We start from the raw sequence: 72,089 nt of genomic DNA, 5'->3' as shown, positions 1-72,089 counted from the left end.
GCCTAATTTTGTGATACCGTGAGATGCATTTTTTTATTTTTTTTTATTTTTTAATTTTTTTTAGTTAATTCAAGTTCTGAAAATAATATTTAAAAAAAGAATTTTGGGATTTTTCCATTTATTTTGCATTTTAAAATTATTTTTTAGAATATCTACAGTGTAATATTCTATTAGAATATTTCACGTATTTTTCAAAAAAATAGGATTTTTTATATTTTTTTTAGTTAAGTCAAGTTCCGAAAATAATATTTAAAAAATGATTTTTTAGATTTTTTCATTTATTTTGCATTTTAAAATTATTTTTTAGAATATGTACAGTGTAATATTCTATTAGAATATTTCACGTATTTAAAAATTAAAAAAAAAAAAAAAAAAAAAAAAAAAAAAAAAAACGGGATTTTTTTATTTATTTTTTATTTTTTTTAGTTAATCCAATTTCCGAAAATAATATTTAAAAAAAGAATTTTTGGAATTTTCCATTTATTTTGAATTTTAAAATTATTTTTAGATTTGGTCTCACGGTCTCACAAAATTAAAATGGTTTCAAATGAACCTGAACATATATATATATATATATATATATATATATATATATATATATATATATATATATATATATATATATATATATATATATATATATATATAAAGAGACCATATTCCAGAAGCTATTAAGATTAAGCTTGTATATTACATGGTAGAAAATGTTGAGTGCACACTCCTATAAGCCATAAACTGAAATGGTTTTATAATTTAAAATTGCTTTAAATTAAAACGGTATTAACAAATATATATATATATATATATATATATATATATATATATATATATATATATATATATATATATATATATATATATATATATATATATATATATGTAATTTATTCGCAACATTAACTTTTTATTAATTAACTTTTTATAAATAGCGGTAATACAAAAAACTAACCAAATGAATGTAAATCTTATTATTTAAAAGTTGGAACAACTTATAGGTATATTACAGACATGGATATGCAATTTGTGATTGTCTCTTACCACTCAAACTTATTGTTATATGTATGATAAACAGATCCTAACAATAAAACCTTGATGTGGATCTTAGTCTTTATATTAAGTTTTTGATGTGGATCTTAGTCTTTATATTAAGTTTTTTCATAAAAAAATGAGGGTGATTAATTTATAAAGGATTGAATATTGAAAATACTATAATTAAACTTGTATTTTCTTTTGTAGATCTCAACCAAAAAAATAACCTTTATTTTACTTTGTTTTTTTTTTTGGAGAACATGAAGTAGAAGGATGAGAATTTGGTTGACTGGTATCGTACCTTTACAGTTGTAACACCCAGTTTTGAAAGTACTCGGTTGTGACTTCGGAGGCCAAGGGTATAGGTGTAATGTGACGATTCGGTCTTTTATGGGTCTCGGGTCTTATTTGGAAGGTTTTAGGTTTGGGGTGTAGCTAGGAGCGTAGGGATTCCCGCCACCTATTCGTGGATATAAAGTTCGTCGGAAACGGACTTAGAATGAAGGAGTTATAGCACTTTGAAGTTATTGGCAATATTGGTCCCTATTGGAGAAAAGTGGCAAGAAGGTGTCATGCATTTAAGGTGGCCAGCGTGGAAGTACGCCCAGCATAAGTTGGGGGTACGCTCAACGTAGAGGAGTAAGTGGACGCGGGTGTGGGAGGAGTACGTCCAGCGTACGAGAAGTACGCCCAACGTACACTCAGAGTCCTTAAACCCTAATTTTAGGGCTAAGCACTATATAAAGAACATAATGCCCTAGATATCAGCCTCCTTCTCATTCTTTGACAGCCACCACGAAACCCTAATCCTTCCTTGAGTGTTCTTGGAGCTTAGAAGGCCATTAAAGAGCATTTTGGTGTTGTGAAGCCATTTTCCAAGCACGTGAAGAGCAAAGCAAGGTGGTGGTTCAAATGAGAAGTTGTAGATCTGAGATTGTTGTTCCATTTCAGATCACCTTGAGGTAAAAAGCCTTGAACATTCCTCAAGTATGCTTAGATCTAGTGCAGTGATGTTTTGGACCATTTTGGTCCAAAGAATAGAGCTTTATGGTTCAAATTCAATTCCTAGGCTTAGAGTTGCCACTCTCAGTGCCAAATGAGTCCCTAAGACAGAAAGTTGTCATCTTCGATGTCTTAATGGATTCATGCATGAGTTAAGATAACTTTCATGGAAATAGAATGCCATTTTTGGAGTTTGGACGTATTAGGGTCATGTAAAGTCACCAAGTAAGTGACTTTATGGATTAAGACGATGAAGAGGACTTGGATCTATGATTATAGCCTTTGGAATAGAGTATTAAGTGCTTAATGGGAAAAGTGACTTAACAAAGAAGTACGTTGGGCGTACATGCGGGTACGTGCAGCGTACACTCCATGTAGCATGTACGCTTAGCGTATAGAGGAGTATGCCCCGCGTACTCATCATATATGGGCTTGGCATGTTTTGGGCCTCGGATTGGGCCATACATTGGATTTTGGTTCTTTGGGCCTTAGTGGACCATCAAAACTCAGATAATTTGGGCCAAGAAAATGTTTGGGCTTAGGGTAAGGCCCATTAGAGGGATTGGGCTCAATTTAGCAAATTGGGCCATTAGTAGGCCACTAGTGGGCTTGGGAAGTTTACCTAGTATTGGGCCTTTCGTATTATAGTTTTTGGGCCTTAGTTTTGGACCAATTTAGATAAGGGGTAAAATGGTCATTTTACCCTAAGGAGGATTGTTGATTTGGGCTAATTGTTATTTTGGTAATGATAACTCGGGGAGTCGAGAGATCAGCAGTTCGGGGATCTGCCAGCAAGCAGTGAGAGGTTATTCGCAGGATTCTACAGTCAGTTTGTGAGGTGAGTTTTCTCCTATAGGAATGGGTCTAAGGCACCAACGTCGGCCCATTTATGTATGTTAGTGTATGTCGGATTTAGATCCAATGTCGGGGTTAGCCCGAGGTAGTTTATATGCTTCCGGATTACGGTTCCATGTCGGGTGAGCCCTGAGGAAAGTTTATATGTATGTTTCCGAACTACGGTTCGATGTCGGGTGGTACCCGAGGAAGGAATGCATGTTTAGTTATACTTGTTGTCTTTGTGATACTTGTATGTGCCTGGTAGGAAGGTAAGTGTGGGCGGGGACTCGTATCTCATCACTAGCTGAGTATGGACGGGGTTCCATATCTCCTTATTAGCAGAGTAGGGGTGGAGCCTTGAGACTAGCAGTTATAGTGTTGTGTTTTTCTGGTATGTACTAGCATGATTATGATTATATGTTTGTATGTGTATACCGAGTGAGGCCCAGAGACAAGCGGGGCCCAGTAGAAACAGATATGTATACCGAGTGGGGCTCGATGCTAGGCGAGGCCTGATGTCGGATGTCTGGCGGGGCCTGATGTAGCGGGCTAGGCCCTATGTATGTGGTTATGTGATTATGTGATGGTATGTGGTAGTTTGGGGAGACTCGCTAAGCTTCGTGCTTACGATTTTTAGTTTTGGTTTCTGGTACTTCTAGTATCAGAGGGAAGAGTTCGGGATGACTGCATTGCACACACCACAATGATTTAGCCTGGGATGTTTACGTTGATGTTTTGATATTATACTCTAATAATGTTTTGAAATATGTTGACTTATATTTTGATGAAATGTTTTGATAATTGTGGCTTATTAAATGGTTTAAAACGAGAATTTTGGTCTAGAATTTTTGGAATGTTTCAAGTTGGTATCAGAGCCTTGGTTTGAGGGATTCGGGCACACTCTCGAGTGTGTCTGAACTCAAACTAAGGAAATGGTATGAAAATTTTCAAAAGAAACTCATTTTTTTTAAAAAGAACTTTGGAAAAAAAAAAGCATTTTGAAAAGAGAAAAGAACTTTGAAAAAGAGATAAAGGTGTGGTGCATGCAATCAACCGAGCTCAAGTAAGTACTCCCAAATTACCCATACAAGTTTATGTTATGATATGTTATGAGAACTGCATGCTAGAGTAGGACTAAGGATCTAGGAAGGATGCCTTATGTGTCTGTTATATGTGTATCATCTTTATGAGAACTGCATGCTAGATTAGGGCTAAGGATCTAGGAAGGATGCCTTATATGCCTGTTGTATGAGCTTATTGAGCTATATGCTAGTACTGATTAGTCAGTAATATGATGGCCTGAGTAAGATATGCTTGATTATGTTTACTCAATGCTCGAATGTTGCTTGCTTTGTGCTTTTAAGAGTTATAGTTATCTTTAACTAATTAGTAAACGAATATGTTAAGTTACATATTGTGAGGAGTAAATAATTTCAAAAGGTTAGGTTTAGCTCTAATTGGCAACTCTTGTTTGAGTCCAACCACTATAGGGTAGGACCTCTCATTCGAATAATTATCTAGTCTTAGTAATATATGATAGTATTCACGAGCTAGTTAGGAGGAGATAGCAGGGACTTCTTATGATGGCGGAGAGTGGGTCGATGATTACCCTAGGGAAAGCCTAGGATGAGAGTAGCGTGTGAAGAAGTAGCAGTAGAAGGGACTAGGTGGAGTCAAGGCAGTTCTTGAGGAAAGTACGGGTAGATGTGGAAGGTAGTATGGGCTCGTACTACTAAAATCAGAGGATCTGTACTCGAATCAAGGAAGGTTGAGATAAAACCAGGGAACTTGTAGTGTATGTGATCCCTCGATTTATGATGAGCATTTTTATATTGTTATAGTATACTTGAGTATGGCGACGCTACATGGTAGAACAGATGTCAGTTTTGGTGCTGGTGAGGGATCAGGCTCGGACTCTGGAGCCGGGCAGCTCGATGATCAGATGAGGGAGTTCGTTCCATCGGAGATTACGCGCAGTATCATTGACCAGAATCCTGTGATCTTCAGTATGATCAAGGAGGCCATTTTAGAGATATGTGATGAGAGGCTGAATTCATTCTACACTGAGATATCAGCCATGGTAAGGACGCGTACGTTGATGATTCGGGAGTTCAGAGCTTGTGAAGCTCCGAATTATCATGGGGCTAGGGACCCCATTGCTAGCAGCAGATGGTTGGCAGACGTCGCCAACACTTTTCGTACTAGCCGATGCCCGGGAGGGACAAGGTCCGACTTACTTCCCGCCTCCTGAAGAATAGGACACGTGATTGATAGGAAGAGGTTGGTGGAGAGTTGGTTGATGATGCGGTCGATGCTATGTCATGGGATAACTTTTCGACTAGATTCTGGGCAGAGTTTTCCTAGGAGATTGAGGCACAGCAGTTGGCATAAGAGTTGCTAGATCTCTACCAGACTACGGAGACTGTGGCAGAGATCACTGCCAATTCTTGGGAGAGAGCTTAGTTGGTACCGCAGTATGCAGCAGATGAGGAAATGAAGAAGGTAAGGTATTAGGACATATTGTAGAAGGATGTCGGGGAGATCGTGAGTTTCTCGGGATGCGAGACCCTAAATGATATGACTTCTAGATCCTGAGAACAGGATATTGACTTGGATCACATTAGGAAGAGGAACTCGGATCAGTTGCATATATTGAAGGGTCTCAAGAGAAGACCCAAGATTTCGGATCAGCTTTTGAGAGACCAGCGGGGCTAGATTTAGTGCAACAAGTGCGGAAAACTACACGATGAAGTCTTTCGTCCCAAGGGTTTGGATTAATGTATCTCAGGGTTTTTTTCCCTACGTGTGTTTGGATTATATCATCAAATAATGTTATATGCCATTTGCATACCGTGAGTCTCTTAGTGGGTGGCACGAAGTCGTCTCTCGATAGATATAGCAAGTTCCCGGTGTTTGATTGGAATGTTAGACGTAGTTGTGATTGGTCCATGTCACACCCCCAAACCAAGGATGGCGGAAACGTCCGGGGGTGGAGGACTTCATGTATAGTATCACAACAACGTGTATAATAGTGCTCAAAGTAAATACAACCATCATAAATATAATTGAAAAAGTTACACCAATGTATATGTTTACATATTTCAAATCAATTACATTATGATGACAAAATGAACTGTTTGACGATTTATCGTTCCATCCTCAAAAAGCTGTTGATTTCATGTTTCACTGAATTCCTGAGAATACAAGTAGTTTTGAAAAAGTGTCAACACAAAGGTTGGTGAGTTCATAAGCTTTTGATAGTAAGAGTTTGAAAATCGATCTTTGTAAAGAGACGTATGTTGCCAAGAAAAATCCAATATTTTCCTTATAAAAGTTATGTGGTCCTAAATACCAGGACCGAAAATGAACAAGTATTTGTCATACTTAAAGATATAAAAGTGGTTTCAAATTGGCGTAAAACCCTTTCTGGTTTGAGAAAACTCTCGTAATGAATGGTGTGTAGTCTTAAATACCAATACTGAAAATATACAGCAATATATGTAATTATTGATATAAAAGTGATTTTAAATCGACATAAAATCCTTTTTGATATGAAGGCGTACAAGTATTTTTCCATACTTTAAGTAATTTCAGTGAGCTAAATCGACATAACTCGCTAATTTAAAATTAGAACCCGTAAATCTTATGATTTGTTAATACCACATGTGAGCTATCATAACCATACTTGACTTAGACGGCCTCGTAATGCGACGTTCTTCAGGCGTCGCCGTTAAATGACACTTGTCACCACAGACCTGCCGGTCTAGCTGTTGCAAGCAGCTCAGGTGTGGGTTCGTCAAACCCAATATAGATCTATACACAACTATCACGTTCTCCCTACAAGAGACTCTGGTTACAATTTACATGACTTTTTGAATTGGTTACTTTGGAAGTAACCCGAAGAGAGTGACTCACAAATTTATTCATTAACAGATTTACGTGAACTAAACTGAAAACCTTTGATAAATGAGTTTGAAAAGTAAATGATACATAAACTATATCTATTATAGTTTATCCAAAATGTTTGTAATGTATAAGAACTCTTTTATGAAAACACATTAGTGTTATGAATCCATGAACTATGCTTATTATAGCTTAATGTACGCGTTCTAAATGAATGAATAATCTTATCATGAATGACTAAGTTTCAGTTTATGATGATAAACTAACAAGGAAACACATTCAATATTTAGAACTTATTGTTATACACTTTGCTCAACATAATACAAAGTGTTATGAATGTTATATGTTGTTAACTAATTTTTAACCTTTCTGCGATGTTTTATAAAAGTCATAGAAAAATCATACAAAGTCGAAAACTAAATCCGTAAATTCTGAGAGTTCCCAAAATGTGTCTAGTTTACTCATAATTTTTATCATGATTTTTAATGACCTCCAACTTGGGTGAAAAAGTCCATAATCACAGACTGGTCCGGTTTGGTGTTTGAAATGATATGCAGTTTTGTAAAAAATCACCATAAATTGTAGAAAAATCGTATGGAGATGTGCAAGTAGTCATCTTAAAGCTAATAACTTGAACTATTTGCACCTAATATATTTTTGAAAACTAAAATGTTTAAGTTGTCCAAAACAGTCCGTGAATGGAGTCCAACTTTTCTGATTAAAGCTGTTAGAAAAGTTTGGTTATGTTCTTGGTGTTTTAACTTGTATTCCCCCCCCCCCCCCCCCCCCTAAAAACTTAAGAAAACATGAAAATGTAGGGTTATGAACTCACCTTATGTGATTTCAATAGATGGATAATGGAGAAAAGAAGTGTTCAACTCAAGAACACTTTGGGGGATTGCTTGAAGATTCGAAGATCTAACACCAATAGGATGGAGTTTGTGTAAGATATCTATGATTTGAGTAGAAGGAAGTGAAATAATCATATGGAGGATGTTAATACTTACCAAAAGTAGAAGAAAAGCTTGGAGTATAGCCTTGAATCTCGAATTTTAGAGAGAGAAAATGAGAGAAAATGAAGTTTGTTCTTGATGGAAGAATGAGAGGAAATGAAAGAAATGTGAGGAGAGAGGAGGGTTTTCTTACCCTTAACCAAGTGTGTGGCTAAAAATGGTGGGAAAAGTACCATGAAATGACTAGGTATAGGCTGATGGTGAATAGTGACACGGAGTGGGTATGGGATTGGTTGCTTGTGTCATAGAATAAAGAAAAGTCAACACTCCACCTCTTGTACTTCACCCACTCTTCTTGGATAAGGTTTATCCCCAAAAACGTGGATAATTAATAAATATGGGGCCTTATATGTTAAAATAAAGTTTTTGGTGAAAATCCCACGTTAAAACAATTAAAAACGGGCCTAAAACGCAAAACTAGTCGAAAACCGGGTGAAAATCAGCCTCCTGCGAGACCTCTCGGTCCTAGGCCAAGGTTCGGTCCCTTCAATTGTTGAGCCGAAGGCGAAATGGAACGAACAGGGAGTAAGAGGTGAAGGCGAAGGTGGCTTTGGTCCCCTAGTGCGAGGTTCGGGCCCGAGAGGACCCTTCGGGTTCGGTTCATTTCTCTTCTGATGCCTTCGCTTCTGAGAAGTTCAGTTCCTAAGAGGGGTTTTGGGTCCTTAAGAGGGTTCAGCTCCTTAAGAGGAGTTTCGGGTCCTTAAGTCTATTTTATCCGTTTTTACCCCGTTTTAAGCGGTTTTTGACCCGGTTAAGGGTCGGAATGACCCCAATGACTTCAAAAAGTTTCGGGAACTTTTGAGAGAGACTTGGGAGAGATTTCACATTCTTGGAGAGATTTCTCATACAAAGAGAGATTTAGGAAAGATTTCACATTCTTGGAGAGATTTCTCATACAAAGAGAGATTTGGGAGAGATTTCACATACTTGGAGAGATTTGGAAGAGATTTCACATACTTGGAGAGATTTCTCATACAAAGAGAGATTTGGGAGAGATTTCACATTCTTGGAGAGGTTTCTCATACAAAGAGAGATTTAGGAGAGATTTCACATACTTGGAGAGATTCGGGAGAGATTTCACATACTTGGAGAGATTTCTCATACAAAGAGAGATTTGGGAGAGATTTCACATTCTTGGAGAGGTTTCTCATACAAAGAGAGATTTGGGAGAGATTTCTCATACTTAGAGAGATTTGGGAGAGATTTCACATTCTTGGAGAGATTTCTCATACAAAGAGGGATTTGGGAGAGATTTCACACACTTAGAGAGATTTGGGAGAAATTTAACATACATGGAGAGATTTGGGAGAGATTCTTGATAAAGAGATAGAGTGAAAACGATTGAGAGAGGTTTCGTATGTGACAAATGTGAGTGTCCGGCTTTGCAATGCAAGGTCCGTAAACCCTGTTAAGCCTTGTTTAAGGATCTTACACGCTCCCGATGAGTATGCAACATTATTTTATTGGTTTGGCTCGTCACTTACCACAGTTTTAGGTTAAGTAGATCTAGATGTACGTACTTTTCGATTTATGATCTCTCATTAGAATAGTGAGTTGTTTAGAAATTACATAACGTAAACTCTAGTACCCACGGGCAAATTGAGTCGAACGGTTTGACTTGTTCACTTCAGTTGACTTTGACTTGACCAGAAATTGACGGTTGTCACAGTCCAAGAGCTTGGTACAAAAGAAATTATGGAAAGGATTCAGCATACTAGTTTCCCCAGTATCGTTAGGAATCAGCAGCCATCGTATTTGTGCTCGGAATAACTTTCAGGATTGCCGAAGAGAAGAGTTCAGCTGGTCTTCAGGAGCCATGAAGTTTGGAAATTGTTAGTTTTGGAACACTAACAGTGGTAAGTATTGGTTGTCAGCAAGATTCATCACTAGATGATACGAAGGATTGAGAATCTTTCCAGTCGGGTGTGCGGTATGATGTTAGTTGAACCAAAGTGGGGGAGAGTTCTCCGAGGATTCAGGAACCAAAGAAAGTGTGGATTTAGAGTGGGTTTGCCTTCTCGTCAGGAAGAAAGGTAGCCCAAGTGATTGATTGGTTTATGAGTATATGATTTGGGAGTTCGGAAACTTCCCAACGTAGAATTCGCGTCTTTGATGTTCGATAGTTGACTTTGGGAAATCAGGATGAGGAAATTTCCGTCAAAACGCGAATTCAGATAGGATGTTAGGTCATGTGCATGACCAGCATGGAAAGTGTTGTAAGACTGTGGGATAGCCATAGCATTCACTAGCAGCCAGACAACATAGAAAATGTTGTAAGACTGTGGGATAGCCGCAACATTCATTAGCGGCTAGTTGGCAGAGTGTGGGCGGGGGCCCGTATCTCCTAGTCAGCGGAGTGTGGGCGAGCCCCCTATCTCCTAGTTAGTGTGATTAGAATCAGAAAAGGATAGGTAGATGGGATTCGAGGTGAAGTGGTACCTGCAAAGCCCTAGACAGGTGAGACCTGGGAGCAAGGTCACTCCATAGTGCAGTTTGGGTGAGACCCATAGGCGAGGCCCGTTCGATCATAGCAAGTCAGGTCGGACCTGGCAGAGACCGAGGGGTCGAGATATAGGATCGGGATTCTAGGATTTATAGAGCCAAGAGTGGCAATGTGGATAAAGCAGTTTTGAAAGTACTCGGTTGTGGCTTCAGAGGCCAAGGGTATAGGCGTAATGTGACGATTCTGTCTTTTATGGGTCTCGGGTCTTATTCGGAAGGTTTTATGTTTGGGAGTGTAGCTAAGAGCGTAGGGCTTCCCACCACCTTTTCGTGGATATAAAGTTCGTCGAAAACGGACTTGGAATGAAGGAGTTATAGCACTTTGAAGTTATTGGCAATATTGCTCCCTATTGGAGAAAAGTAGCAAGAAGGTGGCATGCATGCAAGGTGACCAGCGCGGAAGTTCGCTCATCGTAAGTAAGGGGTACGCTCACTGTAGAGGGGTAAGTGGATGCGGGTGTGGGCGGAGTACGCCTTGGTACGCTCAGAGTCCCTAAACCCTAATTTTAGGGCTAAGCACTATATAAAGAACATAATGCCCTAGATATCAACCTCCCTCTCATTCTTAGACAGTAACCACGAAACCTTAATCCTTCCTTGAGTGTTATTGGAGCTTAGAAGGCCAGTAGAGAGTATTTTGGTGTTATGAAGCCATTTTCCAAGCAAGTGAAGAGCAAAGCAAGGTGCTGGTTCAAAGGATAAGATGTAGATCCGAGATTGTTGTTCCATTACAGATCACCTTGAGGTATAAGGCCTTGAACTTTCCTCGAGTATGCTTAGATCTCTTGTAGAGATGTTTTGGACCATTTTGGTCCAAAGAATAGAGCTTTATGGTTCAAATCCAATTCCTAGGCTTAGAGTTGCCACTCTCAGTGCCAAATGAGTCCCTAAGAAAGAAATTTGACATCTTGGATGTCTTAATGGGTTCATGCATGAGTTACGATAACTTTCATGGAAATAGAATGCCATTTTTGGAGTTTGGATGTATTAGGGTCATGTAAAGTCACCAAGTCAGTGACTTTATGGATTAAGACGTTGAAGAGGACTTGGATTTGTGATTATAGCCTTTGGAATAGAGTTTTAAGTGCTTAATGGGAAAAGTGACTTAAGAAAGAAGTACATTGGGCGTACATGCAAGTACATGCAGCGTACACACCATGCATCATGTACGCTTAGCGTATAGAGGAGTACGCCCCACGTACTCATTAGACATGGGCTTGGCATGTTTTGGGCCTCAGATTGGGCCATACATTGAATTTTGGTTCTTTGGGTCTTAGGGTAAGACCCATTTGAGGTATTGGACTCAATTTATCAAATTGGGCCATTAGTGGGCCACTAGTGGGCTTGGGAAGTCTACCTAGTATTGGGCCTTTCATATTATGGTTTTTGGGCCTTAGTTTTGGACCAATTTAGATAAGGGGTAAAATGGTCATTTTACCCTAAGGAGGATTATTGGTTTGGGCTAATTATTATTTCGGTAATGATAACTCGGGGAGTTGAGAGATTAGTAGTTTGGGGATCTGCCAGCAAGTAGTGAGAGGTTATTCATAGGATTCTACAGTCAGCTTGTGAGGTGAGTTTTCGCCTATAAGAATGGATCTAAGGCACCAACGTCATCCCATTTATGTATGTTAGTGTATGTCGTATTTAGATCCGATGTCAGGGTTAGCCCGAGGTAGTTTATATGCTTTCGGATTACGGTCCGATGTCGAGCGAGGCCCGAGGAAAGTTTATATGTACGTTTCCGAACTACGATTCCAAGGAAGGAATGCATGTTTAGTTATACTTGTTGTGTTTGTGATACTTGTATGTGCCTGGTAGGGAGGTGAGTGTGGGCGAGGGCCCATATCTCATCATTAGCTGAGTGTGGACGGGGTTCCATATCTCCTTATTAGTAGAGTAGGGGTGGGATCCAAGATAGGCGGGGCCTTGAGACTAGCAGTTATAGTTTTGTGTTTGTTTGGTATGTACTAGCATGATTATGATTATATGTTTGTATGTGTATACCAAGCGGGGCCCAGAGACAGACAGGTCCTGGTAGAAATAGATCTATATACCGAGCGGAGCTCGATGCTAGGCGGGGCCTGATGTCGGATTCGTATGATGTCGGGCGGGACCCGATGTAGCTGGATAGGCCCAATGTATGTGGTTATGTGATTATGTGTATGGTATGTGGTAGTTTGGGGAGACTCACTAAACTTCGTGCTTACGGTTTTCAGTTTTGGTTTCAGGTACTTCTAGTATCAAAGGGAAGAGCTCGGGATGACTGCATTGCACACACCACAATGATTTAGCCTGGGATGTTTACTCTGATGTTTTGATATTATACTCTGATAATGTCTTGAAATACTTTAACTTATATTTTGATGAAATGTTTTGATAACTGTGGCTTATTAAATGGTTTAAAACGAAATTTTTGGGATGTTTCAACAGTATTCCTTAAATATGAAAATAAGTTACATCTTCTACAGAACATGTTTCATACTCCACCTCCTAATATAACATATTACCATCGACACCTTTCCTAGTACAAGAAATACAATGAGCAGCAGGAGATCGATGTTTTCATAGTTTATTGTATGATCCCTAAGCTCTGATAGGATTTGCAAGGCTATGAGTCTTTTTATCTCAAAGTTGTTTCAGAAAGAGTTTTGATGGTCGGTTGAAAAGGAAATTTGGAAATGAGTGGGAGAACCCCAATATGGAGTTGTATGATATGATATTTGTTAAACATAAGAATCTCTCCACGAAAATGAAAAGACAACATTCAATGTAAGAAAGAAAATTAGTGTCGTTCCACCGGGAAAAAAAAAAGAAAGACGGCAAAGGATGTCGATTGTTTCCGTTGTAGAGAAATCATATGATGAATTATCCTAAATACCTCTCCACTATGAAATACATCAAAGTTGGATCGGACCGTAAGTCATGTGAAATACATCAAAGTTTGTCACACCCCAAAACCACGAACGGCGGAAACGTTCAGGGGTGGAGGACGTCATGTACAGTATCACAACAGTGTAATATAATAAACAAGCAACAACATCATCCATTGCATTATAAGTAAATTTTTAATACATGTGTGTTCTTTCATTGTAGTAAGACACCAAAAATATACAATCAAAATAAAAGACGAGACTTGTCTGCTCCGTCTTCTCAAAACCTGGCCTCCGTACCTGTCTACTGACGACATGAGAATACAAGTTATTTTGAAAGCGAGTATCAGCTTTAAAGCTGGTGGATTCATAAGTATATAAGTGTCATTTCCTTGTTTGTGAAAATCTGTTATGAAGGCCATGTAAATCGTTAAATGAAAATGTTGATGTAAGTATGAAAAACCCTAGAAAATCCCTTATTTTCTATCAGTTTGAGATGTAGTCATCTACCAAGACCCGAATGTTTTGTTTGTAAAATGATAGTTTTCCTTTAATTGTTTAGTACTGAAGTACTTAGTCTAACTCATCGTTTATGTGAAAGTATCACAAAATAAAGTAAACAGGAAAATGTACTACTGTAAGTGTTGTCACTGGGTACTAGGACCAACACAGCCTAGGTAACTGTTATCCCAAGGTACTAGGGTTAACACTACCTATATAACCTAATGAACATCCGAAGATTGTCCAATTGTCCTCTGTAGCAGCAGCAGGGGGGAGGAAGGGTTAGTCCCTGTAAAGGTACTCCTAGTATAAGTAATAACCGTAGGCATCTTTAGATGTTCATTACCCACTGTTGCTAACAGATGGGTTCCGAAATGGTTAGTCCCATCCATATATCCCGAGGTACTGGGGATAGAGTCCTATTCTAGATATCCCGAGGTACTGGGGATATGCAGGATAATTTACACAGAAGGTACTAATAAATTATCCTCGCAATTCGTGATACAAATATTCAAATAAGTATACATAGGTAAAGGTATCAACGTAAAGGTACTCGTGTAATGTGCTCATGTATCAGGTAAACATATGTAAAGGTACTTATGTATCAGGTAAGGTACTAGTAAAGACTCATGAATGAACTGACTCTTGTGTGATTCCTTGTAATAGGAATAATGTTTTGTTATCTTCAAATTATCCCTATGATAATTTACTGTAATCTAACTAGTTGATCATGTAAGTTTACACACTCTTACTACTCAAGGATGTGGGAAACTAAATGAAAGATGCAAACTATAACATCAATACATATATAAGGGTATAAGTGTATATGCATAGTTTAGTTCAAGAATGAAAAATGGTTTTGTAAGACATCTTATGTGTTTTGAACAATGATTAACAATAACCTGAGGTCATTTTAATATACATTTCAGAGGTAAAACTTTTGATAACAATGTGTTTTTAAGATTTGAAACCATTTCATGCATCACATTTTGTAGTATGTGAAATTTGTTTATAAAAATACATATCAATGATTTAATAACATGTTTGTTTCTACTTGTATTCCCCCCTAAAAGAGTATAAAAAGCATTTAAAAACGTATTTAAAGTGTGTTTGTAGGGGTATGAACTCACTTGAAAGTTTAAAGATAGCGAGATGGAAAACCGGGCAGAGTTTCGTCTCGGGAAACGGATTTTTCTCGGGATTCTCAGGAATCTCGAGAGTAAAATCGACCTTCGGGACTTGAGAAAAATGACCAGGGCTTCGGGTTTGAACGGGCACGGAAAACAAGGCAAAACGCAAGAGAAATGAGAAGAAATGAGCAAGTTTCCCCGAAACCCTCGCACTCCTTTTATAGGGGTGCTGAACCGCTTCGGTACGCTGGGCGTACGAGGGTACGCAGCGCGTACTGGGGCGTCATCGCTTACGTACTTCGGATGGGAGGGCATAGAGGAGTAGGGGCGACGTGGACGAACCGAGGCCCTTGATTTGAGTACGCGGGGCGTACGAGGGTACGCAGGGCGTACTCCGGTCCTATCTGCTGACTCCTCTTCGGATATTACCAAGAGTTTATATTTAAATTTATATTTATTTTAAATAAACTTCTAAAATTCATATCTCCTTCATACGAACTCCGTTTTCGACGTTCTTTATATCCACGCGTAGGTGAGACTAAGATCTACAACTTTCGTTTAGATTCCGTTGGCAAATTATGAAATTATTTTTATTATTTATTTATTAAAATGACGTGATTAAGGAATTTCTTTAAAAATTCATAACTTCTTTATCTGACGTCGGTTTTTGCCAGACTTTTTACCGCTGAAATATCATTGTCGAGACCTGCGATTCTCGTTTAGGTCATTCCGGCCAAAAGTCGCTCGATCTCCGATTTGAGTTTTTAGTTGTCTGTTGCTAAGCCGAACTTGGAAAAATCTTAACTTCAATATACGAAGCCGGATTTGGGCGTTCTTTTTACGTACGATCATGGTTTGATGACATTTAAACATAGAAGAAATTTAAATAGGAACTTTTTGGACTTTTTATTATCGAAGTTAATTTTATTAACTCAAAAGTGGTTACAATACTTGACTTTTTAGGTCATTACAAAGAGTTGAAATATCGGGTTGTCACATCATCCCCCCGTTAGAGGGAATTTCGTCCCGAAATTTAAAGTAAGAAAACACTTGTGGATTAGGGAAACAGATGTGGGTACTTGTGTTTCATCTGATCTTCGCGTTCCCAGGTGTATTCAGGTCCTCGCTTTGCATTCCAGCGGACCTTCACGATGGGGATGCGACTTTGCTTGGTTTACTTGACCTCTCGGTATTCCTCCACGAAGTTGAGGCTCTCGTTGATCTCGATCTTGTCGAGTGGAATAACAAGAGTCTCGTCGGATAGACACTTTTTCAAGTTTGACACGTGGAAGGTAGGATGTACGTTACTGAGTTCTTGCGGTAGATTGAGTTTGTAAGCTACAGGACCGATTCTCGCAAGAATCTCGAAAGGCCCTATGTATCTTGGATTGAGCTTCCCACGCTTTCCAAAGCGTATCAAACCCTTCCAGGGTGAGACCTTCAGTAGGACTCGGTCGCCTACCTGGAACTCCAATGGTTTCCTACGCTTGTCAGCGTAGCTTTTCTGTCGGTCTCTAGAGGCTTTCAATCGTTCACGAATTTGAACGATCTTCTCTGTCGTTTCCCGAATGATCTCCGGACCCGTGAGAGTGCTTTCGGGAGCTCGTCCCTTAGCTAACTGGGTATCACCCACCTCAGCCCAGCACAGAGGGGATCTGCACTTTCGGCCATAGAGGGCCTCGAATGGAGCTGCCTTTATGCTCGTGTGATAATTGTTGTTGTAGGAAAACTCGACAAGAGGTAAATGGGTATCCCAAGCTTTTCCAAAGTCAATCACACATGCACGCAACATATCTTCTAAGGTTTGGATAGTTCTCTCACTTTTCCCGTCGGTCTGTGGATGGTAGGCTGTACTCATGTCCAGCCTAGTTCCTAGGGAATTTTGTAATGACTGCCAGAACCTCGAAGTGAATCTACTATCTCGGTCTGAGATGATAGATAAAGGAGCACCGTGCAGCCTTACAATCTCCCTAATGTAAGTTTTGGTAAGTTTCTCCATCTTGTCTATTTCTTTGATCGGTAGGAAGTGTGCAGACTTGGTCAGTCTATCGACGATGACCCATATGGAATCAAGTCCACCCGTCGTCTTGGGCAACTTGGTTATGAAGTCCATAGTGATCCACTCCCACTTCCATTCTGGTATCTCTGGTTGCTGTAGAAGACCGGGGGGTTTTTGATATTCAACCTTGACCTTTGCGCAAGTAAGGCATTTACTCACGAAGGTAGCAATATCTGCTTTCATGTTAGGCCACCAGTATAACTTTTTAAGATCCAAATACATCTTATCTGAACCCGGGTGGACGGAATAACGAGTGTTGTGAGCTTCGGTCATGACCAAGTATCTGAAGCCACCGTGTTTCGGTGTCCATATCCGATCCATGAGGTATAAGGCTCCGCCACCCTTGGCATCTAGGTTCTTATCCATCCCTCTAAGGGATTCACCAGCCACGTTTTCAGGTTTCAAAGCGTCAAGCTGAGCCTCCTTTATTTGAGTGGACAAGTGTGAATGGATAGTTAGAGTCAAAGATTTGACTCTACGACCAGTATATTCCTTCCGACTTAGGGCGTCGGCTACTACATTGGCTTTACCTAGATGATAACGAATTTCACACTCGTAATCACTAAGTAGCTCGACCTACCATCGTTGTCTCATGTTGAGCTCTTTCTGGTCGAAAATGTGTTGTAGACTCTTATGGTCTATAAAGATCATGCTTTTTGTACCATACAGGTAATGTCGCCAGATCTTCAGAGCGAACACCACCGCTCCTAGTTCAAGATCATGGGTTGTGTAGTTAACCTCATGTGTCTTTAGCTGTCTCGAGGCATAGGCGATGACTTTACCTCGCTGCATCAGAACACATCCGAGTCCTTGATTGGATGCATCGCAATAAACAATGAAGTCTTCTATCCCTTCGGGGAGGGATAGTATCGGGGCGGTGCACAAGGCTCGTTTGAGCGTTTGGAACGCTCTTTCCTGTTTCTCTTCCCAGTCAAAGGCCACGCCTTTCTGGGTCAGGGTTGTAAGAGGTTTCGCTATGCTGGAGAAGTTCTGAATGAACCTGCGATAGTAGCCAGCGAGACCTAGAAATTGACAAATTTCGGTAGGTGTCTTTGGTGTTGACCAGTTCTCAATGGCTTCGATCTTGGAGGGGTCCACGTGTATACCTTGTTCACTAACCACATGGCCCAAAAATTCGACTCGCCGAATCCAAAATTCGTACTTTGAGAACTTCGCGTAGAGCTTCTCCGATCGCAATGTCTCTAAGATTTTACGGAGATGTTGACTATGTTCCTCCTTACTTCGAGAGTAGATGAGTATGTCATCAATGAAGACGATGACAAACTGATCCAAGTATGGACGACACACCCTATTCATCAGATCCATGAATACTACGGGCGCGTTAGTTAATCCGAATGGCATCACTACAAACTCGTAGTGCCCATAACGAGTTCGGAAGGCTGTCTTGGGAACATCCTCCTCTAACACTCGTAGTTGGTGATATCCGGATCGCAGATCTATCTTTGAGAAGTAGTTGGATCCTTGAAGTTGATCAAACAAATCGTCAATGCGGGGCAAAGGATAACGATTTTTAATGGTAAGTTTGTTGAGTTCTCTATAGTCGATGCACATGCGAAATGATCCATCTTTCTTCTTGACGAACAAGACCGGTGCTCCCCATGGTGAGAAGCTTGGTCGAATGAATCCCTTCTTGCGAAGTTCGTTAAGTTGACTGGAAAGTTCCTGCATTTCAGCCGGTGCCAGACGATAAGGAGATTTGGCTACTGGGGTAGCTCCTGGCACTAAGTCGATTCTGAACTCGACTTGGCGTTGCGGTGGTAAACCGGGAAGTTCTTCTGGGAATATGTCAGGAAAGTCCCGTACTTCTGGGATTTTCTGGATGTCCTTCAGTTCTTGACTGGTATCGACGACGTGTGCGAGAAATGCATCGTACTCCTTCCGCAAGCACTTCTGGGCTTGAATGCACGAAATGATGCGAAAGCTCGTACTAGGTTTGTCGTCGTAGATAATTAAAGTTTCGTTGTTAAGAAGGTTAAGACGAACTGCTTTTTCGAAGCACATAATGTCGGCACGAAGAAGACTCAACCAATCCATACCGATGATAACGTCGAAACATTTAATTGTGACTGGCATGAGATCTATCTTGAAAGTATGGCCATCTAAAGCTAAGGTACAACCTACGTATATGCAGTTTGTACTCTCTGTTTTCCCGTTAGCCATTTCTACCGTGAATGGATTATCTAATGCACATGGTTTTTGTTTAAGCAGGTATGCAAATTTGTGACTCACAAAACTTTTCTCGGCTCCACTATCGAAAAGTATGAAAGCATATGAGTTATCGAGGAGGAACGTACCAGTAACTATCGTAGGATCAGCTACTGCTTCCTCGTGGCCTAGGGCCATAACTCTTCCTACCCCTCCAGCCATTCCTGCTTTAGGGCAGTTCCTCTTGTAGTGACCCACCTCGCCACAACCGTAGCAAGTTTGGCCCATACCGGCATTTGGGACCTGGGCGGATTGAGGTGTTGGAGCCTTGCAGTAACGAGCGATGTGCCCCTTCCTGTTGCAGTTAGAGCAGAACATCTCCCTGCAAGGTCCGTGGTGGTGGAAGTTGCACTTGGTGCACTTCGGGAGTGTTCCAGCATATGTCTTTGCTGGTAAGGGGTTCGCAAGGACAACAGGAGTCACTGTGGCAGCATTGATCGCCACAAGTTGTTTATTGGAGGATTCTTGTGAAGCCCCTCGTTTCCTCTTATTCCACCCCTTCTTGTTGAAGTCGGGGTTGGACTTTTGTGGCACGGGTGTAGGGATTGTTGGGTTCTGAGGTTTCCGGTGATCGATGAGAGATTGTGTCAGTTCCTTGGCACTATCAAAAGTGATAGGCCTGGAAGCTAGGACACTTGACTGGATCTGGGGCGATAGTCCCCAGATATACCTTTCGATCTTCTTGCTCTCGAGAGCAACCATATCAGGGCATAAGTTCGCCAGATCACAAAACCTATTAGTGTAGGTCGTGATGTCAGATCCTACCATTTGCAGACCCCAAAACTCCTGCTCGAGTTTCTGTACTTCGCCTCGAGGGCAGTACTCCTTCATCAGCATGTCCTTTAACTTTTCCCAACTAATGGAATAAGCCACCACCAGAGTCAGATATTTAACATGGCTGTTCCACCATGTTAATGCTCTGTCAGAGAAGGTACAAGCTGCGAACTTGACCTTGTTGCCTTCTTGGCATCCGCAGATCTCGAAGACAGATTCCATCTTCTCGATCCACTGCCTTAACACCATAACACCCCCAGTTCCATTGAAGCTGTGGGGTTTGGCGTTCGTGAAATCCTTGTAAGTGCATTCCCGAGGGTGTCCATGGCTTTCACCATGGTTCGAGGGAGGTGCACCTGTTCCCGATCCACTAGGGACAGGAGCGTTGATTGCTGACACAGCAACTGCAACTGCTGCTGTGAAAGCTGCCTGGAACATGCTGGCATCAAAAGGATTAGGTGGTTGAATAGGTACAGGCGGTGGTGGAGGTGGTGGTATCGGTGTTTCGTTGATTGGATTACGCCTTGTACTTCTGCGTGGCGGCATCTTTAACTATACGTTTAAAAGATGACGACATGGATAAGAATAAATGATAAATGAATGTGTCTCATGGACTAAATCCCCATATTCCAACAACAGAAAGAATAGTATGACTAAATGGAGAAGATAGCAGTTGGATAATAATTTTCATAAGATTAGATATCTGTCAATAATACTGGAACTACAGATGTAAGAAGTTCGGGAAAAATGGCCTAGAAGTAGGCCTTACATCAACCAAGATGGAAAATTTTGACATAATTAAGACTAGATCAAGACCTAACAGGTCTAAGATTTATACAGATAGGAAATTAGACCAAGGTTTTACATAAACTAGGTTATATGCAAAAGATGAGTTGACGATATCCTATCGGCGACGAGAACTGTTAGCATGAGTCCTCGATCCGACAGTAGACGTTCCATGTCCCTTATACGCCTGTCCGACCTTGCTTGTTGAGCTCGAAGTTCTCCAACTTCAGCTCGGGTTTCAGCAAGTTCCCTTTGCAGATTTGCATTGCGGACCAGAGTCCTTTCATGAGCAGACTCTAGTTGGCGAATGTGGAGAGTGTTAACACCAGAGTTGGCATCAATTTCCAAAACTTGATTGATAGTCGCCTGAGCCATTATCATGTTCCGAGAAACCTTACGCACCATGATGGGTAGGACTCTATCAGCAGAACCTCCTTTAGTGAGGTTGTAGAAACTTCGGTCGCCATTGTAGGGAATGGTCTGACCTTGTTCCTGACTCCATTCAGTCAAGTTAATGGACCACAAGGGTGTGGGTCCTTGAAACACAGGGCGGGGGTTCAGGTTTGGGTTTTGAGCAGCTGGGGGTAGGTTGTTGACTTCTGGCTCCGAGTCAGAACTATCGGAAAAATCCTCAGCATGGTGATCATCCAAAGGGATTGGGTGATCATCTTCTGGTTCTGCCTCTAGCCAACCAGCATTGCCTTGGTTTGGGAAGTACGGATCGCCATGGTGAAATCCAGCCATTTTAATCTACGTGAGAAAAGGGATATAAGAAATAGCTAAAATAGACGAACTAACTAAGATAATTACAGTAAGACCAAATACCCCTATGGTATTTCTATATGGTTGTGTTGGTAAGTTTTTAGACTTGTTGCCACATCACAACCATTCTTGGGCATATGCTAATCACTCCTTGGACCAGCATAGTTGATCAGGCTATGCCATTCCCAAGACTGACCATATATCCCCAGGCTTACTTGTGATATTCAACAATCATAATACTTTTGTTCTTGTCATTGTGACACTGGTTTTAGTATGAATGCAGGCACGTATACTTTGTTAAATATTTTATTATTTAAAAGTATATCTCTTAGGCAGAGTGTTTTAATCCCCTATATTTATAGTTAGTATATCTTTTATGGGTTGATATACTATATTCACTATAAACAATGCTCTGATACCAATCTGTCACACCCCAAAACCACGAACGGCGGAAACGTTCAGGGGTGGAGGACGTCATGTACAGTATCACAACAGTGTGATATAATAAACAAGCAACAACATCATCCATTGCATTATAAGTAAAGTTTTAATACATGTGTGTTCTTTCATTGTAGTAAGACACCAAAAATATACAATCAAAATAAAAGACGAGACTTGTCTGCTCCGTCTTCTCAAAACCTGGCCTCCGTACCTGTCTACTGACGACCTGAGAATACAAGTTATTTTGAAAGCGAGTATCAACTTTAAAGCTGGTGAATTCATAAGTATATAAGTGTCATTTCCTTGTTTGTGAAAATCTATTATGAAGGCCATGTAAATCGTTAAATGAAAATGTTGATGTAAGTATGAAAAACCCTAGAAAATCCCTTATTTTCTATCAGTTTGAGATGTAGTCATCTACCAAGACCCGAATGTTTTGTTTGTAAAATGATAGTTTTCCTTTAATTGTTTAGTACTGAAGTACTTAGTCTAACTCATCGTTTATGTGAAAGTATCACAAAATAAAGTAAACAGGAAAATGTACTACTGTAAGTGTTGTCACTGGGTACTAGGACCAACACAGCCTAGGTAACTGTTATCCCAAGGTACTAGGGTTAACACTACCTATATAACCTAATGAACATCCGAAGATTGTCCAATTGTCCTCTGTAGCAGCAGCAGGGGGGAGGAAGGGTTAGTCCCTGTAAAGGTACTCCTAGTATAAGTAATAACCGTAGGCATCTTTAGATGTTCATTACCCACTGTTGCTAACAGATGGGTTCCGAAATGGTTAGTCCCATCCATATATCCCGAGGTACTGGGGATAGAGTCCTATTCTAGATATCCCGAGGTACTGGGGATATGCAGGATAATTTACACAGAAGGTACTAATAAATTATCCTTGCAATTCATGATACAAATATTCAAATAAGTATACATAGGTAAAGGTATCAACGTAAAGGTACTCATGTAATGTGCTCATGTATCAGGTAAACATATGTAAAGGTACTCATGTATCAGGTAAGGTACTAGTAAAGACTCATGAATGAACTGACTCTTATGTGATTCCTTGTAATAGGAATAATGTTTTGTTATCTTCAAATTATCCCTATGATAATTTACTGTAATCTAACTAGTTGATCATGTAAGTTTACACACTCTTACTACTCAAGGATGTGGGAAACTAAATGAAAGATGCAAACTATAACATCAATACATATATAAGGGTATAAGTGTATATGCATAGTTTAGTTCAAGAATGAAAAATGGTTTTGTAAGACATCTTATGTGTTTTGAACAATGATTAACAATAACCTGAGGTCATTTTAATATACATTTCAAAGGTAAAACTTTTGATAACAATGTGTTTTTAAGATTTGAAACCATTTCATGCATCACATTTTGTAGTATGTGAAATTTGTTTATAAAAATACATATCAATGATTTAATAACATGTTTGTTTCTACTTGTATTCCCCCCCCCCTAAAAGAGTATAAAAAGCATTTAAAAACGTATTTAAAGTGTGTTTGTAGGGGTATGAACACACTTGAAAGTTTGAAGATAGCGAGATGGAAAACCGGGCAGAGTTTCATCTCGGGAAATGGATTTTTCTCGGGATTCTCGGGAATCTCGGGAGTAAAATCGACCTTCGGGACTTGAGCAAAATGACCAGGGCTTCGGGTTTGAACGGGCACGGAAAACAAGGCAAAACGCAAGAGAAATGAGAAGAAATGAGCAAGTTTCCCCGGAACCCTCGCACTCCTTTTATAGGGGTGCTGAACCGCCTCGGTACGCTGGGCGTATGAGGGTACGCAGCGCGTACTGGGGCGTCATCGCTTACGTACTTCGGATGGGAGGGCATAAAGGAGTAGGGGCGACGTGGACGAACCGAGGCCCTTGATTTGAGTACGCGGGGCGTACTCCGGTCCTATCTGCTGACTCCTCTTCGGATATTACCAAGAGTTTATATTTAAATTTATATTTATTTTAAATAAACTTCTAAAATTCATATCTCCTTCATACGAACTCCGTTTTCGACGTTCTTTATATCCACGCGTAGGTGAGACTAAGATCTACAACTTTCGTTTAGATTCCGTTGACAAATTATGAAATTATTTTTATTATTTATTTATTAAAATGACGTGATTAAGGAATTTCTTTAAAAATTCATAACTTCTTTATCTGACGTCGGTTTTTGCCAGACTTTTTACCGCTGAAATACCATTGTCGAGACCTTCGATTCTCGTTTAGGTCATTCCGGCCAAAAGTCGCTCGATCTCCGATTCGAGTTTTTAGTTGTCTGGTGCTAAGCCGAACTTGGAAAAATCTTAACTTCAATATACGAAGCCGGATTTGGGCGTTCTTTTTACGTACGATCATGGTTTGATGACATTTAAACATAGAAGAAATTTAAATAGGAACTTTTTGGACTTTTTATTATCGAAGTTAATTTTATTAACTCAAAAGTGGTTACAATACTTGACTTTTTAGGTCATTACAAAGAGTTGAAATATCGGGTTGTCACAAAGTTAGATCGTACGGTAACTCGTGTGTGTGTGTGTGTGTGTGTATATATATATATATATATATATATATATACACTTACTGCTTTGTGTAATAGAATTGTATGCTTTTTCATCTAACTCATAGGTATTAGACACAAGTTGTGGAACTCACATTAGGCATAGGCTTCTGTCAAATTGATCAGAAACTATAAGCCGAAGATACCAAATTGTCTTGTTCTCACACTCGATGATTGTTCAATATGCTCCAAGTATTAGTGTAGAAATTATTCCAGATTCTCTTTTGAGATGTATTGGTTATAAACTTGCCTATATTGATTGTTGTATTTCAACTCATAAAAACAGTTCATTTTATTTTAGTGTTATTCCGTGGAATGGTATTTACAAACTTAATAAGCATAATTATGTCTCAAATGACAAATCAGGATAGACCTTGAATTCTAAAAGATCCAAGTCTAACTTGAATTAAACATAGCGATGACATTGTCGTCTCATACATATTAACAAGAAACACATAGTAAAACTATAGTCGAAAGTAATTTTGGAACCCATCAACTCTAATTTGTTTGATTTATGTGAAGCTTATTTATGTGGATACATGACTAAATATACCATCTCCAATATTCTAGAGAATTGAAGACCTATTAGGATTCATACAATTATTGAATGTGGATTTTTAAGACTACCGATATAGACGGACATACCTACTTTATCACATATATTGGTGACTTTAGTACATTTGGTTATGTTTATTTGATTATGCATAAACAAGAATCTTTCGTAACATTCAAATCCTTCCATAATGAAGTAGAAAGTCATCTTGGTAAAACCATTAAAGGTATCAGATCCGATCATGGTGATGAGTACACGAGTTATTAGTTTTTATATCATTTGATGAAGTTTAGGATTGTCGGAAATGGGTGTCCAATGTCATAAATAAATTGGTATAACTTTGGGAATAATAACAAAGTCCTTTTTTGGGTTGCCCTCAAGAGCTAAAATAGCTAGAATATATTTTGGTAGATTGAGATAATTAGTCAGCTGATTTATTATATGTTAATAAATTAATTAGAAACTAATAAGAGTTGATTAATAATTAAATTGAATTAACTAGAATTAATTAGGAATTGATTAAAGGTGCATGGATTGAATGTTAATTGTTCAAAAGTTGAACAAGATGAGCATTCTAGAAACCCTAAAGAGGGTGAACAAGTTTGGGGCTTCTAGGAGGCTTTCAGATTCATTACGGCTAATAGCTAAGGAGTTGATTTGAATATAGATTAAATATAATTATTTAATTTATTCAAATATGTTTTGCCTACAAGTTAACTTAGCTATAAATAGACCCTTTGGCATTCTTAATTTTTGTTCCTAACCTTCCCCATATTATAACACCCTGTTTCGAGTTGTTTCACAATTTAGGGTCGTGACCCGAAGATCAAGTATCATAAGGCTTCAAGCTTTGGGAGAAGAGAGGTTTAGGACCATTTGGATGAGGGTAATGTAGCTATGTGATCCAATAGTTTGTTTTGTGCTTTGGAGTCAAAGGGTAAAATGGGAAAGTAGTGTTTCAGACTTCTTTTATGAATTATGGATTTTAGTTCGATGTATTTTAAGTCAAAAGTAATTAGGTAGGGTTGTAGAGCTCCTCAATACCTTTCTGTGGATGTAAATATAGTCGAAAACGGAAATGGAACGAAGACGTTATGATCGTGTGAAGTTATGGTGGTTTTGGGTTGATCCTCGTACGCTGGGTGTACTAGGGCATCCCTAGTACACTGGGCGTACGCGATCAGTGCCCAAACCCTATTTTCGTAGTTTGAGCCCTATTTAACCTCCTTAACTCCCCCAAACTCATTCCATTCTCAGCCTCCACCTCTCCAACACCCTCTCTTATAACCCTAACCCTAGATTGAGCCTTGTGAGAAAAAAGAATGTGTTTTTAAGTGCTTTGGAGTGTTCTTGGTGCACCTTGGAGGAGAAGGAACTCATTGAAGAAGTATTGGTTGCATTGTACTTGTAGATCCAAACCTTTTTCACATTGATCTATCTTCTAAAGGTATAAAGTTTGAATCTTGATGATGTATTTATTAGATCTAGTTAGTTTTGGATGTTATGAGCTTTTGGTCATTTTAGTGCATTAGATCTTGAAAGTTTGTTACTTGGTTATGGATAAAGTTGGAAACTTTATCCATCTAAACATCATTTTGATTCAGATCTGAAGGTTGGAGACTTGGACTTAATGGATTAAGTTGAAAAAGATGCACTTTTGGCCCCTTTGATACTTAAAGGCTAGATCTTGGTGGTTTGAACCATTCTAATGGATAAAGTTAGAAACTTTATCCATTATGGAGCTTTTAGGATCCATAAACATGTGATCTTTATCCTTCTATTCCTTCCATGAAAGTGTCATGATGTATTAATGGATTAATAAGTTAAGGTTTTGGCTTTTGGACATTTTCTAGACAGGGAAAGTCATAAAGGTGGAAACTTTATGACTTAGAAAAATGTTGTAAGACTAGATCTAAGTGTTAGATGACAAGGATTAAGAGATTAAGCACTTAATGGAAAAGTTCCTTTTAGCCAAGTACGTTGGACATACCTTTAGGTACGATGCATGTACTCGTGAGGAGTCTCGTCCCTTGATGGTGAGTGTGCCATGCGTACGAGCTGAGTATGTTGGGCGTACTCAGACTGAAGTTGAGTTGTTGACTTTGACGGTGTACGTACTCGTGAGGAGTCTCGTCCCTTGATGGTGAGTATGCCATGCATACGAGCTGAGTATGTTGGGCATACTCAGACTGAAGTTGAGTTGTTCACTTTGACTTCCGTTAACCGTTGACTTTTTAAATAAGTTTGACATTGGGTTAAACTTGAGGGTTTTGGGTTATTAATTAAGATTTCATCTGGTTCTGGTGTTAGTGGATTCGCGGGTGCAAGCAGTGCAGAAAAGGGATCGTGTTTTAGAGTTCTTCGATTCAGGTTATTCTTCTCCCGTTACTTCTGAGTCGAAGGCACCAATGTCGGCTCACTAAATTGTGTATCTAGGATGCTAGCTGTCTTTGTGACTCTTGCATGTTTGTATGAGCATGTATGATAGAATATTTATATCTGTGATGACCAGTTGGGTCTAGCTGTTATTATCATGTTATGTTGATTATGTGTGACTGAGACTGATGATAGTCCCCAAGGTTGCTGATAACCCATCGGACATGTTGTTATCCCACTGGTACTGTTGATAGTCCCCAGGGTTGCAGGTAACCCATCAGGCATGCTGTTAGCCCATTGGGACTACTGATAATCCCCAGGTGTGCTGGTAACTCATAATTGTTTATTTGTGTTGTGTTGTGTTGTGTTGTGTTGTGTTGTGTATTTTGGGGAGTTCGCTAAGCTTTGTATTTCGAGTTTGTGGTTTGCATGTTTCGGGTTTTCTTATATTTAAAGGAGGATTACGGCTCGACTGCATTGCATCAATGGGGGACTTGTGTAATTGATAACTTTTAATGATACTTTGATAAATGTTTTAAGATCTTGTAGTTGTGAGTTTAATAAATACTTAAAGTTTTAATCGAAAATTTTAGGTTGAATTTTAGGTCGTTACAAGTTGGTATCATAGCCTTAGTTTGAGGGATTCAGGCACACTTTCATGTGTGCTTGAACTCAAATTGAGGATTTGGTAAAATTTTCTAAAAGAAATTGATTTCCTAAGAAATTTTTTAAAATTAAAAGGGGTGGGATGCGTGCAATCAGTCGAGCTCAAGTAAGTATTTCCCAAAATACCCATGCAAGTTATATAATTGATGTTTGATGTGAGTATATGAGAATTGCATGCTAGATTAGGGCTAAGGATCTACTCAGTGTTGCATGGTAGGATGCCTGATTAGGAGAGATGTCTTTATGCCTGTTGTGTGAGCTGGTAGTGATGCATGATAGTGATTAGAGATCTTTAGGAGCTTCTGAGGTAGGACTGCCTGTTTATGTGATGATTTTAGTCCTAGATGCTCGAATGTTGCTTTCTTTGTACTTTGTAGGACTTATATTGATGTAAGTTAGCTATCACATGAATATGTTAAGTTACATGCAGTGAGGGTTAAATAATCTTATAGTGGTTGACTTGGCCTTATTGCACAACTCTTGTTTGAGTCTAACCGTCGTTGGGAGCAAGTCTGAAAAGAAAAAATTACACGCTTGTCCTCTATTCTCCTAATACCCTTCCATCGCTTGCTCTCCTCCATCGACGCCTCCAGCATCGATGCCTCCCACAACCATCGATTCCTTCCACGATCATCGACCCCTCCACCATCAACACCTGCGACCTCCATAATCCTCCCTGCCTCCGGCGATCTCCTCCCTGCCTCCGACAATCTCCTCTGGCGATCTCCACTGTTATCCTCTGCTACGGTCCTCCTTCCCTGCAACCAGTGTAGCCCTCCTCCTTCCACGCAACCAACAACGTTTCCCTAGAAACGAAATTCCTCCCTTCAGTCGCTCAAGAAGCTCGACATTAAAGCCCTAGATTGATCACCTCACAATTCAGCAGAAACATGTTAGGCCCATGGTCGTCTTTCTCATACGATTAGCTTCATGTGTATCTTTATGCATCTATATTTTGATTGAACAAAAATTTCATCATGTATCTCAATTGGGATATGTTTCTATAAACTTGATAATTATTCAAAATCAATTTGAATCATGTTTTGATTATTCAAAAGCAATATGGATTTATATTTTGATTAAACGAAAAGTTCATCGGGTAAAAGCTTTGTTGGGTCATTAAATTACCATTAATAGTTAGATATCATAGGATGAATCCTTTGTTTGGTTGATATAGGTGTCTGATTTGGACATGAACAATACCAGGTCTACAAAGGGGTCTACAAAGGGAGGGTGTCGAAGAGTTATGGACAATGATTGTTTTTTTTTTCAGCTTCATGATCATGATATTAAAGGTAAAGAAGGTTTAGTTCATGTCTCACAAATGGATACAACTAGAAGAAGAATCCTGACTGCAAAAGATGTTGTCAAAAGAGATCAAGAGGTTTTTGTGAAAGTAATTTACATATCAGGTAAAAATGGAACACATATGTAGAAAACACATATGTAATAGTTTGATAGCAACAATGGAACACATTTATTAGTTTTGATGTTGTTTTGGTTAATATTGGTGTTGTTCTTATGAATTTTGATGTTTTTATAACTTTTGATGTTATTTTGGTGAGATTGATGGTGTTGAAAAAATAGTTAAAAAGTAAAATAGTCATTTTTGTTTTTATAGCATTGTACTTCCTATTTCTACCCAATTAGAATGATAGAATTGGTTATAGTTTTTAAAATACAATGTTTTAATAAGGAATGATTGGAAGAACAATTTTATAATTGAAAGAAATGATAGCGAAGGGTAAAATGGTCGTTTTTTATTATTCAGCCCAACAATTCAGAGGTTCCAACCAAACAGCATGTTAAAATTCAGATCTTAAAGATTCAGACCCTCTTAGAAATTCAGACCTCTTAAAAATTCAGATCTTAAAAATCCAGATCCTGCCAAACAACCCCTAAGTTGGTTAGAGTGGGTTTTGTCTGCAACGTTCGTTGGTGATAGTTCGAACCCAAGTGGGGGAGAACTGGAAAAATAATTGATTTTTTTGAGTTCACTGTTTCAAAAGAATAGGTTATATGGATTTGTGGTTTAGATATGTGACATCCCCATTTTCACGGCCAGAAAGGACCAATTTTTTTTATGCTTTATAAAAATCAGAGTACTTCTTTTTAATAAAAATGTGCGGAATTTGTTCCCAGTGAAACATGATAAATTCATTATCAAAGCATTTCCGAAGAAATGTATTTTTATTCATTTAAAACATTGGGATGTCATCGTCAATACAGAAACATAAGCATAAACAGAACTTACATTCGTTATCACTAATGATCTATATCTCCTTAATCTCTCAGTGTAATGTGACTTCATATCGGCACCTGTGATATAAATAAACTGAGTGGGTCAAGTTGGGAAACCTGGTGAGTACATAGGGTTTTCAACCCACAATAATATAATTATTATGTTTAATCATCAAATAGTTAACCCAATTACCCATCCTCATTATCTTCTTTAATCTTAAGGATCTACCCTAAGAATCAGCTATTTCTCGTTCATTCATTCCTAAGGATTTTCCTAAGGAATAGGTACGAAGTCCATCGTTGTCAATGACACAGTTGTCAAGCACAGCTGCTAGTTCTATCACTTAGGCGCAGCTGCTGATATTATCCTTAGAGCGCAGCTGCAAGGATGTTTATTGTAGATCAACAACATCTACAGGTTGTGGCGTAGCTGCCAGTGCTCATCTATAGGGTACTAGGTCCATTGCTACCAATGTTCACCTATAGGGCACTAGTTCCATACCACTAATATTCCTCTATTTCAGCTTTCACCCCTCGTCCTTCATCCACCCATGTTTTACCCAACATATTTTGTAGATATAAAAATACGTATACAGTTTAAAACATTTAAAACATGTATAAAAATCTCTCACCCAACATAGACAGCAAGTATTCAGATAATATGCACACATAGCACGTAATTTATATTAAATACGTCATATCTGTGTGTAAGATGAAAGGGACTATGCACTCACCTGATAAGGTGATAACTCGGTACTCGGACAGCACTTCGTTACTATTAAAATAATTTCCTTCGGACAAAACCGAGTATCATTACCACTAGAGTTTAGTCTAACGTTAACCGTGACTAATTAATAGTCTAGATATTATTACTATTATATAAGCGTTAAGAAACACTCTTATATAACTCATAATAATAGCCCAAATACTCATTATAAGTTCCTAATAATGTTACTATATTAAAACATAAGCTATACTAAAGATAGGGTAGCCGCAACTCACTTACAATGGGTCTTTCTCAAAACTGGGCTCCGCCGGAGCAACGCTCTCGAGCCGAAAGGCTCTTCTTCTTGGAGTCGTCGAGCACTCCGGGGCTTCCGCCTCGTGCTAGGGAGTTACCCTAGGCTTTGGGGGGTTTTGGGGATTAGAGAGATGTTCTAGAGAGAGAAAGAAGTGGGTAAAGGTGTGAGGAAAAGAGGAAGCCTCGAGCCTCTATTTATAGGCCTCCAGAAGGGTCACCACGTCGTGGTGTTGCGTAGGCTCCAAGTTTTCACCTGGTGCTGACACGTGGCATCGCACACAGGGTGGAAATCAGCTAATTTTCAAAAATTCATAAATTTCACATACGAACTCCGTTTTCGACGTTCTTTATATCCATGCGTAGGTAAAAATAAGATCTACAACTCTCATTTAGACTCCCTCGGCTAATTCTCGACCGATCTTAAATTTAATAGTAGGAGGAGATTATACTGTTAAATGTTCGCGTAAAATTCATAACTTCTACATACGGGCTCTATTTTCGTCTATGTTTTTACCGTTGAGTTCCTATTAATGAGATCTTCAACTCTCATTAAGGTTGCGTAAGCCAAAAACCACTCAAACTAAAATTCGAGTTTCGGGTTGTACAATTCTAAGCCGAATCTTAGAAAAATCATAACTTCCTCATACGAAGTCAGATTTGGGCATTCTTTTTATGGATGTTCTCGGTATAATGTATACTACAACTTTGGTTTAGATCACTAAGGCTAAAAATTCTTCCATCATAAATTCACTATTTACGTCTCCCGGTGCTGTGTCGGTTTTGCCGTAAAACTTCGACGGGTCATAACTTCTTCGTTATAACTCGGATTTCGGCGTTCTTTATATTTACGGAACCCTTGAGACATATTCTACAACTTGGTTAAGATTATTTATTCTAAATAATCTTTTGTAGAAAATTCGTTTTCGACCCCTATTATCTCTAAATTGACTAGCCCGGATCTACGTGCGTTATAGGATATGCGAGGCTTTGGTTCAAGATGTGGTCATGGTGGGGTGTAAAGCAACTTAACCTTTGTTGTGTGAGCTCAGTAATGCACAAATCGTTTTTAGAGCAGGAAGTTGTTGGTCAGGGAGTTCATTGTAGTCAGTGGTTCTTCCGGGTTCGCTGATGTTTAGGTCACGAGCCGTTTGGGTCGCTCGGGTTGAATATCATTGTTTGAAGGATTCGTCAGAAAGGTATAGATTGCTACCTATAGTCTAAGATAAGCAGTGGTTGATCTGTCAATCAACTTCCGGGTTGGGTATATGTAGTTCTGCATGATTTTAGTTTAGTGGAAAACTTCAGATTGTCGGGTTGTTGTCAATGCATTCTCGATCGCTGGTTGTTCCCGTTCATCATCATGTTCTGTTATGGTATATCATGGCTTCTGGGTATGTTGCCCTAAATTGTTGGATTGCAGAATTATGGTCTATAGCCAACTCGGGATTGTTTTGGTAGTAGGAAAAACATTGAAGTGATTATCTATTTGTTCGATAGGATGATGTCTTGTTAAAAATATAAAAAATATAAGTACTAAAAACATAATACATGTTCTTAGTTATTTTAGGAAAATCCTGAGTAGTTGATAATCCATAATTAACGCACATTATTCATTACAAGCCTATTTATGGAGTATGTGTAGTTAACTGGCACATAAATTTGAGACGTAAAAGGAAAATGATGTAGCACTTGTGGTTGTGGTTTGTTGATGGAGTGTGTGTGGTTAACCAACACATCAATTTGAGAGTCATGACATAATCAAGGGTTACGCGGTCTTGAATGGTTGGTTCACCATCTTATTTATGAGACCGCAATATCTCTAGCACAAATAGAGGATGTGCAAATATGAGATTAACATGTCATTAAATAGTTTTAATGAATCTCAAAGGATCTAGGAGTTTCATAGTGATTGAAATTAGTAAAGTGAATTACCTACCTAAATAACTTTGTGGTGTGTTGACGACATCTCTTCACATCACAAAGCCAAATATGGATCCTATCCTTAGTAAATAATAAATTAGGTTTGAAAGAATTATTTAAAGGATCAAATAAAACAAATAAGAATGGAATTAAAATTTAATGATGTCTATTAGATAATCCACTAAAATTTACTGCTATTAAACCTCTCAAAAGGAGTATTTGGAAGGATGATCAAATTCGTTTTTTTGGAATAGTTCTCATTTATGAATAGAAAGATCATGCCTTAGATAAAGCTCTTCCTAAGGTTTCTCCTTAACCACTACATTCCAAAATTGTTAAGAATAATTACCAAATTAACATATTGAAGTGAAATGGAATCTCATTTGGTTAGAAGTTGACTATGGTTATCAACTAAGCTAACCAAGAACATATAATCGGTTCATCCTAATTTTGATATGAACAAGTAAAAAATGTCCATTAAGGAGTTGAATGGATGTAGAGACCCTTTAGGACTAACATAGCCAATCATAGAAAATCCAAACTTCAAATATTCTAACATTCACTATCATGAATAAAATTGTCAAAAAGAAAGAAAGCCAGTTGTCTATAAGATTTGTGGTGATACAGCTAATCGGGCCCCAAACGCCAAGGGAAATAGGAAGGCTTATTTTGAGACTTGTTCTGATAAACTATCATTTCCAAAATATAATGGAACCGAAATAAGACAGACGTCTATGATCATTTTTCATCTCATGTTGCGCACAAGATTATGGAAGAAAATGAGGATCTTGAACTTGAATCTATAGAGGAATGTAAAAATAGAAAAGTTTTGCCAAAATGGAAAGATGAAATCATTAAAGAGTTTAATTGTCTTACTCAATGAAAAGTTTTTGGTACACTAAACGAAGTAAAACCAGTGGGACACAAATTGTATGTGTGCTTAAAAGAAACGATAAAAATGATATTGTGAGATATAAAGCAAGACTCTTTGCACAAGGTTTTAACCAAAGGCCTAAAATTGATTATGAAGAAATGTACACTCCTTTAGTTGATGCAGTTACCTTATGTTTTCTAATAAGTCTAGCAATACATGCAAAACTGGAGATGCATCTAATGGATGTAGTTACCTCCTCTTTATATGGTTCACATGAGAATGATATTTATTTATATGAAAATCCCATAAGGGTTTAAGGTGCCGGAAGCAAAAACTTCTAATTTTCGAGAAGTATATTTGGTAAAATTAAATAAATCTTTGTATAGATTGAAACAATTTGGCCGTATGTGGTTCAATTGTTTAAGTACATTTTCGTGGAAAGAGGGCTACAAAAATGATCCAATAAGCCCATGTGTATTCATAAAATGATCTGGGTCATAATTTGTCATAAAAGATGTTTATGTAGATGATTTGAACATAATTGGAACTCCTAGAGAACTGAAAAATGTCACTTCTTGTTTGAAAGAAAATTTTGAAATGAAAGATCTTGGTAAAACGAAATTTTGTTTGGGTCTTCAAATTGAGCACACCAAAAATGGAGTTGTTGTACATCAATTCGGTTATCCAAAAAATGTGTTTAAAAGGTTTTATATGAATAACTCACATCAATGAGTAACCCGATGGTGGTAAGGCAATTAGATGCCAAAAAGGACCAATTTCGGCCTTGTAAAAAAAACATGAAAAACTTCTTGGTCCCTAAGTCCCATATCTTAGTGCTATTGGTGCACTAATATATCTTACTATTAATACAAGACCTGATATATATTTTGTTGTAAACTTATTAGCAATATATAGTTCTTTTCCAACAAGAATACACTAGAATGGAGTCAAACACATTCTTTGGTATCTTGGAGGTACAATAAACATGGGCTTATACTAATCAGATTTATCAAATACGAAGTTAATTGGTTATGCAGATACCGGATATTTATATGAACCACACAAAGCTCGATCCTAAACAGGTTATTTATTCACTTGTGGAGGTACCACAATTTCTTGGCGTTCTGTTAAACAAACCTTAGTTGCTCCTTCTTCTAAACATGCAAAGATAATAGCAATTCATGAGGCAAGCCGTGAATGTATTTTGTTAAGAAATTTAACTCATCATATTCGTGAGAATTGTAGTCTAACTTCTAATAGGGACGTTCCAACCATACTATATGAAGATAATGCGACTTGTATAGCCCAATTCAAGGAAGGGTTTATCAAAGAATATAGAACCAATCATATATCACCAAAGTGCTTTTTTTTCACTCATGATCTTCAAAAAGAGTGGCATCAACATCCAAAAAACTCAATCAAGTAACAATTTGGCTGATTTGTTCTTAAAATGCTTCCTACATCCAAATTTGAAAACATGGTACGAAACATTGGCATGTGGTGCTTTAAGGAAATCAAGTGATGTGATGATCAGGGGGAGTTGGAAACATATTGTACCCTTTTACTTAGCTATATTTTTTCCACTGAGTTTTCTTAGCAGTGTTTTTAACAAGGCAATTATTCACAATATCTATAATTAATCATATACTCTTTTTCCTTAATAAAGAGTTTTTCCCATGAGGTTTTACCTATTAAGGTTTTAACGAGACATGATACAATCGTTATTCAAGGGAAGTGTTATGAAATATTAGTTTGTGAATGACCATTGGATTTCTCATTTCTCTCATTACTCCTCATCATTATTTAGCACCAGTAACAACTATTTCAATGTGTTTTATGAATGTAATAATGCACCATCATAATGTGCATCCATATTATAAGTCATATTTCATCTTATTTTGGTAGTATAAATAATAAATCATATGTATTAGAAGGTTGATGATTTCATCACAAGTATTGGAATAAAAGTTTCATTCACTCTTATGTTTTTTTTTACTCTATAATTTATCTTGTTATTTGATAATATTTTATAACAATTAAGATAATTAATTTTGGATTGGGCTCACTTTATTATGTACGTTTTAAAAGCAAAGAAAGATAAAACAAGTTTGATCGGTTGAAAGTCCAAAATTTGTTCGGATCTACTTGCATGATACGTATAATGGCAATCAATCAAGATTGTCAGCTTTGGGGTTTGCAAAATTTAAATAACTGTTATTTGAGTCTAAATAAGTCTGCTTACACCAAAGTACCTTAAACATTATACATCAAATGTATAATCCAAAACACTTTATGGTTGTATTAGTTTGTTATTTGAGTCTAAATTAATCTGCTTTGGGGTTTGCAAAATTTAAATAATTGTTTTTCGTTTTTGGTTTTTCACTTAAGTTGCACCACTATATTATGTATTGATTGTATTTATTTGTATCATCTTTCGTTTTTGCTTTCAACTCAAACCTACTTGTCATCAAAAACATAGAACATGGTGCTTCTTCATGAATCTCACAAGAAGTCTTGATGCAGCCCAATTTTTATTGAAAAATACTCTGTGTTGTCAACTACAAATTGTAGACTTAAAGTACATATATTGAATCAAACCTCCAAATGAGTACATAAGAGAAAATATTTGATGCGGCTTATAATCATTATGATAAAGGAAATCCTTTAAAGCATGCTTGATTGAAATGTCCTACGAACGTCCAACGAATTCTCGCGTGACTTCATGTGATCGTTTATCTTTATGCGGTATTAAATCATTAGTCCTCTTTTCTCATATTGAAATTATTGCATTTATTATAATATTGTTTTCTTTTCCTCGTGCTACAAATATGATTACTTTTGAGTAAACTCACATATACTTAAAACTTGTTTTCTCCAAGATATAATGGTTTATTTGATAAAAAAATTAGATGAGAATCATGTAACTAATACATAGTTAATAATTATTTTCTGTAAAAATGGTCAATTATTCAGAAATTGTATTCGATTCGATGTATATGAATTATGTAGTTATGAGTGTGACTAGCGATGAAGAAAGCGGTAGATAAATAAATGGAGTAACGACTAAATAGGAACACAGCATGTGAGTTAACACTTGGTTGTAGGCTTTACTACACTCTTGGGGACCATACATTCCACTTTACACTACAACCTTAATTATGACCAATAAAAAACAATTTTAATAAATATTTTTTTTCTCATAAAAATAGGTAACCGATGTTACCATTTGAACCAGGTTTTCCGACCCATGCTGAGATAAATAACAGCTTTGGGAGGTGGTTCCACTTAGCCCTAACAAACACTTATGGCCAAGTTCATAACTTAGTGATCGGTTAAAAAGATGATTAAAAAGGTGAGTTGTCAAAATTGCTAAAAATCAATTTATTGTGTAAAAGAATGATGATTCTTGACTTAAAATAATGATTCATCCATATAAAATATATGTATGTTTCGATAACTTTTACATAGATGTAAATATACTGCATCTTAGGTCATGACCCAAGGATATATTTACTACATGACGATATAAAAAATACTCTTATTATTATCATCTCATCACCACAATAACACCCCATTTAACTTGCTATACCCAACACAAAATATCATCAAAATAATATACTTTTCAATTGTTTAATTAACTAAATTATATTTTTTTTAATTTACTAAACTAAATAAAAATACTAGATTTTTATTAAAATTAACACATTGCATTGATTAAAATTTATAATAATAAAAATAAACAAAAACATAGAAAAAAAATACGGAACGTTGTAAAATAACTTAGACATTACACTCTTATATATTTCTTGGATGCTTCTTTGACTCTTAGTGTAATCTTCAATTTTCATCTTCAAAATTTCTAAATGGTTCTTTTTTTTCCAAGTTGCTTTTCTTTATATTCTTTTTTGGTTATGATCTGAACATTCTGCTCTTGGAGTTAAACATACAGATTAAATTTATCTTTAAAATGATCGATATCGCTTTGCTTTGGAATTTTTGAACTCAAACTAGAAATCAATATCTTCACTTTATTCCTTCCGATGGGCCGATGTAGAGGTTATTCCGCTTCAAACTCATCTAGCCCATCATTGATGTCGATAAATGTCCTCTCGTCCGATTGTTGTGAGTGGATATGTGATTTGGATTTCCCTGAACGCTTCGAAACTAAAGAGACTGAATCTTCATTAAGAAGTCATTTTCAACATTTCTTCAGCTCATACCAAGCATTTAGAAAATTTTCATGGGTTGATTACATTTTTTGACATTGTCTGATTGATACAGCGAAGACGTCAAAATCGTTAACCCCAGCTTTGTATGTTCTTGAGCTTGTTGTGAATTCTGTTAAATTCAGTTATTTTTAATTTCATATAGCGCCATTTTTTGACATAATTTACGCACTTGCTCCATTTGGTTATGGATGAGGTTTCAAATAGTTTCCCAAAATATATTTCCCGTTTGTGCATATCCAAGCTTTGGCTAAAACGGTTTCTTATTTTTCAGTCTAATTCCGATAGTTTTTTTTTTTTTTTACAAAAGACTTCCAATTTCTCTATTAACTTGTGTAATTTAATAGTATCCCATTTTTCGCAAAAGTTGGCAACAGATCAATCCAATTATTGGAGATAAAGTTCCTATTTCATATATCCAAAAACTAAATCATTTTTTTATAGCTCAAGGAAATAATTTAGCTACAAATAAGCAGTATTCCAGCTGCCTTCTTGAAGACCAATAAGTGCAAACGAATATTAGACCCTACAAGTTTTCAAACCAATTGCCTTCCATTTCGGGAATGTGCTTTCAGTCAGACCATCACCTATACATAAGGGCCGTTGACACCCCCCGCCACCACCACCCCACCCCACCCCACCCCACCCCAACCCAACCCACATTCAAAGGGAAAACAAAAACATGTCAAAATAAAGCAAGAGACGTGACAGATCTGATATTAAATATCTTAAATGATACAAGATTGTGAAAACATGCACCAAAATAAATTAGTTTTACTACATTAATTAAAGGGAATCCTAGGCTAGCTAAGAAATGATTTTTGCATGGCAAATGTTTTGCTTTTTCATTTGGAATTAAGGGAGAGAAAAATATGAAAAACGTTACTTTTGTTTTTGAATTTTGGATCTGATGGGTTTTGGCTTTATAATGTTACCAAGGAGGATTAGAACAACTGGGATGATAGTTCCAATGTAGTACACGCTCCCATATGCAGCCAGTGTTTCATTGAAATTTAACACCTGTGAACACAAATTAATTAATATGATAATAAAATTAACATCCGTTTTTTTAAGTTTAATAATAAGAAATAAAATTGAAACTAACCATGAAACCAACACATGAGTAGTTTAGGACAAGAAGGGTGTAAGCGAAATTCATGAGCATAAATATCTTCTTGATATTTGGTGGGACCGATTGTTGCCATCTGTAAATGGCTGCTCATACACAAATAAGAAAAAAAAAAGTAATTAGCAATTTTATGACAATGGAATGGAATGATCTATTCCATCCTTTGTGATTCCATTCCATCAGACCAAACAGACACTAAAATTTCAACTCATGATCAAAGATTCTTTACCTCTTGAACCAGCAATCATCAAAGCAGATTGAACAAAGAATATCATGTACCCAGGATATAATCCCTGTCATTATCACAAACATGAATATATATACTTTTAATTTGTAATAATTTTTTTCTAAAAAATAAACTAAAAAGAATAAAAGTAAAAAAATTAAACTTACATGCCATACAGCACTAACAGTCTGTGTTGCTAACAATTGCAAAAACCCAGCCTTCTTTCCCTTCTGAACAAGTCTGTCATAAACATCTGATAACACAAAAACAAATATTAGATTAAATAATCCGTCTTAATGGGAGACTAAATGACCATTTTACCCTTACATTCCAGAAAAAAACAAGATTGGTCAAATTTTAACATGAATGAGACTAAATGACCATTTTACCCTTACATTCCAAAAAAACAAGATTGGTCAAATTTTAACATGAATGAGACTAAATGACCATTTTTCGCTTACATTCCAAAAAGCAAGATTGATCAAATTTTAACATGAATGAGACCAAATGACCATTTTACCCTTACATTCCAAAAAACAAGATTGATCAAATTTTAACATGAATGAGACTAAATGACCATTCTACCCTTACATTCCAAAAAACAAGATTGGTCAAATTTTAACATGAATGAGACTAAATGACCATTCTACCCTTAAACGGAGAATTTGGAAGGAAAAGAGTAAGACTTACAATGACGAAGCCATGTGCTGACTTGGATGTTCCACACAAGTGGCAACTCAACTGAACTTTTGGCAAACTCAACACCCAAAACATCAACATTTTTGGCACGATCCCAAAGGGGTTTAGGTGAGGGCGAATTCGTCCAACCACTAAAACCAAGGCCCGAAATGATAAGAGAAGCTTCTGAAATTGACCAAATGAAATAATATTTCCAACGGGCTGTAAAGCCCGACATGTATTGGTAGCTCAAACGTTGCACAAATCCCCATTCTTGATAAATTGGCTCACTGAATCTTGATAATGGATGACTTGGGACAAGATATAAATATAATCCCATGCAAAAACCAGCTTGAAGAAGAGCTTTTAATGTTGCCAAGAATGGTGATGGTGTGCCTTTATCAGATTTTGTCCAAATCTGTATAGAAAGTAGAATTCAAATGAGGGAAGATTAAAGAAATGAGAAAAAAACGAAATTTTGAAAGTTGAAATTACGATTTTACCCCTTTTCTTTCAGTCCAGTCAAGGTAATCTTTGACTTCATAAACTGGTCCTGCAAAGTGGCTTCCACAACAGAGGCAGTATCCGATGTATTCGATTAAATTTGGTAATTTGAGCAATCGGTTTTTCCTTTGGGATTCACGAAGATCTTCTTCTTTTAATAATCCATCGTTGTAATTAATTGCACATGAAATCACTTTTAATGTTATCACCATGAGAGATCCTACATAAAAAGGTACAAGAGATGGATTAAATTTAATGTTTTCAGCTCAAAGCCATTTAATTTTGGGATGAAATATAGAGTGTGTGTTTACCTGTGGCATCAATGCCTCCTTCCTTCCATGCATCTCCACTCATGTAGTACACATGGCTACATGTTTTCCAATGGTTAACAATGATTAATCCTTTGATTTTCAGGCTATTGAATGTAATATATCTTAAAGGAATAGTCTGAATTTATTTGGTATTAACAAACACAAGGAAGATAAATAGGTTAAGTTGACCATTTAATTCCTTGATTATAAAGAAAAGAATGCATACATTATAAAATCTTAGCCTTTTGTTTTTAGTAAAAACTAAAAACTTTCAAATCCTGGAAACAGTTGTTACTTTCTCAAGAACAGGGAAAATGCTCATTATCTTAAAAATGTATACTTCTACTTTTGATATCATATGTTTTGATTTCTCGTTCCAAATAGACATGCAGTAGGATGAATTATCAGTCCTTGATATGGTTCAGTTGACCATTAAATTCAAATGACGTTGAAATTCTACAAGCTTGGTTAGCAATTAATTTGTTCTTCTGAATCTGACAATTTTATAAATTAGTACTTGTAATGGAAGAGGGGGAAATGTATCACACTGCATTCACATAATAATGACCTTTATTTGAGATTGAAAAACTGTTTGTTTTATCAAATTCATGCAGAAAAATAATAATAATAATAATAAACCCCGTGATCGAATTAGTTGTGTTAACTAGACAAAGTAATGCATGCTAAGCACTTAAAGCATACGAATTTGACGAAGATGAACCCTAATTTCTCAATACGATTCAAATGAAAGTGAAATTTCAAAATTTACGATCTAATGTAAATACTGTACCATCCAATGAGGTAACCCATGGCTGACAAGAAGGAAATTACGCCGCATCGTTTCCTATAGATGATCATTGACGCATAACTAATCAGCATAGGCACGAGGAAGTGCAGATTCGAAGAGAATCCAAAGGAAATGTAGGAGAGCAGGGCGCCCGTCAAGGCGGCGTAAAGGTGTCGGGCGGTGGGGCCGCCGGGGACAAGGCGGTGAAAGAAGCTGACAGGAATAGTTGCAACGAAGCAGAGAAGGAATCGGAGTACCGGTACTGATACTCCGATCGCCGACGCCATTGATTCCATTTCCATGGTTCTCTGCTTTCTCTCTCACGCAGAAACACACACTGATGGGACTGAGTTTACGAGGAGTCGAGCGCTTGTATAAATCGGCCAACACAGTCCCCAAATCCAAACACAAAGTAATATATTTTTAAAGGAAAATGACAAAAAAAACAGCATATTTTAACCTTTTATTACTTTAAAAAGCCTGAATTTATTTTTTTAATAAAACCACTCTTACTGACAATTAATTTGTTATTGACCAAATTGCATATTGTGTTTGATTTGTTAAAAAACTAGTTTAGTTTATAAGACGTGGTAACGCAGTCACAAAATTAATTTAATTTTTATACTAAAAATTTAAAATTATTAATCAATTATTTTAAATAAATTATTAATTAAGAAATAATTTTATTAGTTATGTAAAATTAAAATCATTGATTCAAATAAATAAATAAATTTAATTTTTAATATATATTAGATAATTTTTATCAATGAATTAATGAAAAAGAAATTAAATATTATTTTAATTTTATTCCTACAAATTCTTCTATCCAATTAAATGATGACATATATAGTATACTAAAATATCATTAAATTTTATTAAATAAGCATTAAATATTACATATTTCATTATTTAATTGGGTAGGAAGATTTGTAGCTGCAGGAACAAAAAATAGAAGGATATTTAATTTCTCTTAATGAAAACAATAATATAAAATCTAAATTTAAAATGGAGAATAACTAGATTGACAAATAGCATCACATTAATTAGGAAGTCTAATAAATTTAAAATGGAAAATTAATAAGTAGGAGGTCTAATATGATGACACATGGCAAAATATCTACTCTTTTATTAATATAACTAGACGAATTCACGCGCGTTGCGCGACGCAGATTAAAAATTATTGTTAGAATATAGTTTTCAGACACCTTTTAGTTAATTCGATTCATCAATCTAGGATCTTTTATTATTATTATATTTAATGTTTTCCGTTTAACTATGTTAAAAAATATATATTGAATTGTTTTTAAACATTATTTGATATTTTACTTTAGGTTTTAAATTTTACACTAAAATTTTAAGCTTATTTAATATATTAATGTAGGTTATTTATTTAACTATATATTGAAGTTAACAAATAAGTATATCATATTGATAAGTCACAAATTCTTCCATTTATGATAATGTTTACAACTAAAAGCATATTTAAGTTAATAAATTAAGTATATTGTATGGAAATATGAAAAATTGGGGTTTCAAATGAATGTGGTGAAAGAAAAAAATGTTTCATTTATAATAAAGTATGATGATGATTATAATTTTAATTTTTAATTCATTGTGATATATACAATTATTTGATAATTTTATAAACGACAAAACTGCAAAAATGGTCCTTGTGGTTTCTCATTTTATGTGGTTACGGTCCAAACATTTGAAAAATTGCAGATTTGGTCCTTTTCAAAAAGTTTTGTTGTGGTTTTGGTCCCTCATCCGTTAAGTTTCTTAAAATGACAATTTTACCCCCAGGGACCATTTTCATAGTTTTGTCTTTTACTATACTATAAGGACCAATTTTATATACATTCTTTTTTATTTTAATGAAGTATTATATATTAATAGATATTGTTTTTAATATATAATATTATATATTAATAAATATTTTTTATTGGATTATTAATTTATTTTAGTTGATTTTAAAAAAAAATTGTTGGAGTAATTTTTTTTATTAAATTATTATATATCAATACATATAGTTTTTAATATATAATATTTATATCATAGTAAATATTATATTATTGGATTATTAATTTTTTAAGTTAATTTTTGTAATTTTTAATTATTTTTTATTGTATTATTACTTTTAATTTATTATTTTCTTCATATACTAAATGTTGTTTTATTGGATTATTAATTTATTTTAGTTAATTATTTTTTTTAAAAAATTTCGAAGTAATTCTTTTTTATTGAATTATTATATATCAGTACATATAGTTTTTAATATATAATATTTATATCATAATAAATATTATATTATTAGATTATTATTACATATTACGAAACATTATTTTATTGGATTATTAATTTCTTATAGTTGATTCTTTTTATAATTTCTTTTTGTTGGAGAAATTCTTTTTTATTAGATTATTATATATCAACAAATATTATTTTTAATATATAATAATTACATCATAATAAATAATACATTATTCGATTATTAATTTTTGTAACTTGTTTTTTTAATTATTACTTTATTGAAATATTGCTTTTAATTTATTATTTTTTTAATATAATAAATATTATTGGATTATTATTTTATTTTGAATGTATACTATTAATTGTTTTTAATTTTATTAGTTTCACCACAAAGTCGCCGAAATATGTAAAAGTGACGCTTATCATCGTCAAAAATTAGTAGGATCACCTCCAAACACCTTCATCGGAGGTTCAATAGATACCATACCCTATTCCACCCAGCGTTGTTGGTAGCCACCTGCGATAAACTCTTCATAATCCACTGGAATCCTTCATATCCCACATAATGTGCAACAAACTCCGATAACATTTATAAGTGGTGGTGGTGACCGAGTGATGGTGGTGGTATTTTCCCAATGATTTCTCATTATAAGCTAGATGAAATGAAAGTGTTTGGCAGCGATCCTAACGATTTCGATGATGAGAGACGACGATTTTGTGTATCCCATGACTTTGTGGTGGAACCAATAAAATTAACAAGAACTATTATTATAATCCGATAAAATAATATTTAGTATATGAAGAAAATAATAAATTAAAAGTAATAATCTAAGAAAAAATAGTTTTAAAAAAATTACAAAAATTAACTAAAAGATAATAATAATCCAATAATATAACACTTATTATGATATAAATATTATATATTAAAAACTATATGTATTGATATATAATAATTCAATAAAAAATAATTACTTCGACATTTTTTTAAAAAGAATTAACTAAAATAAATTAATAATCCAATAAAACAATATTTAGTATATGAAGAAAATAATAAATTAAAAGAAATAAAAGAAATAATCCAATAAAAATAATTTTTAAAAAAAGAATTAAAAATATTAACTAAAAGAAATTAATAATCCAATAATATAATATTTATTATGATATAAATATTATATATTAAAAACTATATGTATTGATATATAATACTACCTCCGTCCCATATTTATTGTCCACTTTTGACTTTTGAAGTCTTTATTCTTCAACTTTGACCTTAAATATTTTTGTCCTTGATATATAAAACTTAATGAAAAATTTATAAATGGATTGTATTTTAAATGTTTTTTCATTGCTATAAGTTTCAATGAGTAATACATAACACAAATAACAATATTTAAGGTCAAAGTTGATGAATAAAGACTTCAAAAGTCAAAAGTGGACAATTATTATGGGACGGAAGGAGTAACTCAATAAAAAGAATTACTCTAACAAAAAAAATTAAAATCAACTATAATAAATTAATAATCCAATAAAACAATATTTATTAATATATAATAGTATATATTAAAAATAATATTTTATTAATATATAATACTTCAATAAAATAAAAAGGAATGTATGCAAAAATGGTCCTTATGGTATGGTAAAAGACAAAACCGCGAAAATGGTCCCTGAGGGTAAAATTGTCATTTTAAAAAAATTAACAGTCAACCAGTTAAACTTAACGGATGAGAGACCAAAACCACAATAAAACTTGTTGAAAAGGACCAAATCTGCAACTTTTCAAACGTTTGGACCATAACCACAAAAAATAAGAAACCACGGGGACCATTTTTGCAATTTTGTCTTTTATAAACTGTTTAAAATTGTGTAAATTATATATCAAACGTCTGAGAATCCATATATAATGGGTAACAAAATGTATGAACAAAAATATGAACTACAACTTTTAGTAACATAAAAATACAAAAACATCTATTATAACATTTGTATTAAAAAAGATATATATACAACGAATAATAAAAAAATATAAAAAATAAACACTGCAATTTTTAATAACATAAAAACACTAAAACATTTAGTATAACATTTATATTAACTTTTCATATTTAAATGACAAAACTCTTCAAATACATTAATGTTTTTAAGGAGCAAAACTTTACAACCTTATAAAAGAAAAGAAAATAAAATGTTATTAGTGATTACTAATTAATAATCATAAGTTAAAAACTCTTGAGTTGTAACTAATAAATATACATAAATTAGAAAACTCTTGAGTTGTAGTGTGAGTTTCAAATGAATATAGTACTTGGAAATGTGTATTTATTATTATTATTATTATTATTATTATTATTATTATTATTATTATATTAGTCTAAATAATTGGTTTTGATGCATCATTTTAATCCCTTTAATTATTAAACATAAATATATTTAATTATAAATTTATAGCATACATAGGTGCATATATATCTTAAACAAATCACATATAATATATATTTTTCGTAAATAACATATGTAATTATTGTCGTAGTAATATGGATAAATTACTTTCATATGAATAACATATCATGATAAGTCATTAGAATAACATATCAAATGTTAAAAATTATGTTATCCTTTAAATATTGTCTTGTAAATATGTTGTGTAGGATAACCCAACAAAAAAATAATAGAAAATAAATATAATCAAAATAGAAAAACTACAATCAAATAAATAATAACATTGGGTGGTTGAATATATAAATAAAAATGTTACATAAATATACGTTTAAATTAAAAGAAAAAACTAACATTCGTCTACTTTGCTCAAACAAAAAAAACTTATATCCGTTTTCTGAATCTTCTTTCTTTATTGAACACCATTCAACTATAAAAACTTGATGACAATTCTTCACTGACCTGCAATCAAAATTTTTTTCTTGAAAAAGAAGAATGAGAAAGATATTCCAAGAAAAACATTGATATTTGGAGAGTCATACTTAAGATTGAGTAATACATACAAATCACATATAAAGGTCAAATGAGAAATTGAATATAAAGAAAGAATAGAAAAACTTCATTTGTTTTGGTTGAAAGAAAAAATCATATTACAATTACCATCGATGAGACATAACACATTTCTTCAAATCATCATATTTGGATCGTGAATGCTTCAACTATATGAAAACTTTTGAATCATAATATCTTCAACCAAATGACGACTTTTTGTAAGAAAAATATACTAATATAACTACATATATAATGAAGGTGACATGGTGTGGGGGTTTGAAATGCATGAGGTGTTGAAGTTATAGAGTGTGTGATTTTCTTTTAATAAGATTATGTGTGATTAATTACTTTAAAGGTGAAAGGGTGTGGGGGTTTCAAATGCATGAGGTGTTGGCAAAATTTTATGGGGGTTTCAAATGCATGAGATTCAAGAAAAAATGTTAGCTTTATAAGTATGTATGAAAAGAGATAACGATAGCTCATAGCATTTTCTTCTGTTTCCTTAATGAACCAGATTATGATCCATATAAATAAAATACAAATGTATATAGATATTGCAAAATAATTATAAAAAATTAGGGCTATTGGTATTATTAAAATATGTGGAAAATATACTGAAATCGGTAAATATGTATAGTCGTTGAAAGCCCTCTTTGTAGACAATATTTTTTGTTTTATTAGTTGAACGACCTTCTTCGTCACATATGAGTACCTTCAAACATTTTTTACTTGTGACATCGGAAACAACTACATATAACTGACCATATGTGAAAACGAGTATAGACAAGTATAATCCAACATTTGACAATTTACTTTCAAAATACATTGTTATTTTATGGTTATATTAGGAAATAGAAGTGTTTATTTTAAAAAATATCAAATTATTTACGTTCCTTCAAAATGAACCATATAAACCCCCACAATATTAAATATAAAGAAACTATAACAAATAAATATAAAAACAACTATGTTTGCTCGATTTAAATATTATCTGTGACTCGTTGAAAATGTCAAAAGACAAAATTTGCACACAACTTTTTTGTTATTATGAGACAGATTAAATAATTTAAACACATGAGGATGTCTTTTTTTTATTTTATGATAATGATAAAATAATGGAAAAATGAATGTTTACTTCAGGACATTTGCAAACGTTTGAGTAAGGTTTGTGGTCTTAACTACGGAGTATTCATATCTTTTACATATAGCTATTAAATGGTTACTCAAGATAAATTTAAAAAACAATGTTTTCTTATTGCTCCGATGCTAAACAGATAAAAGAAAAAAAAAACTTAATTTTCATTATATACCAATTTAGTACAAAAGTAGCTAACCGTAATTTAATTAGGGATAACCCATTAAGGAAATTGGTAAATTAAGGCTCTATTTATTAAACATGTGATCTAAGCAGTTATCGCGGTAAAAAATATAATAGCGGTCACCGACCGCTATATGAAATCGTGGTTCTCGCGCAATATAGCGGTGATATAGCGTTTTTTATATTATTTCGAATTTATATATATTAAAGTATTCATCAGTAAATCATACTTTAAAGTTCAACCCAATCAAGTTAATTAGTTAATCAGTAAATCATAATCCACATATCATATTTAGTTAATCATATTTCACATATCATAATTAGTTAATCATACTTCACAAACCGGTTACTAATGCCCCAATTAATCATATTTTAACACGGTCAACAAGAAAACATATGCAATACTTACTATTTTATCATACTTTAACACAATCACAGTTATCAAACAAAATTACATTTATCAAATGAAATGATTAAGTAATTTGATAGTTAATCATAATGTAGTACTTCAAGTTTTCAACACAATTAACAAGACAACACATACATGGTTTCAATGGAAGTCATGACAGTCACAAAATTACAATTTTATTCAATAGAATGACACAAAAGTTTTGGTTTTGGCTACGAAAAAACAATTTTATTTAATGAAATGACACAAAAAAAATGTTTTTTTATGTAAAATAGCCCAAAAATGAAATCTATTCAAATAGCGGTTATAGCGCCGCTATAGCGGTGACCAGAATCGCGGTAAATAGCGGTAAATCGTGACGCTAATAGCGTCACCGCTATTTTGAAATAGCGTTTTCTTACCTCCGCTAACCGCTATAGCACCTCTATAGCGCCACTATTGACTACATAGCATGTGATAAGGTAGAGAGATTATCAAGACATGCAATTAAAAGCTCGAATTCCTTCATCACCATCTCAATGGGTTCAACGGACAACCCTAAAAAGATCAAAAAAAATAAAATTTTCAAATAGAGATTAATAAAACATGACCGAATTGATGAGAATGTTAAAATGATGGAGGTGTCGATAACCTACAATTTGACGAATAGGGGATCTATTAAACGATTTAAGATGAAAATCACCTACTGAGAAGATACTTGAATACAACACCAAACGATCATAAAAGGTTAACAGAAAGAAGTGTCAATTGTAAGGAATGGAATTGAATGTTTTTGGAAGGAATGAAATTTGTCAAAAGAGAATAGCATGTACCTCCGACTATCAAGCATAGACCAACTGAAGCAAATTTTGCATTATTTGACCAATTTTAGCATTATTAGCATCCTAACTTTCATATAAAAAAAATTCTTTTTTGCATCTGACCTGACTAATATTTTTATAATTTTTACCATTCTGTAATTTACACTCTTGAGAGTTTTGAAAGTACATTGTTATATATCGGTTGTTTTTTAAAGTTCATTGTTATTTCTTGTCGATTTAGACGTATTTTTCGACCATTTTTGCATCAGATAAAAAACACATAGGTTCTTTTAGTATTACGAGAATCCTACTTTCATATAAGTTATTCTTTTTCGCATCAGACCAAATGGAAAAATAACAGATAATCAGAACAAAAATATAACACAGAGATAGTCCGAATGAAAAAATAACATGGAGATTAGAGATGCACACGAAAACCTGATTCACCCTCAAGATTTGATCTGATCCAAAAACCGGATTTGGTCAAAACCAGTTTTGACCGAACCGGATCGAATTAAATTGGTGACCGAATCGAAACCGGTTTGGAGATTCGAACGCAGAATCGGATTGAACCCCAGATCGTAAACTGGATTCATTGAAAACTGAATCTTAAACCAGTTTTTTTATGACCATTAATAAACAGGAATTTTCGAAAAAATCAAAAAAAAATTCTAAGCATTAGAAGGCTCCAAAAAACGGCTAGCTTGACTATTTCTGACTTTTTAACCCTCTTAACACATATAAATAGATGACATTTGCTAGATTTCAATGTTAAACAAAATTTCACTACTTGTAGACTTCTAGTTTCTTAACACTCCAAAAAATAAGATTGAGAAATTCTACCGCCGTGGTCAAGAGTCGGATGTAACGGTGGTGAAAATCTTACCAACCGGTTGGAATAAAGAAGTGTGGGAACATTTTGATATGATGCTATTGTCGAACGGGAAGGAAAAAGCTCGATGCAAGAAGTGTGGGTTGTTAATGGGTAAAGATGGTAATAGTACCTTGAAGAGTCATGCAACTAAAACTTGTCCGGTTGTAAAAGGTCAAGGCGATTTGGATCAATCGAATATTACTCTCGGCGGGGCGATTTTTATGTATAACAATGATGATATTCGTAAAAGCTTTTGCAAGTTCATGATTCACGAGGGATTACCTTTCAACCACTTCGAAAACCCACAGTTGACAAGGATTTTGCGGAAAAAATGCAACCTTAATACCGGCAAGTAAGTCGCACTACTCTTAGACGTGATGCTATAAAGTATTGAGGTATAGCAAAAAAAAAGATATGCAATTGGGATTTTTAAATATAAAATCTGGTGTTTCTTTAACATGTGATGTTTGGTCCTCCACCGGAAGTTATCCCAAAAGTTATCTTGTTGTCACGGGACATTGGATAGATCCATCTACTTGGGTAACGAACAAATGAGTTATTATTTTGTAATTTTTTGCGCATCCTCATACGGGGGCACGATTATTTGCAATTTTAGTAAGCATTATAAAGACTTATAATTTAAGCGACAAAGTCTTCTCTATTTCGTTTGACAATACAAGTAACATTACCGCCGCCACAAAAAGATTAATTGCAAAATATAAACCTATTTTGGATGACTCGTTTTTTCATACTCGATGTGTTTGTCACATAATTAATCTTGTGGTACAAGATGATTTAAGAATGATAGATTCTGCGATTGAAAAATTCAAAAATGTGTTAACAAGAGTTTATGGAATAAACAAAGCGAGAATGGAAAAATATCAATGTTTTGCACTTTCCATCAACGTAACTCCATATAGTCCTCATTGGGATGTTGACACTAGATGGAGTTTGACATGCATGATGTTTGAAAGTTTGACACATCAAAGAATCTCTTTACAAATATTTTACGATACAATTTCAAAAGAAAAAACTGGTTTCGGATTTTAATTGGGATTTGATGGAAGAGTTTGTGGACATGTTAAAAGTTTTTAAACAATCAACAACTTTTTTATCAAGCGTATATTATCCTACAAGTCCTTTGTTACTAAATGAGTTATGGTTGATGTCCGCACAATTGGAACGTTTTGAACAAAGAAGTGAAATATTTTTTTTGTTACAAAACCAATGAGAGTAAAATTAGTCAAATATTTTAAAGAGATGTCACCACTTGTTACGTGCGTCGCGACTTTAAACCCATGTAACAATGTTACGGACGTAGAGGCTTTACTTACCAAAATTTTCATCTCTTTAAATTTGTAAAAAGATGATTCTAACTACATTCGTAACCAAATCAACGATTTCAATAATATTTTTATTACTTTGTTTGACATTTATGCAAGAAAATATGGTGAAATGTCACACTTTTTTACCAGTATATCCGAAGCTACTAGTGGTGCATCGGGTAGTAGTGGAGGTCAAATGGATTTTCATATCGACCTCTATAGCTACCTTTTGGAGGAACAAAACAAACAAGCACACACATTAACACCTAGTAGGGAATTTGGAATTTATATTGGCTCAAACTTTTTAAAATTCATGAGTGCACCACAATTTAAATTTTGGATCTTTTGGCTTGGTGCAGAGAAAAGTAAGCAAAACTTCCTATTCTCTTCGTCTTGGCCCGCAATTTACTAACCGTCCAAGCTTCCACAGTAGCATCGAAATCCATTTTTCTTTTAGTGGTAGGGTTTTATCAAAGCTGAGAATGAATCTTACCTCGGTTACGGTGGAAGTTTATGTTTTCTTGAAGGATTACTTGGATTTGGTGGAACGTACACAACACTTGGCATCACCAGAAGGCTAACTAGCGGATAATGTCGAACTAGAGATAATGTGTAACATACTGACTCTCATGTATAATATATATATATATATATATATATATATATATATATATATTTGGGATTGAATGAGTGACCCGACGAGTTGTATGCCCGACTCGTCAAGTAAAGTCGGATTGGTCACGTGAGTTTAATGACCAACTCAACGAGTCAGAGAGTGGACTCGCCGAGTTGGCGCTGTGTGAGGAAACCCTAAATCTCTAGGTTTGTGTCCTATTTAAAGGGCTTTAAGCCCTCATTTCTTCCTCACCAACCACCCAACTCCCTTGTGTGAAACCCTAATCACCTAGAGTGAGCTAATAGAGAAAAGAGAGTTAATATTGGGCATTTTTGTGATCTTTTGGAGGAGAAGTGGAGAGCATCAAAGCTTGGATCAAGATGAGGCTTTTTGATCCAGAGATTCATCAAAGATTTGCTTTAGTTGGAGGTAAAAAGATGCTAACTTGATCATTTCCTTATGAGATCGTGGTTCAGGGAGTTTTAGGGGTTTCTCCCATGCATCTTGTGTCATTAAGTCATTTGAGCATGGCTTGAGGTTGAAACCTCAGATCTGGACTATATAGAGCCTTGTGAGTCCAAAGAATTGAGCTTTATTGAGCTGGAGGCAAGCTCTTGTGCATCTAACCCTTGTTGGAGCTTATATTGGCATTATGAGCCTAATATGCCATGCATGCACGTAAAGCTTGGAGCTTTACGTGATATTCGAGCCTTAAGAAGATAGATCCGGAGTATGGGGTATCAGTTATGCCTTAAAATGTCTGAATGAGAATTCGACTTAAGGGACTCGACGAGTCGATGAGCTGACCCGACAAGTCGGTTGGAGTTTGTCCCGATGATTCTGAACACGTCGTAACTCGGCGAGTTGAGTTGGACTTTCATGAGGGTTCTGAGGAACCAAAGGAACTCGACGAGTCGCATAGATGCACTCGACGAGTTGGGTCAACATGGACTGTTGACTCGAGTGTTGACTTCTGTTGACTTTAGGGTTTGGTCAAACTTGAGGGATAGAGGTCATGGAGGGGTAAAATGGTCTTTTACCCATCCCAAGAGTTAGAGAGGGACTATCATGAGTTTATTTAGAGTTGTGATCTTTAAGTGTTAATTAGAGATGCTTATTACATGTAGGCGAGGATTAGACTGTTCGAGGGGTAGTTAGTTTCCTTGCTTGCTTATAAGGTGAGTCTTCTCACTATACTTACCTAGAGTGGTAATCTTCGTGTAACCAGAGGGTCTTATGTGCTTATATCGAGTATTGTGATATCCTGAATTATGTCTTTATGATTTATGTTGTGTATTATTCTAAGCTTACTGAGTTAGGATTGGAGGGTCCACCCGAGTTGTGGGACCGGAGGGTTCCATTGAGACACATTAACCGGAGGGTCTTATTTGAGTATAGTCATGAGAGGCTAATAAGTTATGTGTAGTATTTTGGGGATCTCACTAAGCTTCGTGATTACCATGTTATGTGTTATGTGTTTCAGGTACTTCTCAGGATTACGGGAAGGCACCGGCTTGATTGTACACACGAGGTGGAGTTACATTTTGAGGATCCTGGATTGTGTTTAAAACATTTTCTGAATATGTGTTTTTGAAAACATTGTCACTTGGGGGGTTTTGTGAACTATATTATGAGAATTACATGATTATTAAAATGAAAATTTTGTTTGAAAATTTACGGTGTTACATAATGGAACAAGAATATGAACAAACCTTATCAACGCCTCCAGAACTAAACAAAGACGATAATGATGAAGACGAAGACGAAGATGAAGAAGACGGTATTGATGAGACCCTTATCCATTTGCATGGCGGTTGAAAAACAATTTAGTGAAGACGACACGAAATAGAAGACCACAAAAATTGAAGACTATTTGACAAAAATGTTATAACGCAACTCTATTATTACTATTAGTTAATTAGTTTGATATTAGTATCATAACTCTTTATATTTCGATGTTTGATGTATGTTTTAAGTATTTTAATGAACCTATATTGCATTTTGTATTGAATTTGAGTGTTTAAAAATGTTTTTTTTGTTAAAAAAAATCAAATTTCGGATCGGATTAAAACGATTCGGATCGAGCATCTTCAAATCCGGTCAAAATCGGTTTGAAACCGGTACAGATTACGATCAAACTAGATTGATTGTGACGCCGGCAAAACCGGATCAGATCAGATTCAGCCTTTGTGCATCTCTAATGGGGATAATCCAACCGAAAAAAAAACTACGCAATGATAGCCGGAACAAAAATAACACAATAATAATCATAATGAAAAAATAACACAATAATAGTCTGAATGAAATAATAATAATAATAATAATAATAACATGTGAATAGTCCAAACGAAAAAATAGCACAGGGATAGTCAGAACAAATATAATAATAAATAACACAAAATTAGTCCATACGGAAAAAGTAATAAATGAATAATCTGAACGAACAAAATAACATTGGATAACCCAACCAAAAAAATCAACGCAAAGATAGTCGGAACGAAAATAATAACATAAGGATAATCTGAACAAAAGAATAATACATGGATAGTCATGGATAGTCCAAACGAAAAAATAAATATAATACTAATGAAAACCATAACACAAAAAAAGTCTGACGAATACGATATGTATTTATTAAAGATATTAAAAACAAAAAAAACAATATATATATATATATATATATATATATATATATATATATATATATAGAGATGGGTAAAGTGAATATACCTAACAACCTTATATAAGCTTAGGTACCTAACTCCATAATACTACATCGGTTTGTATCATATTTACATTGTAATTGCCTAATGTTCTTAAACTTCAACCCCATAACTTGATTACTTCCAAAATCTTTGGACTTTCACCAATATCTTTCTTTTACATCACGTCTTTCTATCGAATACCACCTGATGGGCTTCATATCCTACCGCTACAAATGAAAGGATGTAGGAGAAATATAATGATGAATTTCCAATTTTTTTTGAAGTAAATCAACTTTAGGGATGAAGTTTAAGAACCTTGGATGATTGCAATGAAAATTTAATGCAAAATGACGTAGTTTGATGAGGTTAGGTACCTAAACTTATATAAGGTTGTTAAGTATATTCACTTTACCCTATATATATATATATATATATATATATATATATATATATATATATATATATATATATAAACAAAACATCATGGTGGGAGGAGATATGAGCGTCACGAATTAAAATGATTTTGATAATATATATATATATATATATATATATATATATATATATATATATATATATATACATGCGAAAATATAAATATCTTGCGAAAACGCAAAAACAAATTTTATCTTATGAAAATCAAACACATGTACTATAAAAAAATAAATTTATTAGTAATAAATTAAAGATAGTAAGTTTACATTGGATGATGTTATAATAATATAGATTTAAAGACAGTTTTAATAATTTTTTTTTTCACGTCTTTAATCATTTTTAAATTCATATTTTTATAATAAAAATGTTAAAAAATCATACTTTGCTAATATGAAACAATTTTTCATCTATCATTGATTATCATCATGTATTTTAAAGTTTGGATGAATTATTTTCCAAAATATAATGTTGAGGTGACGCAATATCATAGGTTTTTCTTGTTTTCGCGTTTTCGCAAATTATTTGCATTTTCGCATGAACTCTCCCTATATATATATATATATATATATATATATATATATATATATATATATATATATATATATATATATATTTCACATGTTATTCTTTTAGCAACAATATTCAAACATCACCTTTGTGTATCAATCACAAATTCCAAATGTATATATAAATATTTTTTTGAAAACTTTTAAAAGATTTTTCTTAATAGAAAAAAAAACACTAAAGTAAAAAACTTTATTCACAAGTATGAGCTTAACTCTTATTCTAAATAATAAACTTATAATAAAAAATCTTACTTCAAGTAATATTTGATTTTAATTTTTCCAAGCTATTAACTTTTAGTTTTTAAGTAATTTTATTTCAAACTACTTTGCTAAACACTCTTACATAAATAAAAGCCACAATTATAATGTCAGCTACCCTAAATCTAACCAATATACATAAAATTACATTACCCTCTCTCTACACAATATGTCATTTGAACATCAAAAAACTCTTCCAACCTTTCAATTCAATCAAAAAACTCTTATTCACTTGGGACAAATGAACACAGAATCCATACATAGTCCAGCTTTAGTGTGTGTACAATCAATTTGCATCATAGAAAACTTCACCTTCATTGCAACCTTGGAATCCTCAGCAACAACAAAACTACTAACATGATAAAACTTCACCTTTACGGGGCTAATCTCCTAGTTCTTAATTAAAATGAGTAAACTTGAGTTTTAATCATGTGTTAAAAGTGGTTGGATTCATGTCAATCCATTGATTATAAAATTTTAGGTGGGATTGAGAAAAATTGCAATAATTATAATTAAACATGTTAAACTTTTTTAACAAGGGTTGAAGTCGAACTCAATCTAATTTTGACACATTACAATCCCTACTTAAAACCGAACTCAATCTAATTTTGACACATTACAATCCCTACTTAAAACCAAGTGTATTTTTTGTTACACTTATCTCTTAATGTTTTTACACATCGTTACTTTGATGATTTATAATCCATATTTGTTTATTTATATGATCTGATCTTATTCGATGGATTGAATGGTTTCAATTCATTTGATTTAGACTTCAAACGTACGGGTAGATCGGATGGGCTTTATTATGTTACAGTTTATTAGCCCCTTATAATGGGCTTTGAGTACACTTTTCCGATTTGATACTTTTGCATTTATATATAAGAAAACCCAACTATTACAAAAGAGAAAACCCATTATCTAATTGGACTCGACCAAAACCTTACAGGAGTCTTTGCGTATAAAAGGAAATAGGAATTACCAAACAGTTGGAAAAAAAAAATACATAAAACGATTATCTTAGTAGTCTCATTATTTTTTCACACTTACAATGAACATTTTTTTTTACCACAATCAATCTTTTTTATTAAATCCTGTCGGTTTCGGCAAATGTAACTTTTTATTAGTCGGAATTGTAACTTTTTTTTACCACAATCAATATTTTTTTATCAAATCCTGTCGGTTTCGGCAAATGTAACTTTTCTTAGTCTCATTATTTTTTCACACTTGGTCAATGAGCATTTTCTTTTTTACTACAATCAATCTTTTTTATTAAATCCTGTCGGTTTCGACAAATGTAACTTTTTATTAGTCGGATATCATATGTGTAATACTTCCTTCCAGCAACTGCGTCTTGTGTTTCATTTTTTTCAGTGAAGGTGGTGATCAACCTTTTAGCAGAAAACGAAGTTGATCACGATGACAAGCTTCCAAAACATCGATTAAGATACATTTGTGTTTAATTTTATACGGTTTTTGTTTTCAAAAAACCCTAATCTTGAAGAAAGCTTGTTACTTGCATAATGGTTTCGAATTCAACACTAACCATGGTGATGCACATACAACATTGGTGGTAGACATACAATACTCACGTCTTCCCAAACCCCTTAAGCTATGCAGAGCCCTGACAAAAAGGATTGAAAATGGGATTTTGTGACAATAATTGCATGTATTTTTTCCATTTGTGTTTCTGATATCCAATTAAAAAATTGTTTTGATTTTTATAATTTTATCGTGGGTATTTTTTTCAGTTAAATTAATACATAAAAGTTGGTCGTTTATTTTTAAACAGATAAATCAAAAACAATTATTGGAAAATACCACTCCTCCCATGTTATCTTAAGATTCCAAGAAGTTTCTATTTTCTAATATGTCTTTCTTTACATAAAAATTCAATATTTTTTATCATGCTAAATAATAGAGATTTAAAAAAGAAAAATTAAATATCTTCCTATTCATCCGTATATATACATCAAACATCCGTATATATACATCAAACATGATAACCAAACATAATATGATAACTAAACATAATGTAATAATACATTTGCACTATCACATCTCTCATTTCACATACGACTTTCTCATGATTATTTAAACGGCACGAATCAATGAATTTGATACGCTCAATATATGTTAAATAAAATAATAATAATATCATATGTGAATTTTTCACATGTTATGCTTTTAACAACAATATTCAAACCTCACCCTTGTGTACTAACTCAAATTCTCAATATGTACACAAAAAGATTACCGTGTGCTCGACATCAAGTTTTTGAAAACTTTTAGAACTTTGAAATAAAAACACAAATTAAATAATAATAATAAAAAGTCTACGAAAATAAGAGTTAGTTTTTTAAGAAAGTTTACACTTTTTAAAAGCGTCATGTTACTTTTAAGTAACTTCATGCTACACAAACAAAAACTACATCTTACAACTGCCCTAAATCTAGTCGATATGCATAACAACTGCATTACCCTCTCTCTACACAATTAGGTCATTTGAACATCAAAAAAAACTGCTCTAACCTCTCAACTCAATAAAAAAAAAAAAAAACTTTTTATTCACTTAGGAGAAATGAGCACAGAATCCACACATAGTCCACCTTTAGTGTGTGTACAATCAATCTGCATCATAGAAAACTTCACCTTCATTGCAACCTTGGAATCCTCCGCAACAACAAAACTACCAACATGATAAAACTTCCAATTCCCAGGTGACGTCAGATAGCATTCATTCATCGCGTTTTGACCATCGGAAGTGGAGAGCTGGAATCTCACCGGCTTTTTCTCCCACCCGTGAATCTGTTCACAGTCACACACCCGCTGCCCGAACCGCCTGCCTGACCGCCCGAGTTGGAGGCGGAAGTAGAGGTTATAGGTGCCCGCCGGGAATGGGAACTCAACCTCTCCGTCGACTTCAAACCACCAAATTTGTTGCAGATATGCGACAGATTTGAATCTGAATCCAAGAAAACAACAAAGAAGTGTAAGTTTTGTGTAATGCAAGAGTTGTTTGTACTTTATCCATCATGAATTGTTCTTAATGAAAGGGGTGCAATGTTTTACCTGGATTCATCGGTGGAAATTCGACTCCAGTATCGGCGATCATCAATGCCGGTGATTGATAACCCGTTGAATGATATTGAAAGAGAAGGTCTTCCTGTTCCTTTGTGTAACCAAACTTTCTGCAAAAATTTAAATAAATTATCAAACTTTGAGTCTTTTTATGTGAAAAGTGGAAACTCTTTGTTCCTCAAAAACCCAAATCAGTAGAAAGCATATAAGTATATAACATCTTCTATCATGTTCAAGATTTCATACTAAGTACCAGATTTCATAAAACAACAACACAAAGAATTCTATTTAAAATAACTCCTGGTTATCTTCTTTTTAGGTCAAAACATTTTGTTGATCATAAACCAAGAAAAAAGAATTTTATTTAGATGATTAAATATTTGATTGAAAAGATTATCAGTTAGAATTTGATGTTTATTCATTTCTAATTGCAAACAAACGTATTGATCCCTTACCTTTGTGCCTCCATCAATGGAATTAGGTCGAGATAATCTGGCGTAAATATCCCTTTTGCACAAATTTGAAGGGAATTCATTACCATCACCAAATACCCTGGATACAATAGAATCATAATTCTCTGGCAATTTCGATTCCCACACGAAATCAGCCGACGAGGCGCCACGAAACGCACGATTAAGGGCGGCGAGTCTGCAGATTTCTTGTGGGTTTAAGTGTACAAGAACAGAACCCACCACACTCTCCGGCAAATCGCCGAGGTTGGTTTCCGGCGGCACCGCCGGAGCAGAGGGTGCGCTGGACAAAACAAGAAAAGACGAAAAACCAGATCCCATAGGAACAACACGAACCTCAAAGAATTTGGGAATGGTTTTCTTCTCTGGATTTGATTGAGATTTGGGGAAAACTGAAAGGGGTTTTCAGGGAAAGTAACTGAAAAATGAAGAGAGGGGAAACAGATGATGAATTAAGGGTTTATTTATAGCTGTTGAATGTGGATGGTCGGAGATTTTAACTTTTGGTTTTGTATAATCCAAATGGATTAAGATATCAAGTTCAGGATAATAGATTTTTTTAAGAATTTCTTTCAATATAGCGAGCGTCGACCACATAAAAATGTGTATAAATTACAGAAATGATCCCTCTATTATTTTTCAAATCACATTTCAGGCCCATATTTCAAAAAACAAGTATATTTCAAAAAGCAAGTTCCATCATTATGGTTTCAATTTCTTGCATCGACCGTTTTTATCACAAACGTTATCCATGTTAATCCGGTTTGGCTTCGCGTGCCCCTCATCCGAAACATTTTTATATTTTCTTTTTATCTTTTTAGAAGAAACTCATGAGATGTTTGAAAAAGTCTTTGAAAATAAACGTTTCATAGTATTATTTTGTAAAATAATATCATTTAAAGAAAGATCATGCGGAAGAAAGTCCCAAAAGGTCATGTCCTTAAGAGTTAAAAATATTTTAATTTGTCCGGACATATTATGATGCAAAAAAATAATTATAGACAACAATAAAGTAAATAAGCTTACATACATTTTTCATCTTATTTACATCATCTTATAAATTTCAAAATACTAAAATATATGTTGGTCTTCAACCAAGTATTCCAATCTGAATACATATCAAAATATAAATTTTAGATTTGAAAAACCTAGTGAATATTTTCACTAATGTGTCCGATGTGTGAATGTGTTACTGAAACAACATGTCATCGATTTTTTTAAAAACATGTCATTGGTTTTTTCTATGTGAAGTAGAGGAAGAAGTTTTGAAGTTGGTGGCTCGATGGCGTAATGTGGTGTTTCCGTTGTTTGGGTCTATATCGGACAGTGACGAATCTAGAACCAAAATCAACGTGGTTCCTTATATAAATGAAATGGAAAAAAAAATATGAAAATATAGGTCTTTTGGCAAAAATAAGGTAGTTCCTTATGTTTTTTTATATAGAATTGTTGTATTAAAAAAGAAAAAAGGTAGGTCCTAGGACATACCTTAAGTGTGAATAGCTACGTCCCTGATATTGGAATGTCTTTCTTGGGTGGATGATGCCCAGAGAACAGTGGTGGGAAAACAATGTTTAGAGGTGATTATTTTGACAACAATTTGGATGTTATGGATACATAGGAATTCGGTCTTGTTTAATAACAATTTGATTCGTAGAAACACTATTTTAGATTTCATAGTTTTAAATTCTTTTAATTTGGTAAATAGTAGATCTTCCAAAATGAATGTTAGTTGATTCCTTGGTTTTTTTTATTCTAATTTCTTGTTAGATTCCTTTGAATATATAAATTTTTAGTTGTTCAAAAAAAAAATCCAAGTTAAATTCATTAAAAAGGTTTTCAAATCAACAAAATATTTGTTAAGATCAAAAGTCACAGAAAAAGCATCTTGTATATAAGCATTTGCAAAACAACAACAAACTTATCAATAATGAGTCAACAATTCCAAATTAGGTACTAGTTTGCCAATCCCAGTCAACAATTCCAAATTAGGTACTAGCTAGTTTGCCATCCCTCTCTTTAAATTTTCAAAATTGAGACTAAACATATAGAAATATGTATATTATAGGGATGAAAACTGTAATTACGAAAAGTGTATTCAGAACTTTAAATGGTGTGGAAATAGTTATGGAACAAAACAAAAGTCATAAAAGATAGTAGAAGAAAACGTGTGTATGAGTCAGCTCCTATCTGACCAAGAGAATACCGTGGTTTAGCTTTGTTGGAACATGTGGCGCCATGTCATCTTGTTCTCTTTCTTTCGTTACTAGTTTTTTAAGAGAATCTTCTATATGATAAGTACTTTCTTGATCTTTAGTACTACCACTCATGCCAACCCTTATAAACTTATTATGTTTTATTTGGGTTTTTTTATAATTATGTATAAGGCTAACTGCACAAAAGATATAACATTTAATCTTTTGATTTAAATTTAAATTTGTAAATTTTTTAAGAGAACTTCGGTTTGATAAATTTAGTTATTTTCTTGGACTTTTATATTCAAACATAGTATGATGAGTTTATTGTGGATGGGTGATGAAGTAGGTTCATCGCAACAATAAAATCAAGTTTGTGTACGTAAATATTTGGAATGATGTATGTTTAGATATGATACTTTGAGTTATTGTATGTAATGTATCATTTTTATAAATAAATTTTTTATTTTTATAATTAAGGTAAAACAATATTTTCATAAAAACTCTAGTCAATAAAACTCATTTGTTCAAAAATACAATTATTTAAAAACTAGAGTAATATATAAAAAATATGGAATATTCAATGTTGTTGATGAATGTATACAGTTACACATTCGTCTTCCCACGATCATCAATTGTATCAGAAAAACATCTAATCAACAACTATAAGTCAAAGTTTAGTGAGTTCATCCAAAATACCATACTCCACAATGGGTGACAATAGAGTTCAAAACCCTAGATCCTAGAATTAGTACCCTATTTAAAAGACACTAACTCCTAGGACTACCTCATTTGGCAACCTACATCTTTTGAAATCGACCCCACCCAAAGCCTAGCCTATTTGTGTGTCTGTTGAGTGTGTGAAGCCATTTTTATGAAGCTTGAAGGAAGAAGGAGTTCATCTTGTGGTTTGTAAGCTTGGTTCTAGCTTAGACCCATCATATGCATCTCATTTTAGACCTTATAGATATATAAAGTCTCGACCTTGCTCATTACATTTCTAGATCTTGTTCTAGGTCATTTATGAGCTTTTTGATCCCAATCTTCTTGTCCTTGGAATTTGAGTGAACTGTAGAGCCTTTGAGTACATTATTTAGCTTCTAAACCATGGTGTTGGTTGGAAAGTGGTATTGCATGACTTAGTTTGGTGTACATGCATTTGGTGCAACCATTAAGAGCTTAGGATTTGAGATGACCTAATGGATAAAGTTGGAAACTTTATCCATCAAGGCCTTGAGGAGGTTCAGATATGAGCTTTGGAACTCTTGGGATAAAGGGGTAAAAGCTTGATCCATTAAGTTGTTTCTATTCAGTTGCCACGACATGGTGGCATGCTTTCCACGACGTGGTGGCTGTTGTAGTGACAAAGAACATGGTTTGACATGCGGAATTAAAGTTTGCACAATTGAACATGGTGATTTGGGTGTTTAAGAGATATATTGAATGTATATGGTGTTACACAAAAAGGATCTAGATCTAGACTACATAATTAACACACACTTACACACTCACTTATACATCTCTCAAGCACACCTCTACAAGTGGTATGAACCCACTATTTATAGAGGTGTTTATATGTCTCTCTCTCACTCTCTATCTCTCATGTGTCACAAGGCTAATACTCCACATGCAAGTGGGTCTACACAAGTCAAACATTTACAAAGTCATGAATGAATAACCTTGCACCCCAACATTCTCCCCCTCAAAGTTAGGAATGAATGACCCACTTCAAATCTTCCAAAATCAAGCACTATGCGGTTCGAGCCTCAAAGGTGACACATGTCGAAACGAACTTCAATCTTCAATTCTTCCATGATTCTTCAATTTGGGCTCTAGGATGTGAGACCATACAAACCAAGAAGCAACGAATGATCAAGAGTATTCCAAACTCTAAATAATCACCCAAAAGTTGCGCATAAAAACACACCCTAAAAATCTTCAATAATTCCAAACCCATTTCGAATACATCACTTCCGAACTTCCAATTGCATCATCTTGTGGCTTCAAAACTTCAAGATCACTTCGGTCTTCAAATCCGCGTAACATGAAAAATTCAAGTTCGAATTTCCATATAAAACTTCTCCCCCTTTTTATAATCGAAATTTGATTATAAAACTCCCAAGGAAAAAGAACGTGCTCTATTCGGAATTTTTCGTGTCAAAACTCCCCCTTAACATGTGGCATAAACTTTGTGCTTCAATCCGGAAAATCCAAAAAATAATCAATTTTTATTGTCGTTCACGGATTGCCTTTGACATAATTTCTCAAAAATGGGTAGAAATTGTCAATTTCAAAATTCTGCAGTGACCCGTTGCGCCAAAAACAGTCAAATATGCGAAACTCTAGCCCATTTGCGAAACCGGGCATAAAGCGTAAATTCGCACAAACTGCATGGACCAGATTTGAAAATATTCCAATTTCTCAAAATTTTTACCCCAAATGCGAAACTGAGTAAAATTTGCCATCTTGCGAAGACTGCAGGGATGCGAAATGAAAATTATGCGTTTTTGTCATTTTATAACCCCATTTTGCGAAGTTGGACCATTTGTATTATTTCATGAAAAGATCAGGGGTCAAATGCGTAACTATTTACTTTCTTCCCCAACTCACGTTATACAGAAAAAGACTTCGCATTTTCATTCGCACACCCTTCGCATCTTTCACCCAATATAACAAAATATGCGAACACAATCTCAACTTTAATCACCTTCGCTTTTTAATCCAATTAACCAAATGCGAAATTAATTGAGACCCAGATGCGAATATCTCCAAACCATAACAGAATGCGAATGAACATCCTATTTGACTTCCAAATTGCGAATCACATTACATCCTTATACCCATCAATTGTTCGCATATCATTCATAATCCAAGTTTCGTTCATCAAAACAAACCTTCAATTCAAAACAAGATTTATATGCGAACCCAAATTTAAAAACCAGATGCGAATGGATGCTATCATCACACCAAAGACTTCGATTAAATGACACCAAAATCGAATTCGTAACTCCAAAATCATCCAAACTCAATATCGATTTTTAGGAATCAAAATTGAAACAAAAACATCACACTTCGCATTTCATTCAACCACTTGTTCGCAAATCTTCCAATTTTCCAGATCGTATCCTGTTCGACTTCCAAAATCAAGATCAACAACCAATCATCAAAGTTGTGAATCAAGATTGAATTCAAACTGAAATCAAATCAGCCTTCGCTATCGCTACAAGTATTCTTGACTAATATGAACAAATGACATTCAATTCTTGACCATTCGATCATCCTTGTAGATATGTAACCAATCGAATACAGTTTTGACTTCAAAAGGTCAACTCAATTCAATTTTCTTCAGTTCATTCACAAATGCTAACTGAACTTGAACTTAATTGATTATGGATTTATCCTTACATCAACAGATAGTGAAATCGATTAAATTTATCCAGAAATTTTTCAAAGTACAAAGAAAAATACTTTGAATCGATTTGATAAAAAAAAACGACAACGATCTTGAACCAAAATCGACATGAGTGCTTTGAATCGTTTTGATGTAAAGTGAAATCGTAGATGTCCGATTTTATCAAAGGAATGAAGTCAATCGATGATTTGGAAACTAAAATTGATACGAATCTCATAGATAAAAGATTGAATCAGATGCAACCAAATATGATATCTAAACAAGGGCTTCAATCGTGATCATGAACAGTAAGCATATAAACTGATTGGGCTCAATCAATTTTAAATGAACAGTGATTGATCTTTAGAATTGGGCTTTGAATGATTTTCAATAGATTTAATTCTTTTGGACTTAGTTATTGAAGCAATGAACCTTAACAATACATCGAGAATTTGGATTAAAATGGATTATGGGCTCAAAAATGAAATACGAACAGTAATTGATTATTTTTGGTTGGATTTGATCTTAAAAAAAATTATTGGATCATCGATGAGTTTTTTCAAGGAAAAATTTGATCCAACGAATCAAACAATCAAAAATCAAGAACGCAACGCACGATTCAAATGAAATTAAGAGAGATCATAGAGAGAGACTCACCAAAATTGATCAAATTGCGACAAAAATTACCAAACCGAGAATCGTTTTTCAAAAATCACCTTGATCTTGAAGACCCGCTCTGATACCAATTGTAGTGACAAAGAACATGGTTTGGCATGCGGAATTAAATCTTGCACAATTGAACATGGTGATTTTGGTGTTTAAGAGATATATTGAATGTATATGGTGTTACACAAAAAGGATCTAGATCTAGACTACATAATTAACACACACTTACACACTCACTTCTACATCTCTCAAGCACACTTCTACAAGTGGTATGAACCCACTATTTATAAAGGTGTTTACATGTCTCTCTCTCACTCTCTATCTCTCATGTGTCACAAGGCTAATACTCCACATGCAAGTGGGTCTACACAAGTCAAACATTTACAAAGTCATGAATGAATAACTTTGTACCCCAACAGCTGGTCTGGCTGCGATTGCTTTATCGTGAAGCTTCCATGACGTGGACAATGGGTGGTCATGACGTGGAGACTTTGACCATTGACTTTTTAACTTGTTTGACTTTTGGTCAAATGGCTAGCTTAGAGTATAGACTAAGGGTTAACCTTGATTATTTCGATAGGTCGGTTGTAGCACCATTTTTTTGTCAGTTTGAGTTGTTGTTGATCCGATTCGAGGGTGAGATGAGTTTGCTCACTATACTATGTTGGATGTTATATTGACTTTGTAACTATTGCATGTGTGTTAGGCGGGGCCCGTTATTTTGGCAGGGACCGTTATATTGTTGGGACTCGTTATGTGGGCAGGGCCCATTAGTCGTATGGGCGGGGCCCGATGCTATGTATGGTATATGGTATTTTGGGGAACTCACTAAGCTTTGTGCTTACGGTTTTATGTTTAAAATGTTTCAGGTACTTTTGGTTTGAAAAGTAAGGGTCTGACTTGATCGCACAACATCCCCCCGAATATTCATTTCACAATATCTATTGATTTACTCTGATGTTTGATATATTGAGTGGCTTTAAACAAATGATTGTATGGTTTTTGGTGGTCTAAAATGAAAATTTTTACTTATTATTTTTGGTACGTTACAATATAGTTGATCTACACCTAGCCTACAACACTCTGATGGCCTACCTGGGTATCTTGGCCTAGTGCACACAACGGGACCACCTTAACCCACCACCCAATATGTGGACATATATATCAAATAAGCAAACAAAAATACATATAACACATGTAACCATATACACTAGTCTACCTGTCTAACAACCCTTACCACATACAAGGTATCATACAATACATTATGCCACAACCGCCAGATCTCCAAGGAAGGCATGAATATATGTAAGCGGAGGTGAGATAGACCTTCGAACAGGTGATCCCACTCTAAAGCCACAACTAAACTAGGAACATGTAAGAAAGCTTAGACCAAGAGTTCTGACTACATACAACCCTTAGGGCACTCTACTAGATGATTACCAACCTACTGGTACTTTAACCAATATAATACTACTCATATATCTTGACACATAAAGATATACACTATAACGCATAGTATAGTGAGGAAACTCACCTGAAACAAATACCCAACAAAACAAAACAACGCCCTCACTCCCTGTATCGATTACTCGTGCGAACCGAATAACACCAAACAAAAATAAATCCTTAATCAATAACCCAAGTCCTTCAAGTTTGACCCAAAGTCGAACTCGGAAAAAGTAAATGGTCAACTGCCAACAAAAGTCAATGGTCAACCAAGTCAACGCTCACCACTACGTGGAGACCTCTTGGCCACGTTATGGGCATGTCAGGACAAAACAGTCGACATGCAGGACCCTGCCACATCGTAGCAATCCCTTCACCATGCTGTGGTTTCTGACATAATGATATACTCTTAATTAAGATCTTAATCCTAATTGATCTAAACCCATTGTTACGTCTCAAAAATCAAAACAAATCTAAACTTTTCAAAATCAGTCATTCAATCCATAATGTTTACAAAACCATTGTTTCAAAAGTATTTCTCAGAAATCAGAGTGTCCCAAAAATGCAGATAACATAAAACCGAAGGATATGCACGATCATGCCTTCACCTTGCCACGATCCTCAGAAGTACCTAAAACAAAACTAAAACTGTAAACCAACGCTTAGTGAGTTCCCCCAAAGTATCACCACATAACATAACAACAACAACATGTATACAAAGCCTTCATCATGACTGGATCGCTTCACCAGGCCTTCAGCCTATCTGGACCGCTCTCTGGGCCTTCGGCCTAACTGGACCGCCTCGCAGGCCTTCAGTTTATCCGAACCGCCCTAGGTGTCTTGGCCTTTGGTTTCAGCTGGTCCTCCTCAACCCAGTAAACCATAACATATCAACATACACCATAACAATCAATAGCTAGCAAATACAGGTAGTCATACAGATCTAACATATCACCACAACATAGCAACATCCTACATACCAAGGTACATATATAATAGATCAATACAACATAACAACATCCTATATACCAAGATACAGATCTAACGGATTACTTCAATATAACAACATACAGTGAACCAGAATATCTAATCCAATGGGTCAACCTTGGTGCCTTTGACCCATAAGTACAGTGGGGAAAACTCACCTCTCAATCCGAATACAGTCTGAATGAATCTCTTCTCCGACAACCGACTCTACTCAACTCCTAATAATCAAAAAATTCCCATTCTAGATTAATAATAATTTTCCCAAAATACCCTTGGTCAAACTTAGTCAAAGGTCAAAGGTCAAGTCAACACCCAACCGAGTCAACTCATTCGAGTCAACCCAACTGAGTCAACTCAATCGAGTCAACCCAACCGAGTACGTTGGGCGTACTCCTCTATACGTGGGGTGTACTCGCTTGTTGACCAGACGACGGGGCTCTGACCCCGTACACGCAGCGTACCACTTGGTACGCCTAGTGTATGCACCTGATCACCCCCTTTTCTCATTAAGAGCTTAATACATCAAGTGCTTATGTTCAAGGTCAGATCCAAGCCCCAAATAACGTCCTTGACCATAAAGTTTCCAACTTTATGGTCTTTCATGGCCAAAAAGTGCTTAATACTAAAAGTCGTATCTACTTAACCTATTAAGACCTTGTAGCACATGCATGGAAGGGAATAATTGATCAAGTCCACATTTTTATGCCTCTAAGCACCTCAAAACGTCTGAAAGGACAAAAGGAATGGGATAAAGAATGAAATACTCCAAAAAGGTCAAGACTTGGGACAAAATGCTCATAAATCAAGAACTTAGCAAGATCTTAAGGAAATACAAGCCAAGTTTGAAACTTTATACCTCTTGGAGGTTACTAAAGACATGAAGATTTTAGATCCAAAGCTTCTTCAAGCTTCCAACGTAGTTTCATTTCCTTCATTCTTCTTCAAAGCCACGAAATAAACATCAAAGGTCAAGAATGCCCAAACAAGGAACTAGGGTTTGGTAAGGTCGAATGGGGGTGATGGAGGCTGATAAGAGAAGAGGCTTGGAGGACATAAAGATGATTAAATAGGGTCCAAACCCTAAAAATTAGGGTTTGTGGCTCACCCGCGTACACCCCATGTACTCTAGGAGTACGCCCAACGTACGTGAGTCCGCCCCAAATAATTACAAAAATTCCACTATGGGCCATTTTGCAAACTTTATCATGCACAAGGACCAAAATGCAGTATTTCTTCATACTAGGGTTAGAATTGAAAATACATCATCATCGGGATGTTACACCCATAACTTCATATCTGGTCCATTTCAATTACCTAATGGATACAACTTTATCCATTAGGACTCCATTATAAGGCAAGATCTACAATTCCAAGTCCAAGAAGTCCCTAATGTGACCTAAACTTGTGCATGGACATAAGATGACTCCAAACATGGCTCTTTTCTCAATAATCAGAAACTTAGAGGTCATAAGAAGACCATAACAATCTTTGGAGTTCCTCAAACTCAAAGAGCATCCATGAAAGGGACCAAAACTACCCAAAATGATATGAAACTTGAATCTGCCAAGGTATGAACTTTATACCTCAAATAGCTCAAAAATCAAAAGAGAATGATGGATTCAAACCAGCTCCTTGCTTCCTTGCACCAATGTGGACTTCCTTCTTCCTGAAGCTTCACAAAAATTCAAGGAATAAGCTCTAATTAAAGAAAATAGGCTCTCAAACATACATGGAGGCTATGGTTTCGTGTTGAAGGGTTGGAGGATGAAGATGATGCCCTAGTCCTTGAGTTTAAGTGCTTAAATATGGAAGAAACCCTAAAAATCATGGGTTTGGGCCGTAGCAGCTTCCATGTTCTGGCATTCCTCTTGTCACGTCGTGGCAGCCATCAGATGCACGTTTCGAGCCATTTGAACTCCAAGCCTTGATGTTTCATTCACCACATCATGGCACATGTTTTTTTTCCAAAAACTTTACATTTGATCCTTTTAAGTCCTCAATCGATCCATCCTAGAAAACAGGTATTACAATGTTGGCATGTTACACCCCCTTTCCCTTTGCATGTAGTATATGAGGATGAAACATGTCCACAGACATTCAAACATATGAGGGATGAAACTCAGAAAATGACATGCAAATGGTATGAATGATAAAACATAGCACCATACAACACATAATATGTATATTTATGCATGGATCATTCGAAGTATCCACATACACAAATCAAATCAATAGTTGCAATGGGATTTCTTCATCACTAGTGTAACATGAGTGCACTTCATCCCTAAGATATGTGTATGCCCAAGGGTCTACTTCAACCTTCATGTACCATAAGTCTAGTGTCCGGACCATACAAACAAACCCATGGACATGCATGTAAAGGCCGTTAGGAATGAAACGATCCCAAAAACATACAAAGTGCATGAGTGATGGACCTCGAAAACCTAGTAAATTGTTTGGACTACACAAAATCGTCTCACTCATGAACCTCATGCGTAAGATGTTGCAATCGGCTTGCTTATCACTCATATACCATAAACTTATCACCAATGCATCATAAGAATCATCATTACCATAAACTCATCATCAAATCATCATAGAATATAAATGTTTTTGTGAAAAAATCAAACCAAAAGTTAATCGAACTCAATTCGACAAACCAAAAAGGCACCCTCTCTTTAAGTTTGATTTTTTTGGTTGAAAAACATTGAAAAAATAGTTTTAAACTTGAAACATGAAGTAATATTGGCTATTCTATGTAAGTAACCATTCTATATAATATTTATAATCAATATGCCTATTTAAAAATAAGAAGGATTAAGAAAGAAAATGTTTTATCTTTTTCCGTACTATAAAGTTTTAATGATTATCAATTTGAAATTATAAAGAACTGAATAGTACACAATTGACAACAACTCGAATATCAAACTAATTAAAAATACTTAAATAAGTATACAGTAATTATAAAAGGGATAATGACTTAGGAGGGTAATAACATTTCCTGTTTGTCCATATTAGGTCCCTAATGTATTTTTTGGGTGTATTACACCATTAAGGTTGTTATAACTGTTTAGAAATAATCCCTTTTACCGGTTTCTTCCTGTTAAAAGGACTATTTGTAAATGGTTAGAATAACCTTAATGGTGTAATACACATAAAAAATATGTAGGGACATAAAATGGACAAACAGGAAACGTTATTACCCTCTTAAGATTTTTAGTATTTATTATTTTGAATATATATTTTTAAGATTTTTAGTATTTATTTTATATGGTGTTTCATATAAAGTTGTTGAAATTAAAAAGAATAAAAAGTAGAAAGGTTTGGATTGGATTGGATTTTATTTTGTAGCCACATCATCCAGTTAACCTCTAGCAA

The 72,089-nt window shown here is 35.1% G+C and overlaps 2 protein-coding genes across 2 annotated transcripts; both read right to left on the bottom strand.

The window, feature by feature from the left end:
- Window positions 1-38,987: 38,987 nt before the first annotated feature.
- LOC145057877 (lysophospholipid acyltransferase 1-like) lies at window positions 38,988-42,320 on the bottom strand. The gene is made up of 8 exons (XM_079005793.1): window positions 41,935-42,320; window positions 41,145-41,200; window positions 40,833-41,053; window positions 40,342-40,747; window positions 39,819-39,904; window positions 39,655-39,718; window positions 39,402-39,511; window positions 38,988-39,316 (listed from the first exon to the last, which is right to left on the bottom strand). The coding sequence occupies exons 1-8, from the start codon at window positions 42,231-42,233 to the stop codon at window positions 39,179-39,181; spliced, it is 1,380 nt and encodes a 459-aa protein (XP_078861919.1). The 5' UTR covers window positions 42,234-42,320; the 3' UTR covers window positions 38,988-39,178.
- Window positions 42,321-58,812: 16,492 nt separating this feature from the next.
- LOC145058308 (F-box protein PP2-A11-like) lies at window positions 58,813-60,477 on the bottom strand. Its single transcript, XM_079006231.1, has 3 exons — window positions 60,012-60,477; window positions 59,548-59,666; window positions 58,813-59,440 (listed from the first exon to the last, which is right to left on the bottom strand). The coding sequence occupies exons 1-3, from the start codon at window positions 60,345-60,347 to the stop codon at window positions 59,044-59,046; spliced, it is 852 nt and encodes a 283-aa protein (XP_078862357.1). The 5' UTR covers window positions 60,348-60,477; the 3' UTR covers window positions 58,813-59,043.
- Between the last annotated feature and the right edge of the window lie 11,612 nt (window positions 60,478-72,089).

This window comes from Lactuca serriola, chromosome 6 (assembly GCF_051521515.1).
Source record: "Lactuca serriola cultivar US96UC23 chromosome 6, Lser_US96UC23_V15, whole genome shotgun sequence".
In the NCBI taxonomy this organism is placed as follows: Eukaryota; Viridiplantae; Streptophyta; class Magnoliopsida; order Asterales; family Asteraceae; genus Lactuca; species Lactuca serriola.
Note: the sequence above shows the minus strand (reverse complement) of the source record. Positions and strands in the feature narration are given on the sequence as shown.

What these genes read in the sequence shown, in the direction of transcription:
- LOC145058308 (XM_079006231.1), bottom strand. Translation starts at nt 60,347, where the DNA reads ATGGGATCTGGTTTTTCGTCTTTTCTTGTTTTGTCCAGCGCACCCTCT. An exon ending in CCATTGATGGAGGCACAAAG is followed by an intron (nt 59,667 to 60,011) that starts GTAAGGGATCAA and finishes AAATTTTTGCAG; the next exon opens with AAAGTTTGGTTACACAAAGG. An exon ending in ATTTCCACCGATGAATCCAG is followed by an intron (nt 59,441 to 59,547) that starts GTAAAACATTGC and finishes TCTTGGATTCAG; the next exon opens with ATTCAAATCTGTCGCATATC.
- LOC145057877 (XM_079005793.1), bottom strand. Translation starts at nt 42,233, where the DNA reads ATGGAAATGGAATCAATGGCGTCGGCGATCGGAGTATCAGTACCGGTA. An exon ending in ACTGGACTGAAAGAAAAGGG is followed by an intron (nt 40,748 to 40,832) that starts GTAAAATCGTAA and finishes CTTTCTATACAG; the next exon opens with ATTTGGACAAAATCTGATAA. An exon ending in GATGATTGCTGGTTCAAGAG is followed by an intron (nt 39,512 to 39,654) that starts GTAAAGAATCTT and finishes GTGTATGAGCAG; the next exon opens with CCATTTACAGATGGCAACAA.